Source organism: Callospermophilus lateralis, chromosome 12 (genome assembly GCF_048772815.1).
Source record: "Callospermophilus lateralis isolate mCalLat2 chromosome 12, mCalLat2.hap1, whole genome shotgun sequence".
NCBI classification, from domain to species: Eukaryota; Metazoa; Chordata; class Mammalia; order Rodentia; family Sciuridae; genus Callospermophilus; species Callospermophilus lateralis.
The window spans coordinates 108,807,180-108,878,065 of NC_135316.1; the positions used below are offsets into that span (position 1 = coordinate 108,807,180).

At 52.6% G+C, this 70,886-nt stretch overlaps 1 protein-coding gene and 1 non-coding gene across 2 annotated transcripts; one reads left to right on the plus strand and one right to left on the minus strand.

The window, feature by feature from the left end:
- Positions 1–25,417: 25,417 nt before the first annotated feature.
- Positions 25,418–50,696, minus strand: Irs2 (insulin receptor substrate 2). The gene is made up of 2 exons (XM_076872484.2): positions 46,202–50,696; positions 25,418–26,121 (listed from the first exon to the last, which is right to left on the minus strand). The coding sequence occupies exons 1-2, from the start codon at positions 50,208–50,210 to the stop codon at positions 26,117–26,119; spliced, it is 4,014 nt and encodes a 1,337-aa protein (XP_076728599.2). The 5' UTR covers positions 50,211–50,696; the 3' UTR covers positions 25,418–26,116.
- Positions 32,163–32,235, plus strand: Trnav-cac (transfer RNA valine (anticodon CAC)). The gene has a single exon. It is a non-coding gene; the product is annotated as a tRNA-Val (tRNA).
- Positions 50,697–70,886: the final 20,190 nt, after the last annotated feature.

Genomic DNA, 70,886 nt, shown 5'->3' on the forward strand with positions numbered 1-70,886 from the left:
ACAGGGGGCCGTGGAAGAAGAGGAGTCGGACACAAGGCACCCCTCAGTCTGGGAGGAGGCATTCCTCTGCGTTTTGTCATTTAGTTTTTCAAAATTGAACCCTGGGTGGAGCCCACCTTCATACGGCCATGGGTCAGCTACAGAGAAGGCACCAAGCCGGGTCTCCGCAGGGATAAGGCCATTCTGTGTTTTCAGAACACCCAGGGGAGGATGCGGGGAAGGACTGAGGTGGGCAGGGCTTTCTGAAGAGAAGGGGTCCCTCGGGGAGAAGCAGGGCCCAACAGGCAGCTGTGTGCACTGCCAGACCACCAACAGCCCACTCTGTTTTGGGCCGGTGTTTGTCAGTGTCATCTACCCCTCCCACTGTGCGAATGAAAACCATAAACGCAGTTCCTGGATCAGTAATTAAAGATAATTATTTTAGTGGAAGAGATTTTCGCCTCCATAATCTCCCCTTTGTCTGCCAGGGCCAGCTCTTGGTTACATCTGCCACTGATAGCCTTTGCTCTGTTTACTTTAAAGAATAAGCCACTGTTTGATTCGGTTTCTCTTTTCCAATATGTAAACCTCAGTCTCTTGGTTCTCCATTCCAGGAAGGAAGAATAAAAGCACAAGGCTCTTTAAATATCTTTAAATATCAGAGCAATGGTTACTTCCAGATGCACACAGCCTCAGCATTTTATGTAAGAGTCACTTAGGAAAATGTGTAGGCATGTCCTGGCCGGCAGCCGTGCTTGGGCAGGTGTACCTCAGTTGGACCGGTGGCTTTTGACATGGCTGTCATCCGTTTGTCCTTCCTGGATACCTTGCACCAGTGTGTGTGAATTTCCAAAGGTTGTTCACCTGCTCCATGGTTCAAAGGATCATTCTGTTCATTTAGAGGGTCACTGCGGCGTTGTATTAAGACATAGCTCAGGAGCATGGGCTACAAGTTCTGGGGTAGAGTGAGACCAATAAGAAAACTTTGGAGTAGAAATCACACAGACCAAAAAAAAAAAAAATTTAAAGGAGGAGAACAGTATTCCTCAATCAAAATGCAAACAAGCCCCCTACCCCTACCCCAAAGAAACAAAATCTGTAGCAACTGCACTCCAGGAGTCTCATCACACTGGGAAACTCACTGCTCCAGCTGCATCAATAGTTGGTTTATGTGTTGCATTCGAATCCTGCATTGGCGGCACGTTCTAGTTGCCCGCTTAATTGACCTGATCCGCAGCAAAGGAAAAATGAAGATTTATATAAGTTTTACTTTCTGCATAGTTGGTAAGGGAGTCGCTGATCCAACTCGGGATTAACCCACTGGCTGAGCCACAGTGTTCCTCACCTGGGTCCTTGGGCCAGGGGTGAAGGGTCACCCCTCCACTCCCAAGTCAGCCCACCTCTGCTGAACAGAAAAGCAAGATCAGGGCTCCAGTCTGGTTTCCAATCCAGAGAAAGCCATTCTCCCAGCAAGGATAGGGGAACTGCTTCCAAAAAATAACAGGTTTAGGAGATGTGGTGATTATATTCGACGAAAACCTTGCTTTGGCCTATAATACAGCTATATGCAGATAAAAGGCATTGCTGTCTGGCATCACCACATTAAAATATTTATACTTACAAGGGATTCTTATAATTATACTGCAGTGGTTTTCCCCGATGTTTGGGCTATGGAAATGCTGAGCTTTACAGTTCACATGCTCCCAGTTACCCGCAGTTATGGAGGCCACAGGCTGGAACATGGGTGGCTGGAAAGCCAAGAAGCATGGGACTGCCCTCCAGCTCGGTGGCCAGGGGACTTCCAAGTGCCTCGCACAGGGGGCAACCTACCTGCTGCCCCTGGGGGGCCCTGGAGAGCCCTGGGCCCCTGCTGACCCCCCTTCTTTCAGAGGCTGCCCAGTCTTTGATAGAAGCTCTCTTGGTGGAGCAGGGATGGCAGCAGGTCTCGGCCCTCTCTGGCAGGCGTGCAAGGGTGCAGGCAGAGCTGCCACGCTGTTGTCTGCACTTCCCAGCTAACTGCCACTCCCTGCCTTGGATCAGAATCCCCCTGAAAGTCCAGACCAGAACCTCAGCTCTCACCTCCAGGTCCCCCGTGGACTGGTGGCCCTGCGTGCAGACGTGCTGGGGAATCGCGCCGGCTCCCTGCCAGTCCAGCTTTTCCTGTTATTTACGTGCTCGGATGAAAGTGGGCCCTGTTCACAAACACGGCATCAAGGCCCGGGACGCATACCAAACAGCCTCAAATAAAAACCAGAACAAACTGCGCTCGTTTGCCGAGCCCCAAGCGGAGCCAAATTGAAAGCTTTTATTTTTGAAACTACAAACAGAACCACAGTTACACAAACACCAGGAGAATAGTCTCAACAAGACACTGCCTACATGAAAGATGTCTGAAGTCTTTTCCTAAAGAAGTCTGTGGGTTTCTTCTTTACTTCCAAAATTACTAAATTGTTATTAAAACACCCACCTAAATGATTTGCCTGTGAATTCAGCTGTGTTTTATTGAACTGAAGATCTCTCAGATGGAGATGCCATCGATCCAGGTATGACTACAGCGTCTCTTCCTGTGACAGGTGATCTGTGTCTCTGGGAGAGAAGGGATCGATTTCCCACTGTGCAGTCTTTTTAGCCCCACGTACAGCTGAGGGCTGCGAAACTGAGCACATGACCACATGGAAGAACCTGCGCAGCTGATGAGATAGTTTAAAAGAAAAATCACCTTACTGCACATCCTGAGTACCTGCCAGACGGGTCAGCACGGCAGCTTGGTTAGACCTCAGTGTTTAACGGAGGATTCTTCCAGAGCCTGCCTCTTACCAAGGCCTGGGCTCTTGCTGCACCTATTCACACCATTCCCTGCATTTAAGAGGCCAGGGCTGTGAACATGGTGAAGTGGGACAGGGTATGTGGGTCCAGCTGGGCCCCACGTTGGTCATTATTATTGGGAATTGTTTGACCAGGACTTATTTATAAAACACAGAAGGTGGATGGTGGTTCCCTGAAGACACAGGCGAAGATTTGGACAAACCTGAGCCTGAATATGCCCAAGTCATTTTGTAAAACCTACAAAAAGCGAAGTCAGATGTTTATCAGAGAAATTTGTCTTACTAAAAAAAGAACATTTTCTTGATCTGAGAAAACAGAAATCCAGAGGAGCTGTCTCCTCTCAGCAAAGATCTGTGGCCACAGCCTTGAGCAGCAAGCTTGCAGATTAATGAAGATACTAAAATACTTCACACCCTCCTGCCTGCAGGGATAATATTTTATTCATATAAGAGCTGAGCGAGCAGTAATTTACAGGAACTTTCATTAATAGGTACAACCAGGTGGCCGGGTGTCCTCTGTCCCCTCCAGGTTTCCTCCAGTTCAATGCCCAGGCCATGGGGATGGGTTCTGTCTCCCCAGGAAATACCCACCCAGAAAAACAAAGAAGAAAAGCAAGCAAGCTAGATAGGGGGTACCCCCCCCCATAGCCCCTGCCCCTGTGTAACGCCCGCTGCCTTCCCTGTGGGGTCTAAAAGGCCCCAAGGTGCGGCTGCATTCTCCACCTGCCTGAGCTGGCTCCTCCTCTCTCCCGGGTCCCAGGAGAGCATTTTCTCAGGGAGAAAACAGGTCTCCCCAGCAGCTTCACCTATCTGAACACTGGGGGTTATTTTCCCCATAGGCTGCAAATGCTTTCCAGTTAGTCCTGAACTTTGAGGATGCTCTAGATGGCCCCAGTAAAAACTAGACAACATACTTACCATCATCCTTATTCTCAAATGTTTGGTTTACTTAGGTCCAGAGCCTCCATGCACCCATCCACTGGGTTTACTAACTGGGTTGAGCGCAACAAGCAAGACAATAGCAGATCAGCAGGCAAGGTATAAAATCAGTAGGGGGCTGGCCTGGGGCTCAGAGGTAGCGCACTTGCCTGGCATGTATGAGGCACTGGGTTCGATTCTCAGCACCACATATGAATAAATAAAAATAAATAAATAAAGGTCTATCAACAACTAATTAAAAATAAATCAGTAGAGCCTCTGGAATTTTGGTCATTTTAAACTTTTATGAACCCCTAACATGTCGGCCGCACCCCAAATGTCTCTGGCACAAGAAGCAGCAGGCCAGCTTCCCCTTAAAGGGTAGGACTCCTTGGGGGGTGAAGCGTGTTATATGCAGGCCATGTGCCTCGCTTGCAGGTGTGCAGGAATCTCCCATGGCTGAGAAGTGACTGCCCACCCCAGGCACAGCTCCTGTGGGGTGCAGACAGAGCAGGGAAGACAGGGACAGCCGCCCTGCTCTCCGCTGAGCTTCTGGTTCCCAAGGAAGAGAGCAAGGCCCATTCCCCTCATGCAAACTCCACTGTTAACATGGTACCCGAATCAGGGTGGTGGGGGCGTGGATTGCCTGAGGTCGCCTTCGCACTCACAAAGGCACCTCCGCAGTGGTGAATTGGTGCCATGGCTGTGCGCCCAGAGCAGCGATTTGAGAAAATCACCCATGGCAACGGTCAGGCGATGCGTCTTCATTGACTGCCAAAATCTCGCTGCACAGTGGAGGGAGAGAGAATTCACCTGTGATGCAACCGGGAACAGCAGCCGCCGCACCCGCACGCACCCCCGCTCTTCGCGGAGAAGCCCAACCAGGTCCCAGGACATAAGGTTGATGGTCACAAGTGGGACATCCACAGGACCTTGCCTCCTGCTCTGCCCCCCACACTCCTGCTGCCCTGCGGTCTTAGAGGAGCCGTTTATCACACGGACCCTCAGCCTCCCAGCTGCACAGTCAGCTCCTAGTCATGGGCCTTATGAGAATCTCCCGGCACATCAGGGCCCAGCGGACCACGCTTGTCATTGCCGTCACCCTCCAGGTTCTGCACAGTCGGGAACCTCAGAACAAAGCTGCCAAGGACAGTAGCCAGGGTGTCCGCCCCAACTCCACCTGGTACCAAGCACCCTTGTATGCACTCCTGTGGAGGAGTCCTCTCCATCGGCCCTCAGGAGGGACCTACAAGGCACATCTGTGGAGCTGAAATTATCAGCCAAGACAGGAGGGAAATTTTGATCTCACAGTGCCCCTTGGAGACCCGTAAATAACCAAAGTTGAAGAAGACTCTGCAAGGAACAGAGTCAGAGCCATACAGACGAGAGCCGGGCAGCAGAAGGAGCCCTGCCTACGGCCGGGCATCAGATGGCATTTGATGGGTACTCCTTAAATTAACTCTGCCTCATTTTCTAGGGGAGAACCTCAATGTTCATGTGACTGGAGGCAGGGGGCATAGCCACTGGACAAGGGCAAGAATTGGAGATGAACAGGAGGACAGAGTGGGTATCCTCAGTCAGACTCCATCCCATCTGGGGCCAGACCCTCCTGAACCACTCTTACTTGGAGAGATGGGAGCAGGGATGAAGCCATTCCTCCTAATATCTAGCTCTCCTTTCTTTCGTGCGTCTTATGTGCAAGTGAGGTGCTGGCTGCTATGGCAGATATTTCTGATCCTGATAATGATCCTGAAATGTAAGTATTTTTGAACAAATTATCTGTATAAATAAAATGAGTTTCAGAGCGATCAGGTACTTGGTCCAGCTCATTCTGAAGCTAGACATGGAGATGTACGTGTCATTATGCAGAGAGTGATGCCCACACCATCTTATTTGTCCCACCTTCCTTCTTTTAGATGCAGTTCTGGATTGGGGTGGGCAGGAGAGCTGTCAGTCACAAACTGTCACCTGCTCATTTTGAAGGTCCTCATGTGGCTCAGGCTGGAGAGTCAGGTTATCCTAAGTACGTGAGGACTAGCCCAGGGGTGAGTGTGTGACCTGCGTAGAACCAGTCGTATTTTGGAAAATGTGTATGGATGTTGGAAAATCTCTTTCTGAAATTACTACCTCACCTCTGGAAGGGTGCAAGTGGAGGGCTACCAGGAGGTTATCGTGTGACCATGTCCCCCCAAGGAAGGTCAGGGAGGGGCCAGGAGAGGAATTGATGGACTCCTGGTCATGTCATCGATGACATGGGGCCCAGGGCCTGGGTCAGGGGGTCTCAGGTGGAGCCAGAGCTGCCACTGCGCTGGGAGGCTTAGAGGTGAGGACAGGGACTCTGACTGAAGGGAGCGCAGGGGACACTCTGGCACAGCGGCAACAATGCTGGGCCCTGGGGGAAGCTGGGGAGGTGCAGGCAGGAGCTCCACATCTGCAGGCACACACCTGGACTGGCAATGCAAGGCCCGCTCCAGAGGACAGCCTGGGCATTCAGGGCCATCCGCAGGAGAGCCAGCAGGCTGCATGGGGAGGAAGAGGAAGGCCGGCCAGGGAGGAGAGGCAGCAGAGGTTTTCATTTCAAGACCAAGCCAGGGAAGAACCCAGGAATGCTCCTTCAAAGTCTCACTAGAATCTGTACTTTCTTCTAAAGGCCCTTGGGTACGTTGGGGGGATAGAGAGACCTCTGACCAGTGGGGAGTTGGGGGCAGAGGGACAGAAGACAGAGACTGGGCACTTACAGCAACTCTCCAAGACAGACTGGGGACATCAGGGGATGGGGCTCCTTGCAGAGGCTGTAGCAGAGGAAATGCAACAGAGAGAAAGATCCGGAGTGGAGGGATCTTAACTGGCTTGAAGGGAAACTCTGGAGGTGTGTGGGGAGTCTTGCAGATATTCCTAAGATCCTTTTCTTCCTGGGAAGAAGTTTCTGGGATTTTAGTTTGTTTTCCTATGCTTTGTGCAGGGCTGGGTATCAAACCAGGCCCCGCACATCCTCGGCAAGCTGAGGGTTGAGCTACATCTGCAGCTCCCCAGGGACAGAGCTGGTCCTCCAAGGAGTCTGTGACCCAGGAAGACATCCTTCCCCCTTTGGAAGCACTTGAGTGTCTCAGGGCGAGAGTCAGCTAACAGGAGTTAGTGTTCCACAGGACAGCAAGAGGCGGAGGAACACAGTTTGATTCCCAAGCTGCTGGCTGCTGAGCAAGGCCCCGCAAGGAGCTTTCCTTTGGGACCTGCTGCTCGGGAGCCATTTCTAAGGAGGGTGGCAAGCACCTGCCCGTGGACATGCAGCATGGTCACCGCAGGAAGCTGCAGGTGTGCACAGAGTGTGCACAGCCATTGTTCCAGCACAGGAGGAGGCAGTTCACTTCAGTCCAGAGAGGCTCCTAAGCCCTGACTCTTTCACATCTGACCTTGGAGGTCCTCTCTCAGCAGGGGCTGGCCTGGGCACCATGAGCAGTTGGATGCACTCTGCTTGTTACTGAAGCCTGGCCCCAGGACCCTGCCTGCATCCCAGTGGCTGGAATCAGCCGCCCGCCTGCATAAGCAATAGGCAAAAGGTGGGAAATGAGCTTCTTGCAGGACCTTTGAACAAAGGAGCCCAGGCAGGGTCCCTGGGCCTGGTGGCCCGTAACAGGCTCAGGCCAGGATCTAGACCCCCCACCCAGAAAGTGAGCTACAATCTTATAACAGTCGGTCTCCTGAGCAACAAAAGAGGACCCAGGCCACCAACTCCAAAGTGCGCTGGCGTCGGGAACAGACAGGAGAAGGGAGGAGAGGCGGCCCTCCCCCTCTCCTGACACTTGCAGGCTGGCCCCAAACAAAAATGGAGGCGCAGGGCAAAGGGAAGGCTGGCTGCCAGTCAAGGCCATGTTGTGATGCACAGGGAGGCATGCGGCCCTGGGGGCGGATGAAAGGGCCTTTGAGCCCCCAGGAAGCTGCTCACACACAAAAGCAGGCTGTGCTTCCAGACAGACCTCTGTGGTTCCCAAGGCTTCCCCACCGAATGCCCCTGACTGATGTGGTTTGGACATTAACCTTGCTTTTCTTCCCACTGCTGTTTTACATATTAATTAAAGTGTTTTCCTCAGATCAGGAATGCCTGCAGGCTGGCTCAGCTCTGCCAGGCGTATTGCTCTCTGCTGCTTCCCCCCCAGCCAGCCGTGTGCATGGTTCACCGATTAGAACTCCCGGCCTGCTCCAGACCCTCTCCGCCTTTCCTGCCATCCTCCTGGGGGCTGGGGAGGTGCCGCAGAGAGGCCCCCAGCACTCTGCTCCAGCCCCAGCCCCCCGACTCGCCAGCCCAGTTCTCTCTTTTCCCTTTTTCCCAACAGTGCTGGGGGAAAGTGCGGACAACTCACATCGTAGGAATCCGTTGACCTGCTTCGTAGCACATGTTTTTGGGGAATTGTGGCAATTTGAAGACCGCAAAAGACCTGAGCGCTGGCACTTGCTCAGCAGCTACTCCAAGGTCTGATTCCATGTCGCGATTTAAACTTAGCATCTCGTTTTTGATAGCTGAAGATTTGCAGTGGGGTTGAAGATGTAGCCAATATCCCAGGAACAACTTCCAGTTAGGACCCTGAGAGTTCATGAACCTGCGACCCAAGATAACAAACGCTTTCTCGGATGTGGGGCACTTGAGGCCAAGATACTCCTAACAATTTTGAATTATAACTTGGGCCATATCCATGAGCTCCTTGGATCATTTTAAATCAGCATGTTTCTTTGTGATTATAGGGAACACTTTGTTCCCTATAAAACTTAGTGTAAAGTGCATTAAACTGTAAAATGGAGAATGTAAGGAGCTTGGTTCTGCAGGGAAGGCAAATCCACATTATGCATCAAAGAGCTGAAAATTCTAAATCTTACGTTCTCCAGTGTAAGTACATTCAGTTGATTTGTTGGAAGTACAATGAGATGACCCCCTGCATTTCCTTCCTCAGCATCTACTATACACCCCAAAGGAGTCGATAACAGCCAGGACCCGCTGTAATGACAGTCTGGGAAAGGTGACCTCTGGGCCCCAGGTAAGCTTTCTGCCAATCTCGGTTTGTTCCTTGGAGTCCGTTTGAAGCACACCCTCCTGCCTGTTGTCCTGTGTTCCTCTGGACGCCAGCAAACCCCAACTCTGCTAGTTTATGAATGAGGAGACTTGCTGGGCCCGGTGACGGCACGTCCAGAGGCAGGGCCTGCCCCACTGCTGGAGGATCCCAGGGCTCCCCAATGGCAGTGGCCTCTCCCCTCTCTCCACCTTTCTGTGCGTTGTTCCCCAGTGTCCGTTGCCACAGGCTGGTCCTGGGACTCAGGTGCTGGGAACTCCCTCTTAACCACAGAGTGGGCCCCCTCCAGAAGACTTCCCAGGAAGACTGCGGAGCCCTTGTCCTGAGCCCCTGCACCCCCTGCCTGTGGCCACCAAGCAGCCCGAGGAGTAGCAGGAAGGGCCTGAGCATGGGTAGGGTCGGCCTAGGCCTGCTTAGAGCAGGTCTGCAGGTCTGGGTGAGGTCGCTGTTCTTGTTGAGTTGAACTCACCGAGTTCCCTAGCAGAGGAGCCGCTCTCTGAGGTTGTGAAACACCAGAATACCTCGAGGGGCCGGGGAAAGGTGGGGTGGCCGCCAGCACATTACGCCAGGCCTTCTGTGCTGCAGAGGAACGGATTCGGGGGCATCTGAGGCCTCTTCTAAATCCGAGATTAAGCATTCATTACGTGTCTACTGTATGCGTAAACAGCAAACAAGGTCACCCTTACCATTCAGGTCACATTCTGGACATAAAGAGACAATAAACAAGACAAGTAAGTCAAACACACGGCACTTTAAAAAGTGAAAAATACCCACAAACAAAATCAGAAACAAGTCCAGGGAGTGCTGAGGCGGTGGTTGGAGTGTGCATTTTAAATAAGCCACCCGGGGTCTGTGGGAGGAGCTGCCATCTGAGCATCGCCCCAAGCAGCCCCAAGTCAAGCAGTGGACCAGGGAGCTGGTGTCACAGCAGGGACAGGAAGGGACAGAACCACCGAGGTGTGTTGGCAGGAGAATAGCCCTGGGGCGATGGGCCCTTGGCTTGCTGAAGACCCTCTACAGAGCCAGCTGTGGGACAGGACAGGCCCTGTCTCTCCTGTTGGCTGGCTTGCAGTGCATCTGCCTTGTGACACCTAAGCAAAGCCTGGAACCTGTAAATAGTAGGAAAATCGAAACACCAGCTTCAGGGTGAAGGAGCCTGTGCATTTGCTGCTGAAGTACTAGGTGTGTCTGGGGCCAGGCTCTTCCCATGCGGCAGCTCAGACGCGGGGAAAGCTGGGCTCTGTGGCCCCGACGCAAGCTGTGACTCTGTTTCTGGTGACGTCTCCAGAGCTTTTTTTGGGGGGGGGTATTTAACAGAATTCTAGGCACTCGAGTAGAGGGCTTCTGGTAACCCCAATACCGAGAGGCTAGGACTCTGCAGATACAGCTGCGGTTTCTCTTGGGAATAGGTTCGTGGAATCCAAAGGAAAGAAAAGAGAGAAGGGGGAAAGGGGAGCACGTGCACTTATGGTATCCTTGCCTGAGTTACATGTGCCCTTTTCTTTCAAGAACATAGTGTAGCAAGATTACCCAATAGTGCCCACAAATGCCATTTATCAAAATTCAGAGTCAGCTCCCTGCAAACTGCCTCATCAGGCCGACCCACAACTCCACAAAGACAGGTGTTGAAGGCCCAAAGCCTTGCATCTTTGAGAGATCCAGTGTCCTTGGCACCAGAACCTTCACTGGGAAAGCCACATGCCTCTAGACAGGAGCCCTGGGCCATCTGCTCCTTAGCCACTGCACTGAACCTCCGCAGCGCACTGCCGTGCAGTGTTCTCACATTTACAATAGGCAGATCCCCACCGGGAAGCTTCGGCTTCCACCTTCTTCTCGTCACCGTGACTTATTATTACCCTCCAGTCAAGGTGCACGCAGACGTCCTCGGAGGACGTGCCCCTCAGTACAGGGAGGAAGAGGCATCCCAATTCTGCCACAGACGCCACCAGAAAAGGAAGTGCTCTGGGCAAGTCAAGTGTCCTAGCAGGCAGGGAGGGGACAGAGGAGGAGCCTGCAGGGAGGGAGAACAGAGAAAGAGGCTGCAGGGTGGGAACGTCAAGAGCACAGGAGCTACCTCCACTGACCCGCGCTGGGTCTACCACCACCTCCCAGGGCCCGCAGAGGACTTGCAGGGAGCCCGCTGCAAGGGCTGGGACACGAGGGTGCAGCTGGGGCTGTGTTAGGTCAGGATCGGGGACCAGGGAGTTTTCCCAAATCCTGCAGCTGGTCCCAGGGAGCATCCAGTGAATATGCTGGTGATGCCTGGAGGTGGGTTTAGCAGAAGGAACCCAGAGACAGGAGGCCAGGCCAGCAGGGGCGTGACCCCAGGGAGGGGACTGAGCAATGAGTGACACACCACCCAGGAGATGGTGAGGGAGAGGTGGGCACGGGAGGGGTGGGCTCAGGGAGACTTTCAAGAGGAAACAACGGCCAGAAGTCCAGGCAGCTGCCAAACAGGCACCCGCTCCAAGCTCCAGCTGGGACTGGATTTCAGGGAAGACTCCGCCATCCACCTTTGATCCAGGCTGAGCTTGAGATGCAGTTTGGCACACAGAGGCCGATGTCCTGCAGGAAAATTGCGAATTCGAGCAGAGATAAAGGCAAAAGCCAAAGAGGACATGAAAGAGACAGGCACAGGCCAGGGCAGAGGAGGAGAGAGGGCATCCTGGAGGCCAGGATGGGAGGCTGAGACCACACCCGGAGCCCCGACTCCACCCCTTGTCCCCAGGTCTGGCATGGGTGTCTGTGGGCTCTCAGTTTCCTTGTGTCTGAAATGACAGCCGTGGTGAGAGACAGTGTGATGTGAGGGTTTGCTTCAAGATCTGGCCCCCAGCGAGCACTACGATGTGGTCCCCAGAGCCTCATCTTACCCCTGGGCATGGAACCCAGGACCCTGGTGTGGCTGGGCCCACACTCTTCCTCTGTGCTCCGCCTCCCGCCGCAGGGTTTTATTAAGTAAGAAAGTGGACGGCAGGCCACTGCAGAGGGGACAGGAGCTCCTAGTTTGTTTCCAGGAGGTTGTCAGCACAGCTACCCCCCCGGCTGGGGATAGAAAGGGGTGGAAGTTTTATTTCTTTGCTTCTATCCCTGAAACAAGCCCTTTGCTGTCCAGGTTGCAGCTGAGAGTTTCTCCTCCCTAAAGCTGCCCTGGACTCTCCTCAACACAATCCGTGGCTCCACCTCCAGTGCTCCTCGGGTCCCTGCTCTTCTTCTTAGGCCCAGCGATGCGGCCAGTCACCAGCCCCCTCACATGCGGCTCCAGACAGGAATAAGGCCGAGCCCCGCAGCAGGTCCAGCAGGGCGCTTGCTGCAGAGCCAGACCCTGGTGTGGAGGGAAGGCAGGGGTGAGGAGCAGGGAGACCGGGTGCTGCTTGGTGAACCCCACTCCTGGATGCAGGCTCCTGTGTAGGACCAAGAAGAGGCACCTGGGGTCAAGCAGGGAGCTGTGCGGTTTGAAACTGGAGAGGGGGCACTTTCAACTCCCAGTGAGTCCTCGCGTGTGGCCCGGTGCCGCTGGCTGGGCCGCTGGCTGGTGCGGTCATCTGTCAGGCAGAAGGTAACTCAGCGCATTCGGCAACGCACCTCCAGGGTTTCTTAGGTGGTCACTTAAGGCTTGTCACTTATCATAGAATCAACGAATTCTAGGGCAGCTCGTGCCTGACGTAAGGTGGGAGATGGGTGAGGATCTTCGTCCCAGTGGGGCCCAGTGCAGTCTGGACACCTTGAGAGATGACCCATGTGGGAGGCCAACCAGGCCCAGAGGCGTAGCTCTGGCTCACCCCTGGCAGGAGGACTTTCTCCCGGCCTTTCTTTTGTTCTGTCCACTGGGTTTTTGTAGGTGATGAAAGAATGAAGACGTGGTGGCATGAGGCCGCCCCTCCCCCAGCACTGTGGCTGCCGAGGTCTGTGAGATGACACAGGCTGACCCATAACCCAGGGGTCACTCCATGCACTTCCCACCTCCTTGGCTTCAGGAGTCCACCCCCGAATGCTGCTGAATCACCTGTCAGCTCCGGTTGACTTTGGCCCTGATTCCCCCAGGACAGCTCCTCCATGGTTTCCAGGCCCTCTCCTTAGGGCTCCGCCTTCATGACGGCCCTGGTGACAGTCCCATGCTTCTGTTTGCCACCTGTGCTTCCCTTGCCAGAAGCCAGCGGAGGTGCCACCCCCAAGCACACCGCGTGCCAGGCGGAGAAAGGCCGCGGACCTCCCAAGAGCACAGTTCGCAGAAGCCGGCGGAGACAGAGAAGCTCACAGGCAGGCACTGCCCCCGGGAGCCACAGCAGAGGGGCAGGACAGGCGATGACCGAGATGCAGGGGCTGGGTGCCGATTAGATTCCCCACACTCACATCATAACGGGGGCAAAAACGACTCGGGCAGAGGCTCCTGTCCTTCGGCACTGACTGCATCCATTCATGTGTTAGTTGTATTTGAAATTTCCGTGTTTGCACACACCTTCAGATCTGTATTTCTAATTCAAATGAACAGAGAAAGATGTGAGTTACCCAAGAGTAACTAGATAACTATGTTCTCCTCTCCCATTTTCAACTGTTCCCAGGGCTCCAAGGCACTGAAAGGTGAATTAGGGATCAATGTACAGCTGTGTGGTGGTGGCAAGTGGCTGCGTTAGGCCTGGGTCCACTTGAAGGCCAAGCCAGTGGGCTGCTGCCTGCTGGGGACTAGGAGGGACCCTCGTGTCAGGCAACCCAACAGGCGGTGATGGATGCCCACGTCTGCCCATCTCAGCGTTCCCCACCAAGCACGGGAATTGTCTGCCAAGCGGAGCGACACTGGGTGGGAGGAGTCTGACTTAGTGCCACCTGCTAAGGAGCCTCCAGGTAACATGCAGAAAGGGGAAGGACGGCTCAGAGGGTCCTGGAGTGAAAGGGAGGCAGGAAAGGGAAGAAGCAAGGCCAGGACTCTCCCCTGACTTCTGGTGTTCCTCCCAGACAGAGGCGCAGCTTGCCTGGGCCTCTGTGACACGTGGGTGACTTGGGGGTGCCAGGGAGGGGGCAGGCATTCTCTGGAGCCTCCTCCTCCTGTTCCAGGATGATTCCTTCATCCGAGGGTTGGGCTGCATGTCCTGTGGAGGCCCCAGAAGAGACTGGGCCCTCGGCACGGCAGCCTCAGAGGAGGGGAACTCAGAGCAGGGCTCGGTCCCCCAGAGCCTGTCTGCCCGCACTTGCTCTCTGCTTGGTCCTACCTCGTGTCTGCCCGGCAGTCTCGGGAAGGATGAAGAGGGGGCACGACTCCCACTTCAAGTGCTGGCTCCTCTTCCCGGGTGTGGCTCCCTTCTCTCTGCCTCCCACCCCCTGCCCTGGTCGCTGACCTCCACCCCTGGCCTCCTCTGGAAGCTTGACAAGTGCAGACTCTCGCCTGTCCTGGACCTCCGGGTCAGAACCTGCACTTTAACACGACCACAGGGAGATTCATGTGCGTGCTGACATTTGAAAGCACTGCTATGTGCTACTAAACGACACCTCGCTGGGATTTTCCAAAGAAAAATCTGAAGAAAGTAGACAATGAGCCTCATCACCCTCCAGTGGTGGACTGTCCAAAGTGGTCCCAGGCATCTGCCACAGCACCCAGGCTAAACCAGGCCACCACGGACTGCACCCAGGGACCCAGCAGCTCCAACACCTGGGTGGTGCAGTGAGGCACCTGCTCCTTGAAGAGGCCTTAGAACTGACCCCCATGCACTTCTGCACGGACCCCATGAACATCCAGGGACCTCACTGCTAAGCCTGCTGGGTGTGGGGCACGTGAAGCTCCGGAAGCTCACTACATGCCTGACACCTCGGGCCTTGATCCTGGGCACCAGGTTCAATTGTCAGGCCCTCCAGGCCCTCTCCATGCACCCAAGATGGAGAGGGGCAAGCTGTCCTCCTTTGCTGTCCCCCAGCTTTGACTTTTATGTAGATGGCTCCAGTTAGCTGCTTGCATTTACCAGACACAAGAGAGTATTTTGCAAATAAAAATTAGAAGTTTTCTTTTCTAGAAAATGACACAGAAAACTATTTGAATACACATTCAATACCTGTTTACAGGTGCACTTTGGTGCAGATCAATAATTAAAATTCTCACCTACGTGCTTGACTTCAAAGGCAGAGGAAACCTAATTAATTTTTTTTCCTTCCCTGAGATAACAGTTTAGAAAGCTGCTTAATGAAATGCTGGAACTACAGAATGAAAGGGGACGTGTGAAAACCCCTTTCCGGTGTGAACCTATTTTTAAACAATCAAATGGAAGCACCCGTCGGCCTTTGCAATATGCTAACCATCTGGCCCCTGCATCCTGCCTGAGTCACCAGATAAACAGCCACAGGTTGCCGGGAGCACGCGGCCCGCACAGGCTGCTCTGCCGCTGCCCCTGGCCCCAGGTGCAGATGTTCACCCCTGCCACACCTGGGTGCCTCCAGGTGGTGGAGGGAAACTTCTAGTGGCCAGGGGACAACGTACCTCTGAGTCCTGGGCATGTGTGTGCAGGGAGGGTCAGGAGAAGGGAGTGGCCGCTCTCCTGAGCTGAGCGCTCTCCCTCCTATTGCCGAAGGAGGTAGAAGCACTGAAAAGCACTCTGCGTCTGCTTCCTGCTGTCTTCAAAGAGCCGTGGCAGGAGGAGGTTCCAGGGAGGTTCCAGGAGGCCAGGGGCACTATCTGGGGCAGCCTGGACTGCACAGGGCGCCCAGCTTCAGCGTCACACAGCACGGCGGGGGTTCTGGATCCGTGAAAGGAGAGCTCACTTCTAACAACCGCAGAGGAAAGTGAGAAGAGGGGACACACAGCTCCCCAGCCCACCCGACATGCCTCAGCCTTGCTGTGAACAGGCCTGGCAGGGCAGTGGCCGCTGGCCTGGGGGTTGTGTGAAGCTGGGGAACTTGCCGGCCACCTGACCGCTGCTCCTTGTTTCAGGCAGACAGAAGGGAGCAGGAGGCACGGCCTTCAGAAGTGGAGGGGGGGGGGGTGGGGGCAGACTAAACCCAGGCTCCTCGGGAGCTCGCCGCATCTCCCACCAGGCTCCTGAGAGCCCTCGGAGGGGTGAGGTGACCTTCAAGGGTCAAGGAGGAAGCTGTGGGGCTGGGGGCCCTGTGGGGCAGCAGCAGTGCCAGGCCGAGGGCCCAGCTCCTGCTGTGGGATAAACCCTGGGAGCAGCCCACTCAGGGGCTGGCGGTGTCTCCACAGTGACAGCTGATGGACAGCTGGGAGCTCTTGACAGGAGGTTCCTGTCCCCTGAGGTCAAGGCTCTAGGCTTCTGGGGGAGGGCCCTGGGTGCTCCCCCTGACAGCAGGCCTCCCGTGGTGTCCAGGTGTGCGAGGGTGAGCAGGGGCAGGCCGGTCAGTCCTCTCAGGCCTCCGGCCACCTCCTTGCAGCCTGCAGGAAGCTGCTCACCCGCCCGCAGCACCCTCCAAGCCGTCCCTGGGACCGGAGGGCTCCCTGCTCTGTGCTCATGGCAGGCAGGCTGAGGGGCCTCCTCGCTGGTGAACGGGATGACCAGCTCTCCTGGGAATGCAGCGCAGGTCCATCATGCGGCGCGTGGGAAGCCAGGCACGTGCCTTTGGGTTTTTACTTTCTTTGAGCAGCAGGGATCTTTTTGGAGATGTGGCAGGGGATGGCAGGATGGCAGCAGAACTGGTAGCAGAACCCATGCGCGGGCCCATCAGCACCCAGGGCTGCTGGCGTGGCCCAGCTCATTCCAGCCCCAGGCAGTCCCCCTGCAGCAGGAGCCACGCGCCTGGCCTGAGAACAGCAGGTCAGCAGCCTGCCCTCCTGGACCCCACACCTCTGCGTGGACACGTGGAGACCGCGCAGCTCTCTGGGTCACTCTGGGGAAGGAGCCCTTTCCTGGACCAGCAGAGCCCAGGTGGCTCCCAGGAGAAGGCCGGCCCTGCACCTGCAGCTCTTCCAGCACAGCGGGTGCCCCACAGGCCCCCGCTAGGAGGCACACTGCCTGCCCAGTGTCCAGTCCATCCGAGTCCTATGCTTGGTCAGAACAGACCACACCCCGGGAGAGTGAGCCTCACAGTGTCACACTGGACCCCCTCCCTCCTCTTCTCCAGTCCACCTGTGCACTGGGAAGTTGAGGTTTCTCAATGATCACACCCAAATGGCAAAACTGTGATAGATTATTCTATAATTGGCTCTCATTTAAACATGGAAGTTCTAAATAGAGAACTGTAAAAAGTAGAACGGCAGAGCAGAAAATGGGTCATGGGCCTCTTCCTCTTGCTTTCAATTTCTCAAACATGCTCCTGCCCCAGGGCCTTTGCACTTTCTGGTCCATAGGCCTTCAACGGAGATCTTCCTCGCGTACCCACACTGTGGGCCTCTCAGGGTCCTGGCCCAGCATTCTCTCCCAGAGGAGCCTTGGCTGGCCGCCTTATCTATATAAAACAGTGCTCCCTCGGCCCGCTTTGTCTTTGTTTGTCTGCAACTTATATTGATCACTAAACAGGAGTTACGTGGGTGCAGGCACCTGGGCTCCTCCCACTGCTTCTCCAGAGCCTGGAGGTGGGGGAAGCATACTGTCCACCCTGTTGAAGCCTCTCAGACCAGGTGCACCCACCTTGCCTTCCCACAACCTGGGGACCACCTCCCCAGCTGGGTGCTGGGTGCTGGGTGCTGGGAGCTGGGTGCTGGGTGCTGGCCCCTTCCCTTGCTGAGAGAGTTTCCCTCAAGGCCTCAGGTTTCCTGCCCCCACGCCCCCACCTGGCAGCTGAGTGTGGGGCCAGAGCTGAGTGCGTCCCACCAGCTGTGAGGTTCAGGTGTGACCTTGGGGTGTGGAGGTGTCCCACGGCACAAGGTCAAACCATCTTAGAGGGAGACCCCTCCAGCCGGCCCCTGTCAGCACCGCGGGGGCCACGGAAGCCGCGGGTCCAGCCCTGGTTCCGCTCTGCTCGGAGCGTCCAGCGCTGGGGCCAGGCAGCTAGCCTTCAGCTGAGTCCCATCTGGGCCAGAGCCATGCATCTCCAGAGGCTTCTCAACAAAGGACACGTAGGTTCAAAGCTCAGACCAGTGGTCAAGTCTCAGAAGCAGCAGCTGTTTCTGCAGTCACATGGGAACCTCCTGCCAAAGCCTCTGCATTCCGCCCGCCACCATCTTCCCAGCCTTCTCTTCATTGGGGGCACAGTGCTTCAAGTTCAAAGCTGGCTTCCAGCTCCTCTTGAAGCTTTTACAGGTTACAGTCCAGCCTACGGGACTCACTCAGAAGGCTCATTTATGAAGTATGACTCAGCACTGGTTTGGTTTGGTTTTGATGCTTTCCCCATTCCTCTTTTTGTTAAGGTAGACGTGATGGCTGGAGTAGCAAGAGCCAGATTGGACTTTGAAGACAGAAAGATGTGCACTTACGGTGGCAAAGTTGAGTGACAGTGGAACTAGGGGCTCAGAAGACCAATACAAACCCCGTGGAGTTTAGGATGCAGTTTAGGAGGCCCGCATTATGTAGAGATTACTCACCAGGTTTAAGTCATCATTTTTTGACCTTTCAGATTTATGTGGTTGAATGCGATTCCCATTTGTGTAAGTACTGGTGGACTAGTAGGATTCGGTATTTGGCCACTTACTACAATTCGGAGACTTGAAGCCCCTGTGTGATGGTGAACCTTTACAACTAAGCCCAGCATTGCATCATAGGGTCGACATCAGGTCGGTGTAACTGCCATTGTTCAAAGTGACCACAGGCCTCAGACTCGGGGGCTCTGGTCACACACAAGACCCATGCACTTATCTGATTAGACAAGGACATTTGCTGGGGGCCCACTATGTGTCACATGCTGCACCAGCCTCCCAGCACACAGTGGGAGGGGCCTGCCACCTCCCCTGGGAGAGCTCGGCCCCCTGGCCCCGCTGTGCACTCCTGCTCAACCCAGCGGCACAGGGCCCGGCGAGGGCCACCGCACAGCTGCCTGGAGCTGTGGTGGTGCAGGTTGCCTGCCACCTTGCAGTGGGGACCTCCGCGCTGAGAGCAGGGGACACAGGAGACACAGAGACTGGGAAGGTGAGCCTGGTGGTTATTTAGGCGCCGCCCCGCCCTGCAGCCACCCCCCAGCGTTTCCTGTTGCCTCTCCTGACTGGAAGGACCTTCCCAGCTGCCTGGGACCAGCCTTGGCCAGAGAAAACTGGGAGCGACATGTCTCACTTCCAAGTGGGCGTTTCAAGAGGAAGTAGGTGTTTGCCAGGATTCCGCTACTGAGGGCCTCCCTCTGCCTGGGCCCCTGAGCCAGACCCTGCCCCACAACCTGTGATGAGAGGAGCCGCTGCTCGCTGCACTGCTGTCTCTCGTCTCTGGGTGGAGAAAGGGTGGTACGCTCTGGGGCAGGGCAGACTCACAGAAGGACTTTCATGCAAAGCACAATCATGAAGAGACTTGAATTTGGTGACAGTTCAGTGAGCGTCTGGGAGGGCAGGTAAGGGACAGATGGCATGGGGCACCTGTGGACAGACAAGATGAACGCTGCAGAGGTGACTTGAAGGTAGAACCCGTTCGTGAAAACCCCCTGATTCAGTAAACTAAGAGCTCGAAATGGAGTTAGTAAAGCAAACTCAGAATAAGGCGGTCCTCGAGGCGACAGACCGAGGACCGCACGGACAGGGCACCGACAGGTACACAGAGTCATGAGAGCTCCAGCAAGGATCAGATCAGACAGGGAGACTGCAAGCTGTCTCACGGGGACCGCAGAGGCCAGGGACGAGACACAGATGTGCCAGGACACAGCACCAGGAGAGGTCGGCTGGCTCCAAAGCAGAGAGCCCAATTCACCCAGGTCAACTGCCCCCACTTCCTGGGCAGCAGGGAAGAGCCACACCCCAGAGGCAGAGTTCGGGGCGCCAGGAGGGTGGCAAGATGCTGGCCAGAGAGGGGGCCGCTCGGGCCAAGGCGGGACTCGCAGGCTCTGCGCAGAGGAGAAGGCCCCCTGTGACCAGGTGTTTCTAGCAGCGGGGCCCCATGTGAGAAGGCAGGGGACTGGCCACCAAAGCCTCAGGTAGGAGTCTGTGGCCGAGGAGCCGGCCGCCCCTGCCAGGGGAACAGCACATCCGAGGGAGACCCAGAACAGCCGGAGGGTTTGTTTTTAGGGAACCGGTGATAAACAGGCGACTGGAAGTCAGCTTGCCGGCAGGACCAGCAGCGGGACTGAATCCATAGGAGCGGAGGAGGAATCGGGGCCATCCGGGGTCTGCGCAGGGCCAACAGGGCTTTCTGTTACCCTGACAGCAAACAGGTCTCAGGACGGCAACCGTGAGTGGGAGAAGGCGGGGAGAGGGAACGAGGACACAGGTCCCCTGCTCTCAAGTGAGAAGCGCCAGGGCCGCGCAGGGTCAGTGTTATGCCCAAAGTGCCTCCAACGTCCAGCACCCGCACTGGCTTCTCTCGAGGGATCTTGGAGGCAACGACGTCACTGGGTGAATGAACCAGGTCCAGGTCCGGCCGTGCTTCTGGTGTCAGTGTGCGCTCCCCTCCGTGGACAGGTGCTGGGGGGACGCGGATGACACCGCCATGACTGTGTGCCTCTGAACTCCAGTGCTTCGGTCCCTCACCCCAGGGAACCAAGCAGGGCTGGACGGGGCTTGGTCAGCTGTAGGCTGTGCCCTGCCTGGGTCCAGCAGAGCCGTCCACGTGAGCAGAGGGCCCCAGCCTGCCTCCACCCAGCGTGAGATGCCGAGGCCGGTGGGACAGTGGCGGAGCCCATGGCCTGCCTAACACTCCCGTGCGCAAAGAAGGCCGCTGCCAGGCCCCACGGAAGGCCCTGAAGCCGTCCAAGCCGGCACTTCACCACCCTCCTCGGTGCAAACTGATTCCTCCTGGAAGCCGGACATGTCTTCTCTCTGCACTGTGCCCTTTTCCTGGCCCAGTCCTGTCTTGAGGTCACCTGACAGATTTCCCATCATCCCTCCGTGGCTTCCACTCCTCGCCTCCAAGGCCAAGCTCCAGCCCTCCAACCTCACCTTCCCGGCACGGCTCCCGGGTGGCTCAGGACTCGACAACCAGAGCCAACCCCCTGGAAGATCTGGGCTGGGCTTAGGTCAGGGTCCCCAAGGAGCAGCCACGCACACGGGCCGGTGGCCGGCCATGGCCCATGATGCTCCTCCAGCCTCCCGCTGCTGGCGCTCTGTTATGAATCCCCCGTCACAGACCCACCTGGGCTCCGGGGCCGGCTCGCTGTGGGCGGGGGACGCACTTGGAGGCGAGATCCCGCGAGCAGGGGTGTCCCCTCTTCCGGGGGAGCTGCGCCATGTGCCTGCTCCTTGGTCCCTTCTGGGGACCCCCTTCACACCCATCTCTTCTCAGGAAGCTGACTCTGCCCAGTCCCAGAGCCTCTCATCAGCTCAGCATCAGCCCTTTCTCCCGTCCCCTCCCGAGAGAGGACGCTGCTGGGGCTGTGGTCCCGGGGTTCTTCACATCTCTCCCCAGAGGTCCCCAAGGAGGTGCTGTCCTGACTGGGCGGGATCAGGGCAGGACATGCCCTTCAGAGCTGCCACTACCTCTACAAACACAAGGAAAGCCAAGACCCGTGGATGGCTGAGGAGAGGTCAGCCATCCGCTGCCAGGTGTCCAGCCTGGACAGCGTGGATGTGAGGGGAGAAACCCCCTCGCTTTCCGTGGTTGGCAAAGAGTGGCCCCAGACCAGCAGCATCAGCATCTGGAACTTCTTAGAGACTGATTTGGGCCCAGCCCTTGACCCAGTGGAGAAGTCCAGCCCGAGCCCAGCCATGGGTCTCCACAGCCGCCGGCGATGCAGACCAACACCACCAAGCCCCCCAGCTGCTGTGAGAGCTGCTGTCCCCAGTCCACAGACGGACGTCCCACCCAAGTGAGGACACAAGAGGTGGCCTGCGCGAGGTGGCTGGGTCCCAGGGTGGAGCCCTCGCGAGTGGACCCCAGAGAGCTGCAGGGTCATCAGAGCCCAGCAAAGGCACTCACCCCACCAACCAGGACGCAGACCCCAGACCCATGGAGCCTTGTGTTTGTTCACAGCCCAAACGTTCTATGGCTTTTTATTATAACAGCCCAAACCCCTCTAAGAGCCACTGAATTAGGTTTGCAGCCGAATGCACCGTGACACAGCTACTTGGTCGCATTTTGTGTATCTTTCTAGGAAAAAGCCCATTAGTGCGATGCTTTTGTTCTTTGTCAGCATCGCCCCCAGACAGTGTGACGTACAAGGAGATCCTGCCATGTGGCATCTGCCCTGGAGACACCCCAGCCCCAGGCAGGCTGGGAAGGGGCTGGGCAGCTTTCTTAGGCTGCAGGTAAGTCTGGTAAACAGTTGAAGCTTTCTGAGTTCCCAGGTGAAAGGAGGGCATTTCAAAATGGAGAGGAAAACTTGTGATGTACAGAACCTGGGCAGAGCGTGGTTCAGAGGGACCCAGTGAACCAGGGTCCCTGAACCAGGGCAGGGATGTCCATGAGCCGTGGAAAGGCCACAGGCCATCTGAGAACTGGACACAGGGAAAGCAGGACAATCCTGAGATGAAGGTGGCCTTATGACTCGCAGAGGGAAGCCACCCCACGCTACGGAGGGGCGAGCTGAGGGCAGGAGAGGCAGTGGGCGAGGACCCGGCAGGGCTCTGGGTCTGCAGCTGTGACCGGCCTCAGCAGTCCCGTCACACCGGGGTCCCTCCCTGATATCCCACTCAGTTGTACACTCAAGGAAAGGGCAGCGCCGCCCTCGCGGGCGACGTCAGGGAAGGGCCGCGGCAGTTCCCAAGGGGCATCACCGCCCCGCTCTGCGCGCCCCCTGGTGGGACCCAAAGGCTGCCATGACGGACGCGGAGCGCGAGCGTCACCCACACGAGCGCACCCTCCGTGGGTGCAGGCACACATCCCTGATGGGCCGGCCGGCCGTGGCGTGGCGTGAAGGACCAGCCGCTATCCTGGTGCAGGCGAGGCTCGGACGCCTGCCAGCTGACAGCTACAGAACCGGCTGGGTATCTGCCCGCGGAGGTCAGGATCCAGCTCCCCCAAAATCAGCCTCGAGGGAGCTCTGTCCGGCACCTCCTGGGCTTTCCTGTGCAACTCCAGAGTGACCCGGGTCGGTCAAGACCTGTGGACTCTGGAGGGAACTCCACCTGCACAAGCACCCGAGCTGGGCCCCCGCAGGCTGCCCACCTGGCAGGGCTGGCTTCACTCGCCCTCCTAGCACCACGACAGGGACTGGACTCACGTGAGCCCCCCTGCAGCGCACACCGCCTGCCCCAGGGACTGACAGGCTCCTCCGAACAATCCCCTGAGGCAGGGACAGGCACACGGGCTCGAGTGACACATCCACAAGCTCCCCCACAGCCGTGTGCACCCATCCTGCCCACCTTCCAGAACGCTCTGATTTTATGTCTTCAAGGGAGAAGCACACACGTTACGTGACCACGATTTTAGGGCAAAGTGATTTCTAACAAGGAGGCTGGACTGTGTGTGATAAGAGTCAGCTGCCATCATTTTTGTATTTTCTGTCTGTTGAGCTGCACCGCTGGGTCTGGGGATTACACTGCCTGGTACTCTGGAGGAATGTGCTGGTGTATCTTCTTGTGTCTATGCGTCAGGGAGAGAGCACAGTGGAGAGAAGGTGGGGTTGACTCCTGCCACTCATGAGCTGTGTATCTGAGAAAAGTCAGTTAACCTCTCTGTGCTGCAGTCTCCTCATCCATAAACCTGGAACGGCAGCTCCTCCCTCTGAGGCTGTTACGGGCTATGAAGGAGTTCATATCCATAAAGCGTTTCCAAGAGCACACAGCCCGCTGAACTGTGTCTTGTAAATCAAAAGGTTTTTTTTCTTAGCACATTATTTTTTCATTAAGTTTTGTGATTTAAGGAACATTTTCTGGTTTCTAGAATAAAAGTTTTAAAATTAGAAAGTATCCAAGGAAGTCTATTTAGGAGCTTAATATTTACTCATTGACTCTAAAACCCCAGGAGCAGATTGGCTTTCTGTGACATTCAGAATCCGTACAGGAAAAATATCCTCCGAGCGTCATTCATTTCATAAATAATGTATTTTATTTTATTGCATATGGCTATCAAGGAGGGCATCCATGGTCAATACAGACTAAATACAATGCGCTACTCTAGTCCAGTTTTCTCTCGTCTCCAGCAGCGACCCGTCGACCCTCTGTACAGAGCGTACAGCGGAAGACGGAGCAGGGTAGGTTGAGTCTCTCGTCCTAACACAACACGAGAAATATATTTAACATCTTGATATCCAGAAACAATACGTACCCAAAGAAAACACTGTTTAATAACTGTTAAAGTTTATATAGCAAAAAAATATTTTAAATTTAAGGTAAGTCAGGCAAAATGTACAAAGACCCAATGTACATTGTGAAGTTTTAGCAAACATAACATTTACACATTTTGGTTCCATTCTGTAAACTAAATTAAAAATGTAAATATTGCATATGCCTTTTTTTTTTTCCTTTTTGAAATGTACAGGATAGAGGAAAATTTAGTACATCATCAACTTTGTATTTTTCTCCTTCTAAGTGGCAGCAGGGACCTGGACGCCCTGTCCGTGCCACGACTCCTCCTGCGCCGTGTCCAGCAGGTCCCCATCATCCTACTGGGCTGGGAGAGTCTCAGCAAACCACTGGGGGCTCCTAGTCCCCAACCAGAGCGAACGCTAGGGCATTTCATACATCTTACTAACGTGTGCAGAGGACGCTCGGGAGCCGACGGTCAGACCAGCACTGCGTGGCCTATGCGTCATGGTGACGGGTGATTTCAGAAAAGAAAGACCTTGAGAATGCTCAGAGGATCACTTTACATTCAACTTTGTCTTGCAATACAATCCTCTGCTCTGAGTTCAGCACGGAAGCAGGAAGACGTCTGCATTGCCGTTAAATATATTTTTAAGACATTGAATTTTTTGGTCTTCCTCTAAAAAGCCTCATTTGATTAATGCATTATTCTATAGTGATATAGATCTCTATATATTTATATTTATATATATATTTTCTCCAAACAGAAACAAAACAACAACAAAAAACCCAAACAAACCAACAACTCACATCTCCAAGAATGAGTGTAGCCTCTGCAGGACCACCAGGGGCACAGGCACTGGGGGGGGGGGCGAGCCTCCAGAGCGTGTCGGGGGGCAGCCAGGGGCCCACAGTCTGCGGGCAAGCTCAGCCATGCTGGGTGACATCTGTGATAATCGATAATTGCCACAACACTGAAATTTCCAGAACACTGAAAATGTGAAACCAGGGTGGTCTTGTCAAGGATTTCTTTGACAAGTGACGTGCACTGTGAGAGACTGGTTTTCTTCTCCTTCCACTCCAGCACAGGAGCTTAGCTACGATGCCTCTCTCTGTCTCTCTCTCTCTCTCTCTCTCTCTCTCTCTCTCTCTCTCTCTCTAGGGCAGCCTTGTTGGCCAATGCGAGAGCAGTAGTTAATACCTTTCAAACATTAAGCCTGCAGGCCCCAGCAGCCTGAACCACCAGCGTGCCTACACGAGGTTTTGGTTAAGAGAACTTAAGTTCAGGATTCAGGACAGCAGGGCATCTGAGCTCCTGCAGGGGAGAAAAGGCTTTTGCAACTTGAAGTACCTACACGAACAGCTACACAGAGAAGGATAGACAAGCCTGTTAAAGGTAAAAAGAGAGAGTCACCCTCCCAGGACCCCTCCCTCCCACCCCACCACCCAATACAACTGATGATTTTCAAAAGTAGGTTGCTTCAGTTACACTTAATAATAATTATTTACGAATCCATCTTCAAAGTCCAATCCCAGATTTCACTTCCATGGAGAACTGTCAGTCCCACTCTGGGCTCCGTGCACCAGTAAACATCGCAGGTACCTGGACTGGAATCTGTGTCCACTCGAGCAGGTCGGCGAGGCCAAGGCCACGCTCGAGCCCTGGGGTGGACGTGCAGGAAGCCTCTGCACCCCGACCACGTGATCCGGCGTTACCTTGGACTGAGGTAGGACTGTGGTAGAGTTGAGTGTAAGCCAGTAAATACCAGATTTTACCACTTCGGTGGGTATTGTAGCATCTCCTAGCATGCTGAGGGATAGATCTGCTTTGCCAAAGTAAAAGTAAGAAGAAATGAAGACACCGGCCACGATTTAAGAAGGCCAATAAAAACATCCAATTTGCTCCAGAATAACTTCTTCGGCTAATTTAAGTCATAAAATAAAACAAAATGCAACACACACTGCACAATGACGCATGCCCCGGCCAGGACAAGTGAGAGAGGCAGGCGCTCGGGCCTGGTTGGTTCCTGTCCAGTTCAGATGTCTCCACGTGGAATCGCCCAGATCCGACAGACGTCGCATGCAGCTTCGGTGGGAAATAGGCTGAAATCTCCGCTGTCGACCTCCGGGCGGTGCAGCCAGATGGCGCTTCATTCTGAAAGAGAGAGCAGAGAATTCAGGAGTGACTCAAGAGCGGGGTGGTCTCTGGGGCTCCCGAAAAGACCCCCGACCTGCGCTTATGGTCCGCGTGGGTTCCACAGAAGGAGGCGCGTGGAGAAGCGTACGTGGCCTCACTCCACGCGCAGGACAGCTGAGCTGGCCCACTGTCCTGGGAGCGGCACTGAGGTGCACCTGAGCAGCCGTCTGTGAGGCGAGGTTTGCTTTTCTATCTAAGACAGACTCGTGCCCTTCTATGAGTGACTCCATCAATGAGCCATAGGAGATGGAGAGGCAAGAGTCTGCTTCACCCTGAGCACCTGGGAACCACCCCAGGTCAGGGGGAGGAGAAGAACGGTCTTCCTCCCAGGGCTGCTGAGAAGGTGAAGTAGCCGAGTCGTGAGGTGTCCCCAGAAGCTCCTATGTGAGACAATGAAGACGGTTCCGAGGGGAAATGGTGAGAGGGATCACCTAATAGATGAATCAATCCACCGATGGATTAAACGGGTGGTGACCACAGGCAGGTGGGGAGTGGCTGGAGGGGGGGTCCCAGGTGCTGGGAGGGAGCCAGGGCCTTGGGCCTGTGAGGCAAGCCCCCTACCACCTGAGCTGCACCCCAGCCTGGTCAGCAGAGCCCTCTCTGACTGCTGCCAAGTCCTGAGCTGGTCTCCTCGCCATCCCTCTTGCTATGAGGTTCTGCCTCACCTCAGCCCCGGGGCAGGAGGGTCAGCCATCTATGGCCTGGACCTCGGGGTCTGTGAGCCAGATCACCGTCCTCCTCTAACTGTTCTTGTAGCGGGAAAAGCCGATGACAACCCCGCTAAAGAGCTCAGTAAACCGTCACTGTACGAGCAGCAGAAAGCTCTTCCTGGTGGAGGGCCTCGCCCTGTCAATGCCCAGCATGATCCAGCTTGATGCCCCTGCTGCCTGGCAGGGCTCTGCTCCCTGCAGGGCTGGGCGGGGGGGGGGGCACGGCCAGCTCCACTTCCAGGGTCGGCTCTGCCCCCTGCCTTTCCTGGGGCCCCGAGCGCAGTTCTCCTCACAGCTCACCTCACAGGCATACCAGCTGGGACGGTCCTGGCACCTCACATCCTGCCGCCTTTTTTTAAAAAAAAATTTAGTTTCTTGGCTGTTTAACCCAAAAACCACACTGTGAGTTGAGGACAGCGGCCAGGTTGAGGGAACCCTGCTAGCTCTGGCTGCTGGGTCTCAGGGCAGGCAGATCTCTACCTCCGGGCCGAGCCTGCCCGACCTGCAGAGCTGCAGGGGCCTCTGCGGCTGAGCGAGCCTGGCCCTCGTTCGCCTCACGCCCCACGACCCTCTTCTGTGCCTCTGATCCCTTCTTCCCCATCTGGAGTTCAGAGGACTGGCCCTGGAGGCCACCACCGCCAACTCCAGGTCTCACTCCCCCGCCAGGAAAGCGGAGACCCTGGGAGAGGCTCACACCCGTCTTCACACCTCCCTGGGAGTGACAGGGAGGCTATGTGGCTTTTCCTTATTTTTTAAATGAAGTTTATGTCCTTCAAAAATCGAAAGGTAAACCATGTTCTGCAGACGAAGCTTAACAGACAACCAGCCCCGAATTTCCTCCCAGGGAGGACAGAGCTCCAGCCCGCTGTGCCACACCGTGATCTCCCACCCCAGAGCCTGCGGGGAGCCCTGCCTGCATTCCTCACAAAGCCCCCTCTGCTAAACTCCACTTGGACTAGAGTTTTACCCTACAACGAGTTTGCATTTTGTCACTCAGGCCCTGAAGGGGATGAATCCTACGCCCAGATCAGGAAAGACCGTGTCATCCACGACAGAAAGTCTCTAATCAAAGTTCTATTTTCACCTTAACACTTACGCTAAATGATGCTAAATGTCTCATGTTAACCCTAAGACCACTATCTTGACAACACCTAAGTACAGTCTTTACTTTTGCAAACTTAAAATGTCCAGTCATATAAATGGTGAATTAATTATTACTGGAAAAATTATTTTTTGTTCTCACGGGTGGATTCATGGGGCCACTGTGGTTCTCACTGTTTTTAGGGATGCTGGATTCCTGAAAGCCAACTCTAGTCATTCGACCTCGATGAGCTATAATCGAGTGAACCTATGATTTTATGGTTTGAAATGACACAGTCATCAAGACCCTCAACTCTGAGCATGAGTATCACGCGAGCAAGAGCCGAGCAGCGGCAAGCAGCCCTCATGCAACTGCTCCTGCAAAGACCTTTCAATAAGCTTCTCCTGAAATTCTACTCTGGTGCCAGGTCTCATGGATGCCCTGGGGGGGGACATAGGAAAGCCAGGGGAGGGAGACCAGACGCAGGCTGGCCCTCAGCCTGGAGATGGCCTGCAAGCCCGGGACGTGTGGTCCCACAAACCCACTCATGTTCACACAGGGAACCAGGGCGAACACATGTAGACGTGACTTGTCTCCTACTGTGGCTACCTCCTATGGGGGGGCGGCCGAGACCTCTGGGCCTCCCAGGGGACTGTCAGGCTCTAGCTCCTGGACCTCAGCACCTCGCCACTCAGACCAGCTGGCTCTCCCCCTCGGCCCCTCTGTGGGAGGCGGCTGCTGGCTCAGCGAAGGCCTGCGATGCCCAGGGGCACCACAGAAATGCCAGCAGACCAGCCATCGAAGCCAGGCAGAGGCAAAGCGAGGGGAAGAAGGAGAGCGAGAGAGGAGAGAGAGACCCTTGCTCGGCTGCCAGGCACAGCAGAAGGACGCAGCTGCCAGAGAGACCTCAGAACATGAATGCCAGGAAGGACGCGGGGAAAGGAGTCCTGTGGGAAACTGACCGCAAGCTTCCCATGATCACAGAAAGAAGGACCCGGCAGAAACTGGCCGCCTCCACTCACACCGAGACACCCCTGTCCCTTCCATTATCAAAAGAGCAAAATGTGCCTGTCCCCTGTGCTTCCTAGCAAGGACCTTGACCCAGTGTGACCAGGAGGGCCCAGGCCCCGGGGGGTGTGTGACTGAGCCCAGGTGAGCGGCAGGTGTAGGAGGTCTCTGCAGCCCCAGGCAACAGCCAGAGTCCAGCCTGGGGGAGGCCCCAGGGAAGCCCAGTGCCAGCCTCTTCTGACCACCCTCACTCCTTGGTGCCACTCCCCTGCGGCAGGGAGGAAGGCAGAGGGGGAGCCAAAAAACTCCTGTGGATCAGAACCTAGCACACAAGTGCATTCTCCCTTCTTGTTTGTTTGTTTTTAAAGTAAATTATTAGTCTGGTTCATTCAAAATAGGAGAAAAGAAAACATTTTCTAACACTACTCATATGATATCTTTGGTCTTTAAATATTTATGCTTCCTAAGGATGAGATCCCAGCATAAGTTTATTTATTTATGTCTGCTAGCCCCACTAGAAGCAAAGCACAGGTTCCGGCCCCGGCCACACTGCCCTGCACGCGCCCTGAGAAGGGACACGTTCTTTGAACTCATCGGCCCAGGATCAAAAACCAGCAGAGTCGAAATCACAGGCTGCGCATGCGGTCACAGAGTGCCACACAGCATCCTGCTCCTAAAGTCAGTGCCTACTAGGAAAAGGACACTGACACATGGTCACAGGGCTAGAATCTGCCACACCAGGCACGGCTCGGAGCCCTGCACAGAAGCGCACTCAGGAGTCACTGGGTGAAACCAGACACAGCAGTAACCAGTACCTGTGGCACAGAAAGTGGCCCTTCAGGACACGCCAGGCATCCCAGCTATTGTTCCTGTCTTTTCTCTGCGGTCCTTTGTGACAAATGGCATTCCTATGTGGGGCAGTCACATAGGCCAGCTATGATTTCACCCTTTCTCTTCCACTCAGAAGAGCAGTCAGAAGGCAAAGGTTAAAGGTCAGGCCTCCAGTCTGCCTGGCTGCCCCAAGACAGGGAGGGAGGGCGCACCCACCACTGGGACCCAGCAGAACGAGTGGGAAGTGTCCTCGCAAAACACGGGTCAGCACCAGGGCGCTCAGGGCCACCGTCACAATCACAGGAGAAAAACCAGGGGAGCGGCGGATGCAGAATGCGCCAGCCAGGAACGAGGCAAACTTGTCCCAGCGAAGGAGATGAGAGGACGTTCTGGGCACCCCGACTCACTACGGCCTTCACTTGACTTCTCACGAGAACCTGGGTTTGGGCCTGTCTGAGTTCAAGGTCACTCTTCAGTGTTCAGAGTCCAGTCCACTCCGCTGGGTCAAGGCGACCCCTGCCACCAGGGCCCTGCTCCCCTGCTGACTGGCAAACCAAGCCAGGCACCTCTTGGCGCTGCGTTTTGTGTCCCCGAGCCACACGACCAAGGGAGAGACCTCAGGCGCGTTCAGACCTATCTTGGGCCCAACCCAGCCCCGGTTTAGACCTTTTTCTGTTAAATACAGAATTATGAGGGTAAATAAAGTTTTCGGTTGTAGGAGAAATTCCTAGAAAAAACACGCCTGATAATTCAGTATCTCCCTATTTTACTAAAAGCAGAACAGGCCAGCCACACAAGTGTGTGTGACAACAGCACGCTGTGGGTGATAACGAGCCAGGGATTCTGAGAAAAACGGTCACTTTAACTTCCTTTTAAATTGGGGAAACAAATCACTTAGAAGGAAAATGTGGATGAATAAGCTCCTGCGCTGTGGGGACAATGTCCACCAACCTGCCTGCGACAGACAGGACTCCACAGCTCCCACCTGTGCCATGATGCAGACCTCCTGGTTCTGAATGCCTGTTACAGGGGAACCCCAAAACGGGGGAGCCTGCCCTGCGGCCGGCAGGAGAGCCAGCCGGGTTTCTCACGCACTGAGTTTGACTTCTGCTTGATCCTTTGTGCCAGTGAACCTAGCCACCCAGCGAACGGAGCCTCAGGGCCTCCTGGCTGTCCTGTCCGTCCCCTCCACCGCCCCCCCCCCCCCACAGCCACCGTTCCAGGCACAGGAACAAGTGCCTGCAGGGCCCGGCCTGGCCAATGTCGGCCACAGGCTTGGGTGTCTCTTTTCTGGGCTGTTGCTGCCGTGCGTTATGTGGGCTGTTCTTCTAGGGCAAGAGTTTTCCACCCCACCTGCAGCGGCAGCACCCCACACCACGTGGGAGACAGTCTCACATGCTCTGGCACAGACACCTTTGAGACCAAGTGGCTCCTGACCTGCTGAGGGACACTAGTGATGAAAGGCTAGCAGCCCCAGGTTGGAGGCACCCAGGGAAGCCTTCCAGGGGGTCCCAAGGGGTCCCTGAAGAAGTGCTCAACTCTTCCCCAAGGCTCCCAGCAGGGAGGACTCCTGCAGCAGGGAGGCAGGACAGGCTGGTTTCTGGACCCCTTGGGGGACCAAAGCTTAAAATTCTAATTATACCACGAACCTTTTTCTTCCTTAAATAGATGTTGTTGTGTGTATCTGAGATTCACGACATGATGCTCTGGGACACGTACAGGTAGTAAAGGGGTTACCGTGGCGGAGTACGTCAACAACCCTCTCATCTCCCACTTACACTTCTGTGATAAGAGCAGCTAAAATCTACTTGTTTAACACAATCTTCTCACCATGACCGCATGCTGTGTGCCGGACCTGCAGGCTTGGGCAGCTCCGTGTGCTCCTGTGTCCTTTCTCTGCCTCAGCCACCCGTCTCCCCCACCCCCCATGGCAATGACCATCTCATTCTTGACCTCTGTAGCTCGACCTTTAATTATTACTTTAAGACCAATGTATGGTACTAGAGAGATCATACACCCTGTTCTTTCATTAGCTCAGGGACATCCACCACTACACTACACTTGACCCTGTTTAATAAGTCACCCCGGATGACGTGTGTGTAGCTTTAGGGACCTGCTCCCCACTGGACCAAGTTCTGACTACGCCTTTCTCACCTTGGTGTTCCAGCATCTAGCACAAGGCATATTGGTCCTTAATCACCCTAAGTTGGACTCAACCGAAATTAAAACCCCAAGTGGTGTTTGCCATTTTTCATAGGCAGAGAAGAGAAATATAATTTTCTAAAGGAAAACAAAATTTTAGGACTGGCTAGGACCCAGAATAAAAGGAAACCTTTCGACGTCACATGAGAATGACATTCCAGGGGACTGGGGATCTAGCTCAGTTGGTAGAGTGCTTGCCTCACATGCACAAGGCCCTGGGTTCAATCCCCAGCACCACCAAAAAAATGAGAGACAAAGAGAGAGAGAGAGAGAGAGAGAGAGAGAGAGAGAGAGAGAATGACACTCTCAGGCAGAGATCAATAGGGTGCGCCAGACCTGCCCATTACCCGTCTCATGCCTACTCCCACCTTAAGCACGTTAAGCAGCTGTGACGGAGACTGGTGGGCAAGGAAACCCAAAACACCCATAACTGACCCGCAGGGAAGGAGTCTGCCAAGCCTGAGGCACACAGGACAGGGCGGCCTCTGGTAAGGAAGCTCATGAGAAGATCCAAGAAACCACCAGGGCCCATCTGTGTGTCCCACCTGAGCTGACGGACAGCTGTCTGAACTAGCAGATCCCTAAAGCTGCACATGGCGAGCTCACCTGCCATGCAGGCTACCAACAACCACCGGCTCCAGCCTGCCAAGGGTGAGGAGGCAAGTCCAAAATCATGTGGGAAGCCAGACCCCTGGGGATGGAGTTCCTCACAGGGACCGTCTGCTCTGATCCTTACTAAAGGCCCCCCACCCCAGGATGCTCAGTCACACCCCCCAGGTCTGCCATTCAAAAACGGGCCAAATCAGGCCATTTGAAAAGGTGGACATAAGTCCTGACAAGGACACCTAGGACAGGAGATATAATTCGCATTCAAATTGCAAAACACTATGACAATGCAATTCTTTTCTCAGATTTAACATTTAACCCATTTTTGTACATACGACTGATACTAATGTAAAAAATATGGATTTTACGTATACTGTAAAAACATTTACATCTAAAGTTATAAATCTGTGTTTTATGTTTGTCCTGTCAAATTAAGGAAATGGGTATAATTTCTTCAAAATATACCCACATCCAAATGGCCTGTTTATGTATCAACTCAGCTGAACCCCTCTTTCCTTCAAGTACCTGAAGAAGATGCCTCCCAGACCTCCCAGGTGCAGCTCGGAGCCTCTGGAAGAGCAGGGCCTGCTGAATGCCCTCCCCCCGGCTCTAAGGCCACAGGACAGCCAGGGCCAAGCCCAGACCCTGCCTAGACCTAGTGCGAGCCCCTGCTCCAAGCACAGGTTGCGGAAGTGCCTCCGACTGGCAGGGCAACACAGGCCACTGCTCCCTGGGGGCTCTGGAGGGACCAGTGCCCACGCCAGAAGTTGACCTGAGGCTGGCCACCTCGCCAGCCACCTCATGCCTCGTGGCTCGGGGTCTCTGCCTCACATGAAATGGGGCCGTTCTCTCTCCTCGAACCCCCCGCAGGGTCCCAGGAGACCACAGCATGAGACCTGATGTATGCAGTCTACCATGGCCGTGAACAAGGCCCGTGCACGTAGCTCTTCCACACCCGAGGAAGCCCACGCCACGGCACCACTCGCTGTGGCCGGATCTGTGCCCTTCTCCGTGCACCTTCGATGGAGCATGCGTGGGTGCATGCTGAGTTCTGAGCCACAGAGACTCCCTGGCTGGGCCTCCCACACCTGCCCTCCCAGCCCTGTCCTCCTTGAAAGGCATCCATGAACGACGTCACCAACACCACGACTTCGCGCAGCAAACAGGCCGCTGGGCAGACGAACCAACTTGCTTTAGCTGGACGCGCAGAATGGAGAACCCAGTGCTGGGTGACCAGCCACCAGAGCGGCTTTGCTCAAGGCTGCCCGCACATCAGGACAGGACCAAACCCCAGGAAGGGGCTGTAGTGCCCACTGTGGGGGCAGCTATCCCAGGGACCACAGCACCCTCCTGTGACACATGCTGCACCGACTCAGGCCCCACCAACAGGCTGGGCTCTGCTGGGGCGGCTCTCCCCGTCACTCTGGCTTATACAAAAGTGCACCAAAACACAAGCAGATGCCTAAATCCCCTCCACAGGTGACGGTCACGTCCAAAGGAAGCACTGGTCATCGAAACTTCAGTAATGAGGGAAGAAAGTGTCAACCTGCCATGATACAAATCCTTTCATCAAAAAGGCAAGACAGAGCAGGCGACGGCCAGGACTCCCTGGGGTAGGGACACAGGGGACACCAGCACCTGCCCTTCCTCTTCCCCATGTCCCCAGCCCCATCTGTGGACATCCCACTCCGTCAGGCTGGCTCTCTTGCTACTTCACCAGCCGGTGGCCTCCAACAGGCAGTGCCCAGGCCCCCCCCCAGGCCACCGCACACACCCTGGAGCCAAATGCCTCCATCTCTAGGACGAGCCAAGACCCGCAGCCCAGAGGGAGCTCCCATGAAGGACGACTTCTTCAGTCTGGGCCTCACATTTTCAGATGCTGGGCTGGGAGCACCTTCCACCTGGGGACCCAGGTGCCGGGTCAGACAGCTGGCCATGTGTTTTCCAAAGGCTCCTGGGGACACTGGATGAGCAGGCAAGCTGGAAGGTGGCTGGGGACTGTGCCACCTGGCTCCTGTTCAGACAGCATGCTGGGACAACGGGGACACACGCAGACGTGACCGATGGCAGTCCTGCCTCCTGCCCAGCCCTCTTCAGCAGGATAAAAGCATCCCAAGAGAATAAGACCAACCACAGGGAGGCGACCCCAGGCCTAGGCTTGGAAAGAGGAGCCTCCCAGGAACGGCGGACTGTGGGTGGTGTCCCCACGGCCGGACGCACACTGGTTTCTCCAAGCGGGGCTGGGCAGGAGTCCTTTAAGGCAGATGAGAACAGACCAAAGAGAGGGACCTCGCAAACACCTCTCAGAGTGACAAACAGGGGCAGGCACACTCAGCTCCCCTGGGGGAGGGCACTCGGGGACACTCCACCCCGGGAGTCAGTCCCACCCCGCGGGACGCTCCAGGGCGGCTGCCCAGTCTCTACCAAGTCACCACAAACCACTGCCCTGCCTCCACTTTCCTTGGAGAGTGAGAGTGAGGGGCAGTTCATGATCTCCACCTGGAAGGAGAGACGACCAACAGGTCTGCCTTCCTTGCCATCAAAATGCATGTTTTTCTAAGACCTTTTAGGTATCATATCTTTTTTAAAAAATATATTTCAGAACAACTGTCACATTGAGCTTTAATTCCAAAGGAAGATCTATACACCATGAGCTTCTCAACGTATGCAGGCTGCCACGCTCTGCTGGCCGGGGCGGGGCCACTTGTTCAGTGTGCGTCCTGCACAAGCAACTGAAGGGCATCATGGTGCTCTCCTGAGCCACTCACACCTGGGCTCTAAACTGACTCCACAGGCACGTCCCTGCTGAGTCCGAGTCTCCGTGAAACATGGAATTAGAAGTCATCTACCAACGTCCTGCTTTCCACCATTTGAGCTTCTGGATTAGATGATGCACTCAAGTGATCTTTTTCATGAGCCTGCGCGGAGGCGGCTCTGGGTACAGCGGCAGGTGCCTGGTGCCCAGCCTCTAAGGCGTGAGGAGCAGGCAGGCGGCCTGTGCGCGGGCACAGGCAGAGCACTTCCTATTCTAGCGAAGCGCTGTCTTCTCTAGAAGGTACCCAGCAGCAGCAAGAGCCGGCCAGCTCAGCCTCCACAGCCAGAGAGGACCCTGCCACACGGGAGCCCCGCGCCCCCCCGAGGTGGGCGCCCTGCTGAGAACCCTCCAGGGGCTTTCCAGCGCTCTGCGGACCCCAAGGCGCTGTGCGAATGCAGGCTTCTATGACAAGGCACCGCCGTTCAACACTTGTGCCTTTATTCTGTTGTTTAGGTTACAAAAGTTTCCCACTGTTGTCCCTGACCTCAGTGACATTTCAGGGTCTCTGTGCCACTAGAAGACTTTTAAGTCTTTCCAAATATTACAAGTTTCTGATAAAGAAACTCAGACATGCACATATAGCTCACTGAGTACAAAGGCCACCAGAAGGTCAGTCTAGGGAGGGCCAGCCACCAGCATAGTGCTCTTCCTTGACGTTCTCACTCTCACCTACTCTTCTCTGCTGAGTTGTTGCCAGTAGCTCTGACGCTGGAACATACCAGGCAATATCCTGCCGCAGGGCCTTTGCACTGCTGCCCCCGTTCACCTGTGTGCCTTCTCCCTGGGAGTCACTGGACTTGCTCTTTGCCACCTCTGGGTCACTAGGCTCAGAAGCCACCTTCCTGCCATGCTCCTTTCCTGCTGTATACTCCAAAGCTTTTGTACCACCTACACTACGTCCTGTCCTGAACACACCTCAACTTGGTTTGTTCCTAGGTTTTGGAGGAAGACAGTCCACTGAGGACTTTCATCTTAGCTTGAAAACACCCATTTCTTGTCAGCCTCTTTCTTCGTATTATTCAAATGGATGAAATACGTTTAGAGTGGTCCACATGTAACAGCCATCACCTTTGGAGTCAAGTGAATGCTCACACTGAACAACTGGTCAGATTGGAAAACCGAGGGGCCTTCCGCCTCTCTGGCCACTCTGCAGCTCCCAACAGCCTCAGGGTGAAGCTCCCACGGTTTGGGTTTTCTGGTTTTGTTATGGGAAGAATCCTGAAGGGCGGCCAGAGGTTAAGCGTGACAGGTAACTCACAGGAGCACACCCCCCACCCCCCCACCCGCTGTTAGCCTGAGCCGGGCACAGCCACCCGACGTCCCTCTGTGTGAGGCCCAGCTGTGAGGAAGGGGCTCACTTCAGAGCAGGAGGCGTCCAGAGGGCTGGGCTGGAGCTGGGGAGCGGCCAGGGAGGAGGGGGCTTGCCTGCAAAGTCGGGCCGTGAAGGGACGGACAGACCTTGAGAGGCCTCTGTGTCGCGGAGGTGTGTGGAGAGAAAAGGGCTCTCCAGGAAATCATCAGGGAAGGGACTAAAACGGGGTGAATCTCAAGGACAACCCCTATGGCTATCTGAATGTCTGCGCTAAAACCCAAAGGGCACACGTGGACACGCAGGGGAAGGGAGCGGGCGCAGAGAGCAGCCGGAGCGTTCCTGGCCCCACTGAGCAGGGCAGACTCAGGCGGGGCAGCCTCTGGAACCCGGCACCCGTGCAGGCGGGACTCCAAGGAGTCTGGGTTAAGGCTCCGGGCCGCAGGAGCCGGGCGAGCGAGCACCCAGGAAGCAGGGCGGCACCCCGTCAACCAAGGCCTCACAGAGGAGAAACGTGCTGGTCTGGGACGGAGGGCAGGGGCGGGCACTCCAGCAGAGTCGTCCAGCAGGGCCGGTCATCCGTGGTCTCCTGCCGAGCGCCCCGCAGGGTGGGCACCTACTGACGGATCAGAGCAGCTGCCCCAAAGCAGCTCCGGGTGGTTGCTGTCCTAGTGGACCCTGGGGCCCAGAGGGCAGAGACCTTGTTCTTCCTCTTCTCTCTCCAGAGCAGGCAGATCCGTGCTGGCGCACCAGACTCCCAACACACAGACGATCACGGCGCCCCTGCACGCCGACTTCAGTGGGCAGCCAAGAACCCCACAAGTCCCGGTCCCGTCAGCTGGACCGGATGAAGTCAGGATCTGAGAGACACGTGCTTGTACTGACCTCACCCTAGGAACCCTGTGGGTGCCCCGGGCCGGGAAAACGAGATTTAAAGCAGCGGCTACTATTTCATTTGTAACTAAGGCCCCGTGATGACCCAGCAGGGTCGACGATTAAACTGAAAATAACTGCGTGAAGGAAGACTGAACAGGGCGGGTGAGCTCGATGGCATCTGGAGGGTTCCAAGATGACCCTACAGGCCGGGATGCCATCACACGCAGAAGCCGCCCAGCCCTCCAAAGGAAGTTCTCACTTTCAAAAGCCTGTCAAAAATAAGGCCTGAGAGTGTTGGCCAATGCAGTGGCATTTGTGCGGTGATGCCTTGTGCGACTTCCGTATCTGGTACTTCGTCTCTGTTCATTACTAGAATTTTAACTTTTTTTTTTTTTTTAACCAGCTAAATTAGTTTTCTGAAACTGACTGTTGTTAAAATAAGTTTAGACTCCTGGTCTCACAATACTCTAATAAAAGAAAGACTCTGCAGTTTTGCAAAGAGGGCATTTGCTAAGGCGCTCTCTCTGACCTGAGCTGAATCCGGGCTGGCTGTCCCCAGACAGTGGGGCTAAGTTCCTCCCAGAGTCCCCCAACCTCGCTGGGCGTCTCCAGCTGGAAGGTCAGGGGGCTCAGGGGACTCTCTGCCCCAGCTGCACATGTCACATGTTATTTTAGGTCACTCTGATGAGGAAGGACAGTAAAAGCTGAAAGCCTTCTATCATGTCAGAAAAGAACGGAAGCAACTCAAAAACATGCTCAGGGCTCTCCTCTTCCAGGAATTTCTGTCTATTGTCTGGAAAGCTCAGGAACTTGGCAGTGTCCGCAGGACACCAGGGTCCTAGTACCTCCATTTCTGACCTCTTCACACAAAAGCAAGCTGCTCAACCCTCTAATCCATGCCGTGGTTAATCCTGCTTATTGCTCAGAGTTTCCAAGTACTATCTGCATAGTTTTTAAATTTAGTAAGGACATCTTGGCCTATTTCCAAGACGTGTCTCCCTGCTCCCCAACTTCCCCGTTTATCCATGCTTAGGGACTTGTGAAGTCACAGAACTGCTGGGGGTGGGGGGCTGTGGCAGGGGGGCTTAGCCCAGGGGGTGGGGTCCACTGGTGACTCCCACTTACCTGGGAGCTCATACGTGGGGACCAGCCAGTGCCTGCCTTAGTGGCCTCACAGCCCTGGGCAACACAAGAGAGTGCTCAGTGCCCGGGTCCTCCAGGGCACACGGAAGCTCAGTGGAGGAGTCGCACCTTGATCAGGAAAGGCCCCTGAGCCCGCGGAGGAGGGACGACTCCCTCCACAGGACACAGAACCTCTCTTCCCTTCCTTTTTAAAAACACCTCGGCAAGTGTCGATAAACCTGTCACCACAGACAGGGGACTCTGAGCTGGTCCTCCTGACCTGGACAGACGCTCCCTCACCCTGTCATCCTGGTTTTGTTGGAACTGGGGCAGCCTCCCACCGCGAGGGGCTCCCTCTGGGCGGTCGCGCTGGTGGCTCACAGTGGTGGAGGGCGCATGGCCCTGGGCTGCCATCTGCTAGGAAGCCAAGGGACCGACAGCGACTGGGGCAGGGCGCTGAGCCTACAGCACGGGGCCGTGCAGCCTGTGAATGTGTGGGTGCTGGCTTAAGAACGTTTTAGAAAAGAGCACTGCAGTCCCATCACTAGAGAAACAGTAGCTTCTGTCAAATGGAGTTGGTAGGAAAACCATTTCTCTTCATCTAGAAGTCCTATGAGAGGATTTCTTTCCTGAGAATTAAAAAAAAATAAGAAAGACAGCACAGCCCGCCCGGTGGCCCTCCCTCAGGGCCCGACCACCCTTCCTGGCTGCCCTGCCCCTTCTGTCTCTGCTAGAAGCACTCCGATAGCCAGTGTCACCTCCTCACATCCTAAGTCGGTCCAACGGGAGCAGGCAAGTCACTCAGCACCCAGGGAACCAAGGAAGCCCGCCACCCTTCCCTCTCCCACTCCTTCTTCCGCTGTTTACAAACAACTCTACGCTAATTAAACCCACGACCTTGAATCGGATGCCAGAGGCACCTGGCATGGCCCCTGTTTTCACAACCTTAAAATAAGTGACATGATGTCAGTGGCTCCTGACTGGTCCCCCTCACACTGCCCTGGGATTCTCCCTGATGCCAGCGCACGGAGGTGAGAGTGTTGATTTCTGGGAGGACGGTGTTTTTCCAGATCAGCAGCCAACTCGCTTCACTAAGACTCATCTCAAAACAGCCGCGGACAGGAGCTTCCCCTGGTATCCAAGCCAGGGCCAGGAAGGCTGGGACCCAGCACTGGGACCCACCAACGAGTGCGCTGTCAGCTCTCAACGTCACTGCACAAAACCTAAGCTCTTCAGGGCAGGTGTAAGACTGGTCTAAGGAAAACAGAGGGCTTCGTACCAGCCTTCTTCCTCCACTGTCCCCACCGAGAAGGAAAGTGGGCAACTAGCACCACGGGAAATGCAAATCAGGACGCTGGCCTCACGGCTGCCCTCTCCAGGGCACAGAGCCTGGGAGGGGAGGGCAGCAGGAGGCTGACCCAACCCTGCAGTGACCCTGGGCAGCTTGCTTGGCCTCTCTGAGCTGCAGGGTCTTTATTCCTCCCAAAGCGGATAGAGCTGCCTCGCTGCCTGTCACAAGGTCTCTGGAGCCCTTCATGAAGGTGTATTATGAGAGTAAAAAAATAGCTGTCCGATTCCACCCAAATCGGTGCAAAATTTCCTTTTGCCCCCAGAAATTAATTATCTTCCAATACTTATCAGAACAGTGGTTCACTCTCACCACAGCCAACTTCAATGGCATTCTTTGAAAATCACTAACTGTCTGCCACATTTTGAGACTGTCAGCGCTATTTATACTCTGCTGGCAAAAGAGGGCTTGAAGTCCACAGAATGCAGAGAAAGGAACTCATCACGTTCATGAACACTAATGCTGTGTGCTAACACTTCAGAAGCACATGGTCCTTCTTCACCTAAACACACGATTTTAAGTTAACAAAATCACAGGTCACACTTTATCATTATATCTACTTTTATGCCTTGGAAAAAAAAAACTTGATACTACACCATAATAATTCACTCAACTGTTTGTATGGATTCCATATGAAAACTAAAGTAATAATAGGTCCATGATCATGCTTACATTCCCAAATAAAATTTAACATGATCCGAAAAAAAGATCATCAGTATTTGAGTTTCAATTATGAAAAATAAAATTCATGCTTCTCGCACCAAGATTCGATATTATGAAACTGCATGTGTGCACATACACTCTCATGTACTGCCCCAAATATTTATTTCTGGAGAATAAATACTGATACTCTTTAAATATTAAAAAGCCAGTATGGCACAATGCATGGGATTGTTAATTTTAAAGTATGCTGTGGATCTGAGAATTTGGCCAAATACTCCAAATTTTAGTAAAAGCGCAATAAGCAAGAATATTTTATAAATATTGTTCGTGTGAGTAAACAGCACATATATATGGCATAAGAAAACAGAAGAAAGCTTAAAAACACATTTACCCATTCATTTTGGACAAGTAAACATGATTTTATGCAAACTTAATATTTTCTTAGTCCAACAAAAAAGAAATCAGAGCTGCGAAATTGACCGTTTTATCATTTGCAAGCGTGCAGTCTGTGAGTTTTAACCCAATTCTACGTCAGCATTATTTGCACCGAGGGAGCAAACTAGATACTCCCCAGTTCTCTCTATTCAAACTTTCTCCTGTGCATAGAATTTCAGTATGGGAATCTTGAAAGACACTGGCTACTGGGTAGCAATCTCAGCCCCCAGCACCTCCTCTGCCTTGAATGAAGGCTACACCAGTTCTCTCCCCCTCCGCCCCCAAAAAATACACCAAGGAAGCCTGCCAATAATTCATCTACTCTAACTGGTTCCAAGTAACTGCAGTCTTGAAGATCACGTTCAAATGAAATGAAATTAACAGAGTATCCTGTTTAGATGTGCATAACATTGTTCTCAAAACCCATGACCTGATAAACATGTTCTAAAAGACGATTCTGGAGAGTCAGAAAACTTTGCTTTGTTTACTGACGCGCCAACATTAGAGTGTGCTGCCCATCTTGTATAGACACCTACGTTTTGCTCCTGTCCACACAGAGCCATGGCAGAGAGTCTACCACCACAGTCCCCTAAGGGAGGAAAGGCTCGTCCTGGGCCTGGACCTGCGCCCCTGGTCTGTTTTCACCACTCTACTTGGCAACGCAGATAAAAGGGTAAAGTTACATTTTCCCTTAAGTTTCTAAGGTGAAACGGGAACACTTGATTCTGTGCTATCCCCAAAACAAAACAAAACAGAAAACCTTTCCACTTGCCAAATCTGATACCAAAAGTTACCTAGCTCCTGGAACTGGACTTCTAAAGAAAGTGCATTAATGGGCATCTTAACAGAAAACCCATTATGCCCACACTGGCACGAGAACTTTTGCAAGTTCTCTTCAGAAAAAGACCTTCATTTTAATACTGACGCTGCTAAAGAAAACAAGCTAGTAAAACTCCTCTTGGACGGGGCGGGCAGGGGGTACACAAAAGACTCAAACACTTTCTTACTCTAACAGACAACCAGACCGCTACAAAGTACAGCTGCGAGAGTGACCACCAGGATTAAATCAACTGAGCGAGCTCTTGGACCCAACAATGAACTAACAGCTGAAAGCTCAGGGGTTCTTGTGTCCTTGTGTTGCCTGTATTAACAGCTAATTTTTTTAAAAAAGGTATCTCTTTTATATATCCTCATTTTGTCAATATTTCTTAATATATGGACAAATCCCAAAAGGGAATTCAAAGGTCTGTTCACATAGGCCAGCCATCGGATGCCATCTCCTTAACCATTATTGTACCCTTTCATTTAAAACACGACTCTTCAACTTTGGGTACTTTTCTACAGAACAAATCTCTCTACCTGTTTGTTTGCTGCTTGGGATGGAGCTCCAGCCCTGCCTGCAAAGCCCTTGCTGGATCACTGAGCTACATCCCAGCCCTTGAAGAATCCTAAACGAAGAGGGGAACCAACCAAGCAGAAGGCAAGCAGGGCTCCAGCCATCCTGCCTGCATCTGCAGGCCTGGGGGCGTGTTGTTTGAACTCAGGGTACCCATTTACCAAAGTGCCTTTCCTGCATACACCCACAGTTTCAAAGTTCCAACTACCATCAGAATTCCTGGATTTATTACCACTTTCCTTCCAAAGTGCTGAAAACACATTGCTGTTTCGGGTCTCATTTCTGTCGGAGCAGCCCTGGGACACAGCAAGGAAAGGGGGGGAACCACCCATTTCACAGACAGAAAGTGAGAAGCAGGGATTAGGTGGCTGCCCAGAGTCACACAGTGACTCACGACAAGCAGCAACCAGAAACCTGGCTTCCTGATTCCACGCATGGTGCTTCCTTCTGTGAAGCACTATTTTTATAAAGGTTTCTCTTTCAATAAAGGAAATGGAACAGGTCATGTGACTTTCATTCACGAAAGCCTGTGTGTGTTTTCATTAGCACCTCACTCCTTCTTCCTACAAGTGGAGCCCAGCCTGTGCGGTACCTTACCAGCCCTCACCCAGCTGGGACCGGGGCCTGGGGTGGCAAGGAGTCCCACCAGCTTCCAAAAATAGGCTAATAGTTGGCCTCCAGACTTCCAAGGCAATTACTTTCAGACATAAATCGTGATTTTTCTGTTTCTTTTTGTTCTAAGAAATGAATGGATAGTCCCTTTCATCAAACAATTTAAATACAGATGCTTCCCGTGGTAACTCTTATCTGTTTTATACATACACAGAAGCCAATTTTAGAATGAGCATCCCTCCAGGGAGGAAAACTACTGCAAAAATATATAAAGTTAACTTTTTAAAGCATTTCTAAAGAACAGTAAATTAAATGGTATGTTTCCAGTTCCCAAACAACAAAACTAACAGATTAGTTGGATTTTTCTATACATACTCACATACAAAACACAGAAGCAACATGCCCTGGCCACTAAATAAGAAGCCTAAGAGCCTTTGCCCTGGACCACGAATATATCTACACTTAAGATGCATTAGCTTCTGAATCGGCTCTTGTGCTGAAACCCCTCCCGGATTTCCAGTCCCGCTGTAAACAACTATCCCACGCGGTTAGAACTTGAAGTCTATTGCCACTTGTGCAAATACTGCAGCAGTGTCCAGGAAACCCCCATTAACCAGGCCTCGGGTAACTCCGGAGGCCTTCACCTGAGTGCTGGGCATGTCCACACAGCTGCTTCCAAGGGCCAGGGAAGAGCAGCCAGGAGTGCCCTTCCTCCTCCTCCTCAGAGAAACTGTCTGCAAGCCTGGCTTCTATACACCACTCTCACAGGGCCCCGACCTTCCTGAACTTCTAATCTAGAGCACCACCTCCGCCAGCGGAAGGGCCTTAGAGTGGATGAGGTCCTGGAGCTGCCTTTCTGGCTCAGACCTGGGGAAGGAGCCACCTGACCAAGATGGCTCACTGGCCCCTCCCGCTCTGCTGTGCTCTTGACCTAGAACCCTGATTTGGCACACAAGCCTTTTCTCAACGTGTGGTTTGGGCACAACAGACAAACTACAGTTACCTATTTTTCTTTAAAATAGCCCTTTTCCTTCTCAGAAGGTGGTCTGCCAGAATATCATGATACCCACAGACTTTGGAAAAACAGAAATCAAACCGACCTCTTCTCTCTGCTCAGCAACCCTGGAACACACAAACTGCGGTTTGGATTTCAGATCATGAATCCTATAAGCTGAAAGGAATTTTATACTGCTGGGAAACCTTAAGACCAGCCACATCAGGACTCTAAATAAACTCACATCTCTACAGTCTGCAAGGGGCACTGTCTCCCATGAACCCTGCATCTGAATGTAACGACACTATCAGAAAGGCCTTGAGTCCTCTCCGGCCTGCAGGCCCTGCCCACAGCCCAGGCCCCCTGCTGCCGGAGAGGAGGACCTGTTCCAGGGCCCCTCAATCCCATCCTCCACCAAGAGCAGGAAAGCCGCTCAGTTCTCAGGCTGTTTTCTGATAGGATCAGACTTGGGCGCAAGGTAGCTCTTTCATGCTCACGTTGGCACACACCCAAGTGGGCATACCAAGCAAACCTGCGCGCGCACATTTCCCCCACTCAATTACACTCACGCCGCTGTGTTTACACGGTCTATGTCTTAGAAGGCAACTAAGCCTTCAACCCCGTCACATTGGCAATTTTGTAGCGTTTAACGTGTGACTCCAGCAAAGTGACCTTCAGCTGAGAGTCTCCATTTATGAGATGCATTCTGACAGCTTCCAAGTGATTTAATTAGATGCTGAAGCACCACACTCCTGACAATTCGCCATGACTTTTCATCTTCTATCGTACAGTTTTAATAAAAAAGGAAATAGCCTTTCCTCTGCTGCACTAGAATAACAGGGTATTCACCCTACAGCTATAACTTTAAATTCCACGAACCAACAGTCCCAAGCATACCATAAACACAGACTGGATTCAGACAGCATTAAACTGGTCAGTTTACTTAAGAACAAAAGGCATATGGAATCCCAGGCCACCTCCGCAGCCCTTCAGAGCCCTTGCAGAGTATGGACCTTAGGCCAGCATCTACCAGCCTCCCAATCACAGAAGAGGGTACAAAGTATGTGTCTGGTGGTTCCTAGAGTCTAACCTGCAGCAACCCCACAGAAAAAAACGCTACAAATCTGAAACACGAATTGAACATCCAAGCCCCTCTGAGTCCTCCTCACCCACCATCCACAGTCTGGGAAGGTCAGCTTCTGGGCCCACAAGGAAGGGAATGGCACCCTCTCGTCCAGTTGTTCTTGAAAAGCTGCTCCTGTCTTCACTTGTTTCGTCCACCGCTGCCTGGGCATCCTGGCTGCACACTGGCATCACCAGGGTACCGCGGGTCCCTGGACTCCACCCAGCCCCGCTTTCCCTTCCTGGGTCTGAGTGGCACAAACCTCCCGGTGGGGACTCATCAGAGACAGCCACCCGGGCTGGCTGATCAGAAACTCAGGTTTCCCTGCCGAGCCGCGTGGCACAGCAAACTCTCCTGGTGACGCCAGACGAGCTCAGGTGAGAGCCGTGCTGCCATTTCACCCCTCTGGAGCAACACGCCTCAAGCTCTGAGAGTTTAGGTATGAGCTTGAGATGGTGCAACCATTCCCTCTGGCAGCCACCACACCCGGTGCCCACTTTGTAAAGACGCCTGTGCCTCAGGGAGATTCAGCTGGGGCCCAGCTACAGGCACAGGATGGAAGGCGGGTGCCTTCAGGCCCCGCCCAGAAGCCCCCACTAGATTTAGATGTGGGCACTGCTGGATGAGAAGTGGAGTACGTTCTCATGCCAAGAGAAGGGCCAGGGGCACAGGAAACGGGACGGCCTGGGGCTAAAGTCTCCCTCCCACAGGAAGGCGTCACCCTCATCCCAAAGGTTGACAGAACTTGACAAGCTCTTTGGAGAAGGAGGGCACCAGGCAGCCAAGAGCCAGGAGTCTGAGCCAGTAGCTGGCATTCAGATCAAGGGGCCCACAGGGAAGAAGAGCAAAGCCCAGAGATGCACCACTGCTCCGCCCTCCACCCCAGGTCAAGGTTAAAGGGCCTCACCTTTCACAATGGTGGCCTCCTTCAAGTGACGGGACAAGAAGTCGATGCTGGCGTAGGTGTTGGCCGAAGGCAGGGCACCAGGGCCCGGGCCCCCACACACCCCGCTGGTGCCACTGCCCCCCACGGCACTGAGGAGACCCCCGAGGCTACGGGCCCGGCCCCAGCTCTTGTCTCCTGGCTGCGGATGCTGCATCTGGGGGGACAGCCCTGGATCATCTCTCACGTCGATGGCGATGTAGTTGAGGCCATTCTGGAAACCCGCAGAGGTCTCTCTTCGCATAGGAGAACCACTGGCCCCAGGACAGCCCACCAAGCCCCCAGGCTGGCCCGGGGCCCACGGCCGCACCTGCGGGGTTGGAGGCACGGGGAGTGATGGCTGCAACTGTCCTGGGGACGTGGGTGGCTCCTCACCTGCTCCAAGGCCCCCACCGAGGACGCCCCCACCACTGCCCTCGCCACTTTTCCTGAGAGAGACGTTTTCCACAGAGGCTGAGCTGTGGCGCTTGGGGTTATGGGCGAAGGACGGAGACACCGGGGTAACCGTAGTGGTTGAGGAGAAGGTCTCGGAGCTGTGGCGGCGGCGGCCCCCCTGTGGGTCTGCACGGATGACCTTGGCGCCTCGGTGAGGGTCAGGGGGCTGACTGGCCTGCAGGAAGGCTTCCACCCCTGAAAGCTGGTCCATGAGACTCAGCCTCTTCAAGCCCGATGTGGGGCTGGTCACTCGGGCACCTTCCGGTTTTGGGTGGGCCGCGATGGGTTGAGGCGGAGTGGCAGCCACACCAAAGGCCATCTCGGTGTAGTCACCATTGTCCCCGGTCTCGGAGGATGTAGAGGAGGCAGCACTGGGGCCCTGGGAGGTGGCAGTGCCCAATGCTGGAGGCAGATGGTAGGGCTCCCCTGGAGGAGGCTGTGCAGGGGGCTGCTGCTGCAGGGAGGTGGGCGAGGCAGAAGGACGTGGAGGCAGTGGTGGGTATGGGGAAGCAGCCTCAGGCGAGAGCAGGGCATCCAGGGAGCCCACTGGGTCCGCGCTGCGGGTGCCCGGTTTGGGGGACTTGGGAGAGCTGAAGTCCAGGTTCATGTAATCGGACAGCGGGGAGCGCTGCCGGCTGTCACTGCTGGTGCCCGGGGTGCCTGAGCCCAGGGACGAAGCTGGGCTACTGGCGGACAGCAGCGAGGAGGAGGAGGCTGCGGATGCCAGCAGCGGAGGCGCAGGTGGTGAGAGGTGGGCACCCGCCTCGCCAAAGTCAATGTTGATGTATTCTCCAGGGCTCTTGGGCTCTGGCGGCAGGGGGTACTCGTGCATACTAGGCAGGGTTTGCAGCCCCTCCAGGGACAGGCGTGTGGGCCGCACCGCCCGGCAGCGCTGGCTCAGGAAATTGCTGCCACTTGGCCTCATGGGTGAAGGCACTGCTGGATGAGGAGGCTGGGGGTGGCCACTCCCGCCAACCCCAAAGGTGCTGGCTGACTGGGAGGTTACTGGGGTGGCCTGGGGCTCCAGCCTCTCCTCTTCCAGGATCCGTCCCACAGGGGAGCTCATGAGCACGTACTGGTCACTGTCCCCGCTGCAGGCATAAGGGGCCTTGTAGGAGCGGGGCAAGGAACTGTAGCAGTAGCCAGGGACCCCTTTGAGCACCTCCCCACTGCCATGCAAGGCTGCTGAGAAGAAATCGGGAGGCGTGCCCGCAGTGCCCGCTTCGCTGGGGGACATGTTGAGGTAGTCCCCGTTGGGAAGCAGCTTTGGGTCGGCATTCTCCATGGACAGCTTGGAGCCACACCACATGCGCATGTACCCGCTATCCTCAGGTGAGCTTTCCGCTGGGGAGCTGGCCTTGTAGCCACTCCCGCTCACTGGGAAGGTCCTGTTGGCCACAGGGGCGGGCTGAGGCGCTGCTGCTCCGGTGGGGGGCAAGTCTGCTGCAGGCGCAGCTCTTGGCTGCAGGATTTGCTTTGGGGCAGACACGCTGGTGGGGCTCATGGGCATGTAGTCATCGCTCTTGCAGCTGCCGCTGCCACTGCCCATGAGAGCCGCACCAGGGGTCATGGGCATGTAGCCATCATCAGCCCCCAGATTGCTGCTGGAACTCCTATGGGATCCAATCTCTATGTCCCCATAGTCCTCTGGATAGGGGTGGTAGGCCACTTTGGGAGAGGATGTAGGGAAAGATGGGCAGAGGCGGCCTGAGCTTCCAGAGAAGGTGGCCCGCATCAGGGTGTACTCATCCAGAGAGGCAGAGGAGGGCTGGGGCACTGGCCGCTGCCGAGCAGGTGTGGTCAAGGAGTAAGTCCTCTTTCTCAGTCCTCTGTCCAAGTCCTGGACCCCATCACCTGAGACTCTGCGATACGGACGGCCACAGTGGCTCAGAGGCCTGTCCATAGTCATGTACCCATACAACTCGCCTCCGCTGCCATCCCTGGCCGGGGGTGTCTCCGCGATGGACTCCGGGGTGTTGCTCCTGTGGCTGCAGAAGGCTCTCAGGTCACCAGGGCTAGAGCCGTATTCGTCCAGAGACATGAAGCCAGGGTCACTGGGAGAGCCTGAGGCAGAGGCACTGCCGCTGGAGGGCCGCTGACCTGGGGGGTGGTGCAAAGGATGAGGCAGGTGCGGGTGCGGGCCCGGAGGCAGCGGGTAGGAGCCTGAGCCGTGCCCGCTGCTGGACGACAAGCTGCCAGGACTGGTGGCAGCAGGGGGCGAGTGCGCCACGGGCATGGACATGGAGCGGCTGTGTTGCAGGGCGCCCCCTGCCGGCGCCAGCGTCACTTTGCTCCCGCGGCCACCGCAGCCGCCACTCAGGGTGTGCGAGCGGCTCAGGGGCGCGCGCACCGGCCCAGGGCTCAGGGGGCTCCCGGCTACTGACACAGGCCTGCCGGCCGCCGCCACTGTCCCGGCTGCAGCGCCGCCGTCGCCCTCACTGGCAGTGCGAACCCGGCACGAGCTACACTTGGCGGCCGGCGGTGTGGCGGCCAGGCTGTCGGTGCGCGAGCGGCGCACCAGGCCTGTCTGACTAGGGGGTAAGTTGACCAGGTGATGGTGGCGGCGCGCGCCAGGAACGCTGATAGGGTGCGTGGCGGACGACCCCGACGACTGGCTCTTGCTGCGCGGCCGGAACTCGAAGAGCTCCTTGAGCGCCTTCATGGCCTCCAGAATGGTCTCGTGGATATTCTGCGCCACCACCGAGTCGTCGGCCTGCATCCACAGCTCTCCGGGGCCCGTGACGGCCGAGCGGCCAACCTCTATAAAGAAGAAGCTGTCCGAATGGCCGCAGCGGCGGATGTTCATTAGCTGCAGCGTCACCGACGGCTGCTCGCAATTGAGCTTCACGAAGCCTATGGTGCGCGCCGACAGGCACAGGCGGTACACGCCCGTCAGGTTCTTGCTCTGGCCCAGGCCCTTGGGCTTCAGGTTCACCTGCCACACCTCGCGGTAGGCGCTCGTGGCGGGCGCCACGAGCCCGTAGCTGTCATCGGCCGCGGCGCCGGCCGAGCCGCCCAGGGCGCCCGGCAGGGAGGCGCTGCAGGACGCCGCGGGGGCCGAGGCGGCGGGGGCCGGGTCGCCGGCGCTCGCGCGGCCCTCGCTGACCAGGTCCGTGAGCGCGCGGTACCAGCCCTCCTGCTCCTGCTCGTTCTCGGCCGCCACAGCAAAATACTCGTCCTTGGTGTAGAGGGCGATCAGGAACTTGTGCTTGGCGTCCGCGCGCTTGTTGATGTTCAGGCAGCAGTCGAGCGCGATCACTCGCTTCGGGGCGCCTGCCTTGCTCCGCCACTTCTTCTCGCTCTCGTAGTACTCGAGCCGCGGAGGCTGCGGCGCCGACCCCCCGCCCGCAGTCGCTGTCGCCTCGTCTCCAGCTGCGCCGGGCCCGCGCAGCACGAAGAAACGCTTGTGGCCGTGCTTCTGCTTGCGCAGGTAGCCGCACTTGCGCACGCTGTGGTTGTTGTTGTTGTTGTTGTTGTTGAGGTTGGGGCCGTCGCCGCCCGCCGGCCCGGGGGATCCTTGCAGCGGCGGACTCGCCATCGCCGGCTCTTCAGGCCGCGAAGCCCAGCCCGGCGTGGAAGGTGTGGATGAGGGCGGAGGGGCGCGGGCGGGGGCGGCTCCCTGCCACCCGTTCGCCCCGCCGCCCGCCGGAACACGCGTCCCACCGACCCAGGAGAGGGGAAGGTCCGTGGAGGTCCGCACGTTCCGGTGGCGCAGCGCCCTCCGAGGCTCCGGAGGATGCCTGGTGCGGGCGGTGGCCGCCCCCCGGCCCGGCTGCCCGCGGCCGCTGCCTCCTGGGCTCTCGGGCGGCGCCTGGGGACTCGCTGGCTGGGCCGAGAGTCGGGGTCCCCGAGTCGCGGGGCCGAGCCTAAGGCGCGCGCGGCCGCACCTTTGCAGTCGCCGCGCCGCGCTCCAGGAAGCCGGGGTGCGCCCGGGCACTCGGGGTCCGCGCCGCCGCCGGGGCTGCTATTGCTGCTGCCAACGGCGACCCGAGCTCGTCGCGGTCCCCGCCGCACAGTGAGTAACACATCGCGCACCGAGTGACTGAACTAAGAAGAGCAAAACAACATGTGACTCGGCGTTACGCAGGCACACACGGCGCGCCCGCCCCGCCCAGCCGCCCCGCATTGGTGCCGCGCCCCCAGACGGACGGCGCGCACGACCAATGGGCGTGGGACTCGGGGGGGCGGGCCGAGCGCCCCCGCCCCGCCCCGCCCCCCTTTCTCCCGGGGCCGCGTTTCCCGCCGTCCCCTCCCCCTCCCGCGGAGGACGGGGCCGGGCCGGGCCTCATTAATCAGAGGCTCGTTGTGGTTGCCGCGGAGGAGATGCCACCCAGGGCGGGAAAAGGGGCGCGGAGGAGGGGCGGGGGCGGGCCGCGGCGGGGAGGGCCCTGCCCTCGCGCCTTTGACTCAATTAATTGGGCTCGGAGCTTCCGTCGGGGAGGGGTACGGGGAGGGGAACTGCAGACAGAGGCGGGGGCCGCGGAGGTCGGGGGCCGCGGCAGCCGACAGGGGCGGGGCATGGGCAGAGCCGGGGCAGGGGCCGGGCTGGCTGCTGCACCCCTTTCCTGGCCCTCGTGGCCCAGCTCGCGCCTCCGCGGCCTCCCCGGGCAATAAAGGGGGATGAGCTGGGCCGCCCTCCGCGGCCCTCTCCCCCGTTTCGGTGAGCGATCCCGCGCCGAGCTCGGGGTGCGCGCGAACCCGCCCGCGCCGCTCTGCGCTGGGCGGTGCCCGGTGCCGGCCCGCGGGGTTGGCGGGCGCGCGGCCCGGCTTGTTTACGAGCATCCCTGTCTCGGCGAGCTCCCGATCGATCGCGGCTCCGCGCCTCCCCGAGGGGGGGCGGTCTGCCGCGGGCGTGGCGCCCGGAACTCCGCCGCGCGTCGCTGGGGCCCACGCGCCGGGGGCGCCCTTCCCCCGCACCCCGCGGTCGTGGGCTCTTTCCGGGGCGTCATCAGCGCCATTCACTTGTCAGGTTCTCGGGAAGTGGAAGTCGGCTGCTGGGGATGTAATAGGAGAAAGGAGGAGGACGTGCCTGCGTAGGAAAATGCGGTTTCCATAGAGTCGGGAGAGGGCGGGCCTGAGGACCCCGCAGCTCCCGAGCCGGTCCCTGCGGCGGCGCCCCCAGCACACGCCGGGGAGGGGGCGTCGTCGTACCTGCGAGCCTGGCGCAGGCAGCTGCTGCTGGGCGAATAATGCCCTTGAACTGCTACAAATGTTTGTATCTTCGTGGCTTTAGTGACTTGGAAAGTCGATGACAAAAAGCACCCAGACAATTGCATCTCTTAAGTGATAGAGCCACTCTGGAGGGCGGGGTTCCTTGAATTAAGAGCAGAGCAGCCTCCAGAAAGAAAATTTTGTCTTCATGAAATAATTTGTGACAATAGTTTATCTCATAATCTTGGGTTTTTTAATGTTAAAATCCCAGAATTTTGTCTTTGAACGTCCCCTATAATTTACCAACGTCTTTGTTTTAAATATGATGATATTTTTAAATCTAAGGAAAAGAATTTAAGATTGAGGTTTTTGAAAAGGTGATATATATTTTAACATTTGTGTAAGAGGTGACATAAAGATTGGTTAACTTTATGTGCTAAGAGACCCTGAGAGAAGTCAACATTCTGCTTTTAACGTGATTAAGTAAGGATTATTGATGAGTAGCATACATTTGGGAAGAATGATCAGTATGGCAAATATCATAAAATTTGCCTGAAATAGTTACATTTAACCATGGTATGAATGACATTTTAAGTGTGTACCTGTGTGTGTGTGAGAGAGAGTGCACGCTGTGGCACTTCCCTTAGTCTTTATAGACATTATACTTTAGGTTTCTGTTTTTAAATTCTGTTTTTATGTTGACATATATTGCCTAGCAGTATGTCTACTCAGAGAAGAAATACAAAGGGATTCTTATCTTGGAGCTTGAAGAAAATGTGGCCTAATTTTATGAGAGAGGCCAATAAGCCTGCCTGTTATGTTCTGTGACCTCCGGTAGCAATGATGATGATGGGTCTCCCCTTATCAACATCATGTGATAATTTATTCTGAGAAAATGTATTATGCAGTTGTTTTACTTTTGATTTCTGACTCAGTACAAAGTAGGTTTTCAGCTACACATTGAGCATCAACTTGCTCACCCCTCAGATGTCGGCATGTGTCACCTGTTTTCCTTAGGGCTGTGTTGGCATTAAATGCCAGTATTTGGGTTAATGTGTCAGAAACTTGAAGCTGGCCAGTAGCACTTTCCCCTTGTGCTGCCTCTTGCCAAGGTGGGTAAAAGAGGGAAGGGTGTAGAATTCCAGCCATGTCAGAGACTTTGTCATATCATGAAGAGGACGAGTCTACGCAGACTGCAAGCCACTTGTAATCCAAAAGTCCTAGAACCTCCAAGTTCAAGTTAGGAGGTCCAATTCAGTTCTCATTACCAGTCAACCCATGGAAGCATCAGTAAAAAAATTGTCATTGAAAATATCCCAGTCTTCTTCAACCAAGGAGCTATTTTTCTTTCGCCCTTTGCATTGCTAAATAAGCTGTTTATTTATTGGAACCTTGTTCTGCACCTTGTGATTTTCCAACCGTTCTCCCATACCCTTCAGCAGCAGTCAGCTAATAGCCTGCCTCAGAGCTCTGCACAGAGGACTGGGTGCTGCTTGCCTGACCTGATGCCAGCAAACAGCCTGGATGCAGGTTTTCTCATAGTTCAGGACCTTTTGCTGAAAGCTTGCTTTCTTTCCATGGCTAACAAAATGGCCACATCTTTAAGCAAGGAGGGTTTTGTTTTAGACATAGGCTCTTATGCAATAACGATACTTTTATTATTAAAAGTAAAGGTCCTTCATGGAATAATTTGTCACGAAGAAATCAATTTTATAAAAATTTAAAATGTGCTACAAATCCATAATACAGACACCATACTGATAGTAATAATGAACATCATTAATTTTCTGTTTCATGTAAGAGAGGCATGTATAGAAGGAGAAATTAGATGATGATTCACTGCTTCTGAGATTTTGTTTCTCTTTAAATCTTTACCCTGTAGATATTTGACACTATTGTGTGTCTAGGTGTACTCAATCTAAAAACTAACTAAGCAGATTGTTAAATGGAATGCTACATAATCATTGAGAATAGTTCTAATTTAAAAGTGTATCTTTGGAGGTACATATTTTAATTTCACAGGTTTATGACAGAAGATATATTTAATCTTTAGAATGGCAACATTTCTTCCTCTTTAGATATGGTTAATATTGTGGTTCAGAGCTTATCTAATAAATTTCTGTTTCTCTAATGAATGAACCTTGCACAGACGTTTGCTCATCTAAGGTTCATTATAACACTTTCCCAGCTTGTTTTTCTGTGCAAATCTCTTTGCTAATACATTTCAACTGAAATTGCACAAGAATTTTGTAACATGCTAAGTCTGTGAGCATAATAGAATGATTTACATGCAAGAATGTAACTGCTATTTGGATCATTTAGTATCTATGAATGGTATTGCAAACATTTAAAGAATCAGGATTTGTCAATAGATTCTATCAGTTCTTTGGAAATTGTAAAGGCTTTCCACTGTAGTATTTATTCTGCTCATTTGAAATATTGACTAACTGATTTCTTTCCTAAATGATTTGGAAAGGATTTTCTAAAATGCTTATTTAATGTACATATGTGGTAGAGCAAACTGCCATAACTTAAAACAAGAATTGTTCTGAAAAGTGTAGGAATTGAATTGATACTATTTAGAAAAATAACTCTCAGCTAATTCAATATTCATAGCATTTTCATTTTAAATATAATTATGTCAAAGATAAGCACTCAATTTAAAAGTGGATGCTGTTTGGGCTGGGGTTGTAGCTCAGTGGTAGATCACTTGCCTCACACTTATGAAGCGCTGGGTTCGATCTTCAGACCATATAAAAATAAATAAATAAAAGTAAAGATATTATGCCCATCTACAGCTAAAAAAAAATATGTTTGAAAAAAGTAGATGCAGTTAGGAACATTGTCTTATCAACCCCTCTGGATTTTATTATGTTTGAATTGGAGAATGTACTTCTATATTAAAAACAACAACTTTTCTAACAAGATTTTCTATGACTGAAGTAAAACATGACACATTGAGGCTGGGGGCGTGGCTCATCAGTAAAGTGCTTGCCTAGCACAAGAGAGGCCTGGGTTCGAGCTACAGAACTGTCCCCAGATTACATAATAATAACTGTATCACATTACTGGGCACAGGGAAAATGATGCCACCCTTCCTCCATAGACACTGCACCTTCCATGCAATCATTGGCTCCTGTAATGTGCACTCAAATTTTGTGTGACTAAATTGATGCTCTGTGTATTATTGCTGTTCTAGCTGCTGGGTTAGAACGTTTTTGTTTTGTTTTCTTTTTCTGCCAGAGCAGAACAAAATTGTCTGCTTCTCAGTCTGCACATCATGAGCAGATGACATTAAAAATGTCTCTGAAATGACACAGCTATATTTTCCCGGAGAAGGCGGGTGGGGGGGGGATGCGCGGTGGAGATAGCTGGGAGTGACCTTGTGCAGAGTACAAATGTTGCAGGAGGGGGACGATCTGCCTGTGTGCGTTGACCCCACTGTTGATTCTAGGAGCAGGCTCTCACCCTGGTTTTACACTGCTGGGGAAGGGAGGTGACTTCGGGGCAGAGCCACCTGCTTCCCACCAGGTGCCCTGGGTTCTGCGTTCCACCCAGGGTTTCCTCTCCCCCTCAGAAATCCTCAGCTTTCCTGCAGTTGTCTGCAGGCTGCTTCTAGGTTTGCTTGGGAGTCTGGATTCTAGAGTTGTTTTGAAATTCAACCTTAAGATAACAGGAAATGTGACCCGCTCTTGTGCATGCTGCCACCCACTGGCAATGTCTCTTCCCAGGCAGATTCAAGTGAGTTGTCACAGCTCCAGTGATGGTGACTCTTATGAAAGCCTGCTCACTAGCTAATGCGAACTTGGGGAGGAAGTTGATAGAAACAATTTGAGATAAAACAAATATTGATAATGAGTGACTAAGAGCGGTTATCAGATGACAGGTGAGGAGTGGATACATTATAAATGTGTACTTTTTTTAATGAACAAATAACTATCAAGTTATTATGTTTACATTTTCTAAAACATTGTATATTCTAATTTTCATATCCACTGATCAAGAATAGTTGAATGGAAAATGTATATAATGTCAATTTAAAGTTTTAGAAAACTAGCCAATAAACTAAAAAACAAGAATCTAAATGAAGTGTGGGCTTTTTGTTTGTTTTTGCTTTTGTTTTTGGTATGTTTACTAGATCAAGGAAGAGTTACAATCAAGGTTTATTTGTTTGTCTTGAAAGCTAAATTGTTATTTTGTTGCCCCTACATTCACCTTTAAGTCTCAGATCCTTTTTAGAATAAGCTCAAGTCATCTTGAAAGATGTTGAAAAACAGAATTTGAAAAAGTATGGATGGGAAAGAAAATGTATCTTAAAAATGACAAATAACAAAAGCATATTTTCAAAACTACAAATTACAAATGGCAATTAATAAATGTTCAATGTGACTGTCACCTTGAGTAAAATTATTTGAACTCACATGCGCAAGATAATTGTTAATGCCAAATGTACCGACTACATTTTTTTCTTAAATTGCTTTGCTCAGTTTGGGCAATGCAAATGATGGAGATATTCAAGGTAATGAATATGTCTAACCAGAGCTGTTGTTCAGATAGTGAGGGGTCCAAAGACCTGGTTTATTTGTTGCCAATCATGTGGTACCTTTATCTATCAATGAAAAAAAAAAAAACCCTGATAGATAAAACATCAATAATAGTAATAATTAGTGCAAGTAGTTTATTGGTGTGCTCATGAGGGGACAGCTGAATCTTAGCAGTTTAGGATAAAAAAATCATTTTTCCATAATGCAGGTATTATGAAATATGATCATAAAACACTTGGTTATTGAGCTGAAGTCTCTGGATTCCTGATGGGTGATGTACCACGGTGCCTGTGAGATCACACATCTCCACAATGATAAAAAGATAATTAGCTATGTACATACACATTACAGCTTTTGCCTTGTTTGGAACATTTAAAACAAATGGTATTAACTAAGGTAACTTAAGGGGATATGCATTAGTGAGGTTCACCAGAAAGTAAATAAAGCAGCAACTTGTGAAATTCAGGCAGATGCCTCTTATTGCCATTTCTGCTGACTCTGCTGAATGCAGATTTCGGTTCAGATAAACACATTCTAAGAATTATGACTGGAAGGTAAACGTTCGCCTGCATTCTAATGTTTGCTGCTTCTTTATTAAAATTTTAGATGCCAGCCTAACAGCATCCAGCTAAAAGAGAAGAGAATTATATATTTTAAAAATCTTAAAATATATCTCGTACAGAACACCTTTTTAGGTAGCAAAAGTGAGATTTAAAAATCCATATTACCCACAGTTAGCAAAAAAAAAAAATCATAAAAGATGAGATACATTGATTTTCTAACACTGGATATTTTTCAGATTTTATTTGTGTAAATTTGTACCTATTTTTAAAATCTCTTCACACAAAATCTCCAATGCAATTTCCAGTGGTTGCTGTAATCCCTCAAATCATGAATGTCAAAAGAAATTACATACAGATAATTATCTGTGTCATCCACAACTTGAAATGTGAAAAATCAGCAAAACTTGAGTTCCTAAGATGTGTTCAGTATTTGTCAAGTTTTAACTTTAGGAATCAAGAACATAGGTCTTTGCTTCTTTAGCTTTTTATCTAAATAACATACTATTTTCCTTTCATGTTTGAGAAATTTCTTTTTTACTTGTACCTTTTGTTAAAATATTATCACATAATTTAAAAACCAACAGTGGTCATCTATGATCATAACTATTGGCTGGCACTTTTCTTAACTATCTAATGCTTTGTTTTAATTCCCAATCTTGTGTTTTTGCCTCTTCTTATTAATGGTAGGGGACAGGGAGAATGATTTTCATCTTTGAGCCTGGACAGTTTCACAGAATATCAAATACAACATCAGATTTTATGTTTGCGAAAATTCCAGGAAAAGGTGTCGTAAAGATGAAGAAGAAAACATGCATTGAACTCCACCTTGGTTAAACAGATTTATCTTCTCATGAAAATTATGTTTGCACTGGGAAGAGAGACAAGGAATAAATACAAAAAAACAAGGAGAATGTAAATGGAGGCGACTTTAAAGTGAATCTTGCTCTAATACCTTTTATTTTAACCTGCTGATTGAAGGTGAGCCTTATTGTTGATGTGCAAGTGTCCCTGAGCCGTTTCCAGTGATCCAGCTTCAAAGAGGCCTCAGGTTTCCACCTGGGCTGGGAGATGCCTTCCAGTGGCTTCCACAGAAGCTGCCGGGTGCCCGAGCTCTTGTGTGTTGGCTTGACGGTGTGAGTGGTCTTGTTCGCCTGCATCCTTCATTTCCACCTGTCTCTCATGTGGGTTGCACGGCTTGCTGATTGTCTCTGGTTCTTTTTTCTTTCTCTTGTTGATTTCTTAGGAGGGGAAAACCCTTTTAGCGTGCATCCAGGTAGGATCAAAGTTTCAAACATAATAATGCTTAAGGAATACATTTAAGTTTAACAACCCAGTGCCCCTTTCACAGATGAGGGTTGTCTATTTAGAAGCAATTTGTGGTGCTTAACCCCTGTCCTCACTTTCCAAGTTATCAGCCAAACATTTCACAGGAAAGGAAGACAGTAAATAAAGTCCATAAATGGCATGCCACGGACATGAGTTCAGCCAAGCTCTGGTGATTCTGTGAGTTCATTTTAAGGTTGTGTTTTCAGAGCTGCTTTCCATAGCAGCATTGCCTGAGTCCATGGCTGGGAGGTATCCACCAGTGCCCAGTGGTGCTGAAGACGTCTTCCTGGTTACAATTATCTGGTGATGTCATACCAACCCAATGGCATGTTGGATTCTGCCAAATTCATCCATGTGTCTCAAGCTCCTGCTTTGTGCTATACACTGTCTGGTCCCAAGGGCAACAAAGTGCAAACCCAGACCTGTGTCTGCAGGAGGCATGGTCTTCCCTGTCTCGGGCCCCACCTCCTCTTCTAGTTAAATCAACCGTGCACAATCCTGGCCTCCCCTAATAGAGCCAGTTTAAGGGGCTGTGCTCACCTCTGAAACCCAGGCTAGGGTGTGTTCCCCTGAGGGCAAAGAAGCCTTGCTTATTTCATGCTACAAAAGAGGTGAGTTCTCAAGCCAGGGTGTCCGCTGAGACACCTGCCCCTCCTGCCTCCTAGGGGTGGCCTCTCCACATTGCTCCAGGTGCTTGGGGTCAACAGGAACAAGGAGAGCCTTGCTGCTTTCTGTCCATGATTCTCTGACCCAATCGCCTGGCGTCCTGTGCCATTATCTCATTATGGGTACAAGGCTCATTCTCCTATGAGGAAAATGGAATGAAATCTCAGACCCCAACCGTGTCCTTAGGAAGCACACAAATGAAAGGGAGGTGGAGAACCTACTTGCAAAGAGCCACATCCAAAGGCCAATTTAAGCACAAAAATAAATCCAGCGACACAGGACAAGGTAGTGTGCTATGAAGTTGGCCTTTCGTTCCGTTAAGGGGCAAGAAAGATGAGGTTGACACAACCAGCAAACATACACAAAGGCACGTAAAGGTCAGATCCCTGTCTTGTGAGCCAAAGAATTAAATATTAAAACATGAAACCATAAAACTTAGGAAAAGAAGAAGAAAATTTTTAATTTGACTTTCTAGAATAGAAATTAATTTTGTAAAGAAAAAACAGTAAAAGAAAGATTATAATATGAAGTGCCCAGGGGAAAAGATGTCACTGCCAATATCATGGTGGAAGTACTAATTGTTTGTTTCCTGTCTTAAGATCTACAAGAGAATAAAGAAACCAAAAATGCATTACAAATATTGGCAATTTGAACACAAAGTTCCCAGTCACGAAAGTAAGTGTAGAAGGACCTTGAACACGTGGAAGCTGGCTTATGCTTTCTGGTAATAAGACAAATGCAAATCACCACTGCAGCGGGCGCAATAGTTCACCTATCAGACTGGCACACACTAAGCAGTTGGACTCCGCGGGGTGTTTGCAAACTGTTGGGAAGAGGGTTCTTCCACGGCTGCAGGGGGTGCAGACGGAAGCCACACCTGTGCAGGGCAATTGGACTGCACCCATCAAAACATTCAGACAGAGCCCAAGTGCCTGAATCCTTGACTGACTTCTAGGAATCACTCTGCATTGTGGCAGGATTCCTTTGCCAGGGTACCCATGGCATATTGCTGGGGATATGAAGGTGCAGACGTAGAAATTGAGCTCTTGTCTGGAATGGCAAAAAGTTTGTGATTCACTCTTTAAAGGACATGCCACGTAGTAGATACTCTATGCACTCTTGTTAAAATTGTCGGGCTTTTTGGGGTTGTATTTCTGTAATATTTTCTTCTCCAGTGTGAGTTTTTTTTTTGTTTTTTTGTTTTTTTTTTTTTTTGTGTGTGGGGGGGTGGTTATGGTTGTGAAAAGTGCACAGAAATGTATGTGTGAAGGTCCTTGGAACCTCCTGCCTGGCCTGTCACACGCAGCCAGTGAGTGTTTGCTGTTTCACTCTGTGTCCTGTCTCACTGCCTGGGAGTCACATGTCGAGGACCCGATGGAGCCTGCCCACTCAAGGAGTGAAGCGCTGACCTCCCAGGGTCCAGGGAGGCTTGTTTCCTAATGGTGACTGGGAATCCCCGAGGGTGCCGTGGAATGGTCTGGAAAGCAGGGCAGCAGGAGCCCGACCGGGACAAGAGGCAACTGAGCTGAAGGCTGTGGACGCACCTCCTGCTTCTGCAAGTCCCTCCTGTCAGCCCAGCGTCCTTCTCATGCCTCACTGTGTAATCTGGAAGATCACAGGTAAATGCCCAGGAGAGAGGGTGGGTGTTTAATAAATATCCCTAAGCTCAGCTTTGGGAAAGGAGTGATTTTTTTCAAACCATTGCAAGTGGGGGAAATAAGGAAAGTCAAGATGGCTGAAGGCTTTTTTTTTAGAGGAAAAAGTATACTCTGGCAGGGAAGAGAATTAAACTATAAAATCTGAAGTCTGTTTCTGATGCTATTATAGTCATCTAGAATTTATGTCTCCTAACTCCCAGTTTCACAATACTACAAGGATGAAGTGTATCATCTTTGGAGCTGGAGAGAAATCTACTTGTGGTTGGAGAAGGAGCTGGGGTGGGGTTCCAGCCACCCGTAGTCGCTTGAGTAGAGGACACTATTCTCAACGGCCTTCTGTCTGGGGAATGAGTGAGAGCTCTTATTACAATGGAAACGATCCTTTCCTTATTTTGAAGTCATTTTCCACATAGTAGAAATAAGTTCTCTCACGATACTCTAACACTGGATTCCCAAACTCCTGTTCAACTGTGAAGGGATCATCAGTTTAGAAATTTATATCCAAGCAGAGACTTCCTTTGAACACAGAAAACAATATCTGTCCTGGTAAAGTGCAAAATATTTTCAGCTGAAAAGCTTAATAAAGAGAACATTACCAGTATCTTAAATTCTCTGAACAGCTTCGTCACTATCTTACATTCTGTTTATTTTTCATTGGCTGCTTTGGGGATTTACCAAAGATGGATGCATTGTACTGTTATTTAAGCATTATAGAAACGTTAATGTAAATATTGTGTTCTGCAGCTTGCTTCTTTTCTTAACATGCTTGGTATTTTTCACTGGGATATATCCCACACAACATAAAAATGTGCGCTTCAGTATTTTTTAATGTATTCATGATGTTGTGAAATGCACCACCACTATCTAAATGTGGAACAGTTTTCTTCTTTTTCTTTTTTACATACAATTTAATGTGCTATTTTTATGTATGCATACATCATGAATTGATTGTTTTCATCACTCCAAAAAGCTTTCCCAAATCCTTGTGCTCAGGAGTACTCGTCCTGATTCTCACCTCCAGCCCCTGCCAAAAATCACTGCCTTCCATCTCTACGCCACAGTGTGCTTTTGAGCAGCATCTCCATTAATGTATGCAGCTGTAGTTCATTCAGTTCTAATAAATACATAGTAAGTTTTCATATCTGCTACTGGAAATATATGTTATATATGGTTATTTATTTTTTTTAATTTTAATGCTAACAGTGTTTTTTAAAAGTAAATTTGGGGCTGGGCATGTGGCTCAAGTAGTAGCGCACTCACCTGGCAGGCTTGAGGCACTGGGTTCAATCCTCAGTACCTCATTAAAAAAAAATAAAATAAATAAAGATATTTTTTTAAAAAGTGAATTTAACAATTATATACATTTTAACAGCTAAAGTTTCCTTTAACAATTACTCCTTGTCACACATATGTATTCTCATGTACACTCTTCTGGACAGAGGAGTGAAGTTGCCACTATTAATTCTGCCCACCTTCAATTTTAATGCATAATCTAAAATTTCTTTCTTAAGTGAACAAGTTGAAAATTCCACCAAAACCATTGACTCCCAAATTTTTCCATTGACTTCTAGGCATTGTTTACAATATACCAAGTACTAAAGCTTTATATGAATGTGTTTCCTGATTTCTTGCCCCGTTGTGCTTCTGATGCTGTAATGAGCAGCCATTCCGGATTTTACTCTAGTCACCCGTGTCCACCTATCTTTGGGGTTTTAGGCTTTGTTCATTTTGTTCAAATTTTTTTTCCTACCTCCAAATTCTCAAGTGTTTGACCCCATATTTCCTTTCTTGGGTTTGTGCCGCAGTCCGGCTGCAGCAAAATAACCCGGGGGGGGGGGGGGGGGGGGGGTGACGAGCAACTTGTGAAGGTTGATGCAGCAGGAGTGGGAGCCGTCTATTGTAGGACAGGAGGGGTAGTTATACATTCCACACAGCGTATCTTAATTAACATAAACTAGATACAGCAGTCAACCAATAAGGAATCTCCACACTTAATGGCTCGCTGGCGCCACCTCATAAACCACTCCCCCTGGCAAAATGCCAGGCACCATCCTGACTTGTTTACAGACTCTAACAGGTTTGGCTTTTGTTCACCCGTCTTATGTGTTCGTGTGTGGCGTGGGGCAGTGGCTGGAGTCACTCTTCCCCTACTTCTGAAGTGCAAGCTGAGCCTCTGGCTCTCCTCTCTGGTCTGAGCTGACCCGCGAGTCTCCCGGAATCCACGGCAGCTCTGCTCCTCTGTGCGCCTCCTCCTGTGCTGTGTGCTTATTCCTAGGCCAGACTGACACTGTCCCAACTGCTGTGTTTCTAAAGCCAGTCTCCTGGCTGCGGACCACTGCCTTCACCCGCTCGTCAAGAGTGCCTTGGACGCTGGCCGCCCTTTTCCTTATTCGTTTTGGAGTCAGCTTGTTGGGATTTAAGGACCCACCTTGTTGGGATTTACATAAGTTGGAAGACTGAGCATCTCCAAGATAACTGAGTCCTCCTCCTCACAACGAGGCACACCCCCCGATCTTTATAGGGGACTTTACATTTCTCTGTAGTTTCAAATTCTACCCATTCAAGTCTTCAGCAAATTTTGTTAGATTTATTTCTAGCACATTGTATATTTTGTTACTACTCTTGTAAATAGTAGCTGCATAAAAATTATATTTTCTTTGTTGCTTGGGTACAGAAATGAAATTGAGTTTTAAATTTATCTTATTTCTACCAAATTTGTTCAACACTTTCACTAAATCTAATAACTTTAAAATGTCAGGGGGGGATTTCCTTACAAAAAATAAACAAGTAATGTTCTTCTGTGCTTCCCATACAAAGTCTTGCTCCTTGGTGTTTCACATCTGAAGGCCCTGGCTGGGCCACAGATTGGTGGTGCAATGGCATCTTGTCCTCAGGCCTTCCGAAAGCAAATTCTTCAAATATGCCACTTGGTAGAATGTTTGCTCTGAGATTTTGGCAGGTTCAATTTTTTTTTTTTTTTTTTTTTCCAGCCTAAGACATTTGGCTCCACGCTAGGCTGGGTGGTGCACACCTGTAGGAGGTGAGGCAGAAGTCAAAGGCCAGCTGGGCACACAGACCCCCCCCCCCAACACACACACCCATTTGGGAAAAGGAGAGAAAAGATAAAATCTCTGTTCCATCTCCATAAGCTAATGGCTTTAAGCTGAATGAATATAAAAATCCTATCAAGCATCTTTCCGCGTCTGCTGAGATAATCTTGGGCTTTTCTAGTTTCATTTAGAAGTGTGCTGAACTTCCTTTAGTGACTTTCAAATCTGAGATGAACTGTACCCTTGTGGAATATCCCTGACCCGCCACTCTGTAACTAAGTGTCCCTCTGTAAAAGCCCCCGCCGAGGACTCTGCATCTACCAGCGTCTGCTTCGTGTCCTGGGCACCTGGGTCCTCCCTTGTTTGCTGACAATGGGTCTCTGTCCCTTGGTATTTAAGGGCCTTCTCTCCCTCTAACCAAATGAGAAGGTCCAGGCACACTCTCTGCCTTTGTGGAAGTCCTGGTACCAATGAGAACCTGAGCTCCAGGGGCTCGGATGCCCTGGGTATCACCAGCGGGCCCCCTTCACTGCACCCCGGGCCAGGAGGTACCTTCCTGCCTTGGGTTTGTCCTCCACAGGAAGCCACGCCATCCGGGGGGCACCCCCAAACACTGCACCAGGAGTGCCACCTGAGCGACTCTGCCCAGCTGTCTTCGTAGTGACTTCCCATATCATCAGTGTCACAACGAGGGTCCACCAGGGTGATATTCATGGAATTGTCACACAGATGGGGTCACCACTGTGCACAACCTTGAGAATCTGTGAGGTTACCACAGGTCCTGCTTGTTACCTTAAAACCTTCCGGTTACATAACAAAGTCATGAAAACCCTGGTCAAAGCCAAGGGCAGCAGCAAGAAACCCGCTTGTCCTAGTTTCCCACTATTCCTTTCCCTTTAATCTCCCGGCGAGTTAGGTAACATTATTCTTTTTCATTTTCTCTTTCTTTTCTGGGTACCTATAGCATTTCCCTAGCTCAGCACAACAGGAAGTTAAAGATAGGATCACAGGCAACCAACCACTCTTCATTTTGCTTCATATTCTCTCCTGTGCCAAAGAAGAGTCCAGCCTCTTGCTGTGCCTGGTCCCGTGTGTGTGTGTGTGTGTGTGTGTGTGTGTGTGTGTGTGTGTGTCCTGCACACGTATGTATTTGCATGTACAGTCTGTAAGGGCTTTCTTCTGTAGGTTGGCATCTTATGTCTTTCTCCCCCCGCCCCCGGCCCGTGTGCCCCTCCCTGACTCACTGATGAGCTCAAGCCACTGTCCCTCCCTGGGAAGCAGGAGATGGCCCTGGGTCAGTGCAGCTGGCCCACCGTCCTCTGTGCCATTGTCGACCTTACCACCCCCTGGCGTTATCCAAGGTCCTGAATACACTTAACCCCCCAATCTTGGAGTTTAAGTTTTACAGTTCACGGGGCAGACTCCCTCCCGGCAATGACCATCTGCCTCAACATCTGCATCCTGCAGACAGCCACTTCTGCCCCGAGTGTGATGGACAGCAAGGTCTGTCCTGTCCTGTGGATGCCCTCAGCTGCTGCTGCAGGGTGTGCGGATGCGCTGCTGGGCCTTGCCTGGCATGCAGCATCACCTAGGGGCTGGTCTTATTCCATTAGACAGCCAGCAGTCATCCCCCTATTTTCTTATTGTTAGTGGCCTTTTTTTTTTTTTTAAATCATTTTTCTGGCAATGATAAAAGCTGTTTTGATGAGTGTGTTAAATGTGCCTTTGTTTATATGTTGCTCCTCAGGGACGGGTTCCTCACAGAGAAATCCTGGCCAAAGGTGCTGGATGTCTTTAAGTCTCTGTGCATATCACTGAGTTGCTCCCCAGAGACGCCACCCCCACAGTGTGTGTGAACACCTCTCTTGCCACCTTCTCCATCTTAGTATGAATATTGTTCACTATTTGCACTTTGTGATATGTGAAGATCAAGGGCCCCATGTTTTCATCTGCTCTTTTTTGATTACTAATAGGGTTGAAAGAGTTCATGTTTACTAGTCACATGTGGTTTTCTCTTTTATAAATCTGCTCCTACAGGTTGCTGACTCTCTTCTTGGGCTGATAATGTTCTTCTCACAGACTTATGTGAACTTTGGTTATTATAAGATTTTACCCTTTTGTGATATATTTGTTATAAATATTCATGAATTATGACTTTGTTAATTATGTATTTTTGCCTGCAGAAATTTTAAATTGCTATGAAGAAAAACTTCATAGTTTATTTAATACACTTTATGCTTAGGCATTCCTTCCTTAGCTGATAGAACAATTGCTTGTTTTCTTATAATTTATTATGTTTTGTTATTTGTACATATGTATTTATTGAATGATTTTATTTTAATAAATGGTATGAATGAAAATCAAAACTGCCCTTTCTCCACATATAAATATTAATTCTTAACACCATGTATTGAATGATCTATCTTTTCCCTATTAACAAATATCATTTCTCCAGGTTTCAATTGTAAGTAACATTTTGATGAAGTTTTTACGCATACAGTTGTCATCGTGTGTAATCTTCTGCAGGCATAAGTAAAGATCCCAGTATAGGTGGGTACTTACTTTTATCCATTTAGAAGACACAGACAGGAATGTTACTGGCAGCTGTCTTTCTGGTAGCAGAGACTGGAAGCAAGCTAAACATTCATCTGAGTAGAGTGGTTAATAAGATAGGATATGTGCAGATAATGAAATTATCAATGAAAAAGAAGAAATTGCTACACAGGCAAAGTGAGAATGAGTCTAAGAGAATGTCAAGTGAAAGAGCACACACTGTGACTCCAAGTCGTGTACATGAAGAGGTAAGACCACGTCTACTAAAAGATGTCCTAACGAGAAAGGTCATTGGGACCCTATGGGAGCCGCGTGATTGGTCTTAGTGCATATATGAAAGTATTCACAAATGTGTGTAAAATCGTACATTTTTCAAACCACATACTTAAACATATCGTACTTTATACCTCGGTTGAAGAGTGAAGTGCTTCTCATATGGAATTAACGTATAGAGTATTTTTTGCCCAGTGCCCTGCTTCAAGGTGAAGCTCTGCCCGTGCTGTAGAAGTTGTGAGAAGGGCATGTTGGTGGATCTTTCTTGGTCAGCATCCATAAAGAAGCTGCATGTGATTTTGAAAGAGACCCAAGAGACCCAGGGCTGACATTAGAAACCTAGACTTGAGACCCATCTTTGCAGCTAGCTATTGTCCTGGAGTTGTTAATCCCTGTCTTAATCAGCTCTTTTATTGTTGTGACCAAAGACCTGATGGGAATAATATAGAGGAGGAAAAATTTATTTTAGCTCACATTTTCAGAGGGCTCAGTTCTTAGAGGACCAACTCCATTCCTCTGGACCTGAGGCAACTAGAACTTCATTGTAGAAGGGTGTGGAAGAAAGCTGTTCATGACATGGCAACCAAGAAGCTCTCCCAACCCAAGACAGAATGTAAACCCCAACAGCACACCCTCAGGGACCAATTTCCTCCAGCCACAACCTACCTGCCTAGGGTCACTACCAGTGGATTAATCCTTCAGGAACAAGGGGCTCAGCCTCCTTGGCGTGGACCGTGTCCTGGGGCTCGTCCTGCTGTGTGTGCCAGCCCGCTTGCAGGCACATCGCCAGGGCTCTACCCAGGTGGCAAGCTGCATCTGTGAGGGGTGAGCCGGTGACTACCTCGGGGCTTGTGGACCGGGCAGTTTTGGTCGATCACTCAGTAGATGGATTGCTGCCAAGATTTGAGCTCAGGCTTTTCTGACTCTGAATCCCTCCAGCCTTCCCCCCAGGCACCCAGTAAGACCATATCTGCGTGCCCTTCTAGATCTATCTGCGCTAGGCACTGAGAGCATCCTTCAAAAAATCGACTTACAGGATCCTCACACACCAAGAACTTCACTGACGTGATCCTGCCTTTAGGGTAGGGATTACGTTCATCTCCCTTTTGGGAATGAGAAAATGGAGGCACAGAAAGTTTGAGCAACTTTCCTGAGGGCACACAGCTCACCTGCTGGTGATGGGGCTGGGGTTTGAACCTAGGCAGAGGGTCTCAGGAGCCTGGGCTCCTGACTGCTAAGCTAAAGCGCAGAAGAGCTTAACGTCTGCGATGAAAGCTCTTATATAATCAAATGCTAAATTGGGTGACCCAGACTCAAGTGACTGAGTTAGGAGGAAAGGCTGCATGGCTCGGAACCATCAAAGCAGGCCCGACCGGGCCGAGCAGCTGCTGGAGCAGAGGCGCTCCTGACGGAGGGCAGGGGAGGACAGCTCTGCGGAGGATGCGTCTGCTCCTGTCCAGACACCTCTGTCCCACCCATAACCAAATTTATGGAGCACTTAGAGTGTGCCTTACTCCATTAAGCACTTTCATTTCCCTGGAAGACAAATTAATCCATTTTACTATGGAGATAAACAGAGATTATGAGCGATAACCACGGCCTTAAAGCCACCTAGAAGACACCAGCTGCTTTCCTTCGGAAGGTGGCACCTCAGTGGCCAGCTGGCTTCGGCGACCTGGCTTTGCCTGCTGGGCTGCTGTGGGCTGGGAGCTGGGCAGCAGGACTCTGTCTTGTCCAGATGTCAGTCAACCAGTGCAAACTGACGGAACCAGAAGAGGAGCCTGTTGTCATGTCTGATGTGCCCAGCGGTCTAAGCAGAGCTGGAGGTGGGCCTACTAGAGACTGGACCCCTGGCTCTAATCGCACCCACATCTCTGGCTCCACCGTGCCCCCACCCCCCCGGCCTCTCAGCCTGGTACTGTACACCCGAAGCGCCTTCACGCGGGCTGAGCACAGGAGCAGGGAGAGCTGTCCACGGCAGCCTGTCCCAGGAACACTCTGCAGCCAGCTCTCGTAGTAAGTGTGTGTCCGTTCCCCAGCTGGCACAGGAGTGGACATGGGCAGGTCCAGGTTACAGACGGTCCCTGAACTGGGGTGGAGTCAACTCCTCCAGGACAACACAGACTGCGACTAGGCCATTTGGAGTCCTGTCGCCCAATTTAGCAATAAACTGTCAATACCTTTTCATGTGGTCTACAGAGCTGTGCCCGGAAGGCAGAAGTCAGTGCTCTCACTAGAAAGGAAAGGGTGCTGGGTCCTGGAGACAACGCTCACCTTCTCTCCTCAATACTCTTGGGCCAGCCCCTTAAGCTCAATTTGTCTTGAGTTCCTTAAAACATGTAGGTCAAACACCTCTGCAGACTGGCGTGCTGTATGTCAAGTCTGTGACTTGTCACTTGTCCTCACCTTGAGCAGTAAGTCATCCCTGCCATGCTCCCCACCCTGTCCCTCCAGGCCAGTCCTTCTTGACCTGGCTCCAGAACTGTGGGGGACCCCTCCCTAGGTGTTAGAGTCTGTAAACAAGTCAAGATGGCGCCTGGCATTTTGCAGAGGGAGTGGTTTGTGAAGTAACGCCAGCGAGCCATTAAGTGTATGTTAATTCAGATCAGCTGTGTGGAATGTAGATCTACCCCTCCTGTCCTACAATACACGGCTCCCACTCCTGCTGCATCCATCTGCACAAGTTGCTCGTCACCCCCCGGGTATTTTGCTGCAGCCGGACTGCGGCGGCCGGACTGCGGCACCTATGGGTGTAGGAGTCCCTGGGACTGAGGTGATGTTCCCAGAGGACCCTGTGCCTCCTCCTTCAGAACATCTTCCTGCTCACGGTGGGGCTCAGGGGTGGTGCTGGGGCGGCCTGTGCCTGGAATGCAGTCACCTCCCCTCCTGGGGCAGGACAGAGCCTGGGCTGGGAGAAGGCAGCTGGGCTGCAGGCTGCGCATCAGGGCCTGCACTCCTGCGCCAGGAGAGCTGATGTGCAGCGAGGACCACTTGGATCTGGAGTCTGCCCTGGGCAGCTGTGCCCCCAGGAAGCTACAGGTGTGAGCACAGGAGGGAACACTGTCCGCGGCTCCCCCACACTGTGGCCTGACCTGTCCAGGGCAGGTCTGGAGCTCCTTGCACTGATCCAACCACTGTCTCTTGCAAAACCCAGAGAAAGACCAGGAAGTGCAGAAAGAACAGATGTGAATTGGAAAGGCCCAGACAGTTCTTGAGAGGGAAGGAGGGAATGGCGGAAGGCCAGAAAGAGAGAAAGGAGAAAAGAGACGTCTCCCTGGGGTTAAGGGGCTGGGACTGTCGGAGGAGGGAGTTGAGGTTGGGAAGAGAAGTTTGGGGGAAGCAAAAAGGGCCATGGGTGGAGAGGTTTGGAGAAAGTGGGCACTAAACCCCTCTGCCGAGGATCAGCAAGGAGGTGACAGCTGCAGGGAAGGGAACAATGATTTCCATGTCTTTGGTTGATAGACTGTTTTCTTTGAATGCTGTCCCTGTGTCTTTCGAGTTTGTACGATTACTTATTAATATGTGTTGAAGTAAGAGGACTCTGCTCCCACAGCTCTGGAGCACCGGCACACGGAGCCGAGACCCTGTGGTCCTTCCTGGAGCTGGGCCCCTCTTAGACCCCAAAGTGCATTTCATGATCTGAAGACGGTGGAGAGGACTGGATTTGTTCTCTTGAGAGAAGTACTTAGATGCATGTCAGGATTGGGGTGCAAGGCACCCTAACTGCAGCTCAGACAGGTTCGGTGCCCAGTGCTGGCTGGCAGAGCTGTGCCCCACTGGAGACAGGACAGACGCACGTAGAGGCTCTTGGAGGATCCATGCTGTGTGGATCAGAAGAGAGCATGCAGTGGGTTAAGACAGTGTCTGATCAGTCGCAAAATCACAACCTGGCAAAAAATAAGCCACGAATGTCCAGAGGAGGGGGAAGCAGTGACAGGCAGGAAGCCTTCGTGGCCAGGGACGGGACCTGCTCGAAGCTCACATCTGCTGCTTTGGGTACGTCAGCCCTGGAAGCAGGCCTCCCACAGGGCAGTGCGGTCATCTGCCCTCAGCCCTAAGCAGAGGGGCTGACAGCACAGTGCTGGTGAGAACACCGCGTTCAGAGGCCCTGTTCCCTGGGTGAGGCTTGAGTCTCCGGCTTTGTACTGCTCGTCTTTCCAGGTGGCATGGGATGTCTTTGAAGAGGAGGTGCAAACCGTACAGCAGGCACGTCCCCGACCTCACGGCAACAACTGTGGAGAGGGTAGAGAAGAGGACGAGTGGTCACGTATCTATTTTGGGAGGGGCTTTGGATAGCTGTGGGAGCACAGAACCCTGCACCAGGACTTCGTGGATTAGAACGCAATCCCAGGGAAGCTCTGAGGTCAGCCACGTGAGCAGCTGGAATTCATTTAAGACGGGGGAATGAAGAATCCATCTTGGTGGCAGGA

Excerpts from the sequence above, each read along its gene's own strand:
- Irs2 (XM_076872484.2), bottom strand. The coding sequence starts at position 50,210 with ATGGCGAGTCCGCCGCTGCAAGGATCCCCCGGGCCGGCGGGCGGCGAC.